The following is a 72,089-nucleotide window of genomic DNA, read 5'->3' as shown; positions in this document are numbered from 1 at the left end:
ATTGAAATTTTAGCTAAAAGTGACCAATCGGACTTGCAAGCCATAATTATTCATAGTGTCCTCGGAACGGTCTGAACGAACAATGATGGATATCACCTAGTTTACCATACTGCAGGTGAACCTATCCCTGGATGAAATGAAAACACAGTTCCGTAATGTAACTTCATCCTTTTAGTTACATGTTGAAGTTAGGGTTAACGTTAACTAGAGCAACATACAGTTGCAACCAATGAAGGAAGGAACATATAGAGTATCCACATCAGTGTCGTAAATGTTTTAAGTAGTCCCCTCCTAAGGGATAACAAGATTCATAGGCTCTCAAAGTATCTTATATTACATTTCCGAAAGATAGCCGCACGAAAGGTGTGGTTTTTGAACGAGAGTGAACTCTTCGAGTGGTTCGTTCTGAATTTATCCGTGTACTTAAGGGGATGTGCGGATGAGAAGGTACGTGAACCCTTGGCCCTAACGAATGGTTTACTCCGAGTGAAAAGAATCTCCAAAAATGATTCTTATGTCTCAATATACTGATTCATAGAGATGAGGTTTACGAGGGTGTTGTGATTTGCCGCGAAGTATTGAGAACAGTAACTCACCTAGTACCTTTCCTACAAAGGGGGTGACCAATGAGTATATCTCAGAAAACTGATTTATCGTCCCACGTTGTTGTCATGTCTAGCTTTAAAAAGAACATTTTAAGGGTGCAAAGATTTTCTAACAAATTTTATAAAACCGCCATCCAAAGTGGCTCAAGAGTTTTTTTTTTTTTTATAACAAAGATCTTAATAGTAAGTTTCATCTCTAACAGAGGGCGAGAAAAAGTGTGATCCATACATGGTATAGTCTAATATGAAAACCTTTAGTAAAATCAACTAAGGGAGTTTTGAAAAACAAAACCTTTAGCTGTTTGTTGTGATAACGTAAACGGAATGAAGTTCCTAGTAAATTTAGAAGTAGGTACAACGTGTACCATTTTCCACAAAACTATTTGACTTAAGTTGAATAACTCGGTAAAGGAGCGATTTTTAAATAATTTGAAGATATAACTTAGTATCAAAATAAGTAAGTATAAATTTATACATATATGATTTTATAAATCGTATAAGTGACAGAAAAGTTTTTAGTACTTTCATTGTCTGTAAACCTTGTGAGGACCGCACAAATAAACAACGTGTAAAATTTTTGATAAACATAGTTTTTTGTATCGCAAAGGTTACGAGTTGGAAAAGATTGAGTGGAAAAGCTTTGAATCATCGGGTGACCAGTTACTAGGTAACGAAAACTAATGACATAAATGTAGTTTTGGTAATTATCAGGACACAAGTCTTTGGGCCGAAAATATTCACGTGCGAAGCCGTTGCTAAAAAGTGAGGTACGTAGGATAGAACACGAGGATGAGAAGTTAATCGCTTCTTGAATTTGCAAAATGCCAAACATGTCATGACTAATAATAATAAAGTCGGAATACTGATGGTGTTAATATCACTAAATGAGAGTTTCTTGGAATGAGTCAGGACTTAGAGCTATGTAAGAAAGAGCATTGTTCCAACGGGTGTGGTGAAATAATTCCATGGGGTAACGCAATAGTTTTGAATGGTTTAAGTGTTAGCGGATGCCCGAAGGCCTTGCATGACGTGGTAGTCAGTGCCTTTATCACATACACATGAATCTCTCGATTTCAACGGTTATAAAGCCTTTACGATGACTTGGATACGAATATCACGAAAAGTTTTATATAATAAGCAACGAAAGTTTTATAGAAATTGTTTATGGTGACAATGTAAGTGAAGAAACGAAGTTCTTAGTAAATTAGGGTTATGTACAACACGTACCGTTCAAAGTATAATATCTTTTGAATGAAAGATTTGATTTGTAAAAGTGAAAGTAAAGTTTCATATGTATTTGTCAAAAGTAATCATCTACTTTCTTTTATATAACGGGTACGATTTCAAAAAAATTTGCATGTATGGCAAATAGAATAAATTTATTTTTATAAAGCTTTGAGAGGATAGCACAGTAACATAATGTGTGTAAAATTTTGGCAAACAAAATTTTCATATTTCGGAGGTTACAAGTTGGAAAAGATAAAAGACTTTTGAAAATTTTGAGTGATATTTGAGGTAATAAAAATCATTGAATTTATATGTGGTTGACGACTATTAGTAGGGCATAGGTCCTTGGACCAAAAATGCTTAAGTGTGAAGTTGTTGCTTATAAGTGAGATACGAATGGGAGAGTATGAGGATGAGAGTTAACCACTCATTGATTTTAGGAAAATTTCGAACTGGTATGACTAACATCGAGGTAAGAAGGATGATGTTGTGGTTATCATCGGATAAAATTCCTCGTAATAAGTTAGGATTTAGAGTTGCATAAGAATGAGTATCAAATAAGATTCTTGGGCAATCTTCAATATAGAATTTGAATTGTTGAAGTGACGGGATACAATTTCCTTTAAGTATCGTTGTGCAAGTTTGTCCATTGTATCGGTTTCTTTCATGGCTAGAAAGTGAGCAGTTTTGGCGAGATGGTCAATAATAACTCAGATGATGTCCTACCCGCCTTACCGTCTTTGGTAGTTTAGTGATGAATTTCTTTCCATTTCCATTGTGGGAATTCGGGTTGTTGTCATGTAACTAATAAGGTTCAGTTTTCGGGCTACATCTCTTCTCATAATAGTTTCATCATTCTTGCGAGGTATACGAATAAATTTTCCTCATTAAAAATAAATTCCGCTTTCATCCTTGAATGTCAGTTCGTTCCAACCAATCTTATTATACTGCAGTGAAAATTTTTATCAATCTTCTCAAATAATGTAGTGACCCGAACTTTTCCATGTTTATATATATATTAAATGAAATTGTTATTTACATGATTAAGTGTTTCCAACATGTTAAGCAATCAAACTTGTTAAGACTTGATTAATTGAAATAGGTTTCATATAGACAATTGACCACCCAAGTTGACCGGTGATTCACGAACGTTAAAACTTGTAAAAACTATACGATGACATATATATGGCTATATATATAGTTAACATGATTTTATTATAAGTATGTATCTCATTAGGTATTTTAACAATGAGTTATATACATAAAAATGTGACTATTAATTTAAGAAACTCGAAAACGATATATATAACGATTATCGTTATAACAACGTCTTACTAGGTACATATGAATCATATTAAGATATTGATACACTTGGTTAATTATGTTAAATGATAAGTAAATATATTATTAAGTGTATTAACAATGAAATACATATGTAAAAATAAGACTACTAACTTAATGATTTCGAAACGAGACATATATGTAACGATTATCGTTGTAACGACATTTAACTGTATATATATCATACTAAGATATATTATATATCATAATATCATGATAATATAACAATTTAACATCTCATTTGTTATAATAAACAATGGGTTAACAACATTCAACAAGATCGTTAACCTAAAGGTTTCAAAACAACATTTACATGTAACGACTAACGATGACTTAACGACTCAGTTAAAATGTATATACATGTAGTGTTTTAATATGTATTCATAAACTTTTGAAAGACTTCAAGACACTTATCAAAATACTTCTACTTAACAAAAATGCTTACAATTACATCCTCGTTCAGTTTCATCAACAATTCTACTCGTATGCACCCGTATTCGTACTCGTAGAATACACAGCTTTTAGATGTATGTACTATTGATATATACACTCCAATGATCAGCTCTTAGCAGCCCATGTGAGTCACCTAATACATGTGGGAACCATCATTTGGCAACTAGCATGAAATATCTCATAAAATTACAAAAATATGAGTAATCATTCATGACTTATTTACATGAAAATAAAATTACATATCCTTTATATCTAATCCATACACCAACGACCAAAAACACCTACAAACACTTTCATTCTTCAATTTTCTTCATCTATTTGATCTCTCTCAAGTTCTATCTTCAAGTTCTAAGTGTTCTTCATAAATTCCAAAAGTTCTAGTTTCATAAAATCAAGAATACTTCCAAGATTGCAAGTTTACTTCCAAGTTTTCTAAATCCATTCCAAGTAATCATCCAAGATCAAGAAACCTTTGTTACTTATAGTAGGTTATCTTTCTAATACAAGGTAATAATCATATTCAAACTTTAATTCAATTTCTATAACTATAACAATCTTATTTCGAGTGGAAATCTTACTTGAAATTGTTTTCGTGTCATGATTCTACTTCAAGAACTTTCAAGCCATCCAAGGATCCTTTGAAGCTAGATCTATTTTTTTCATTTCCAGTAGGTTTATCCAAGGAACTTGAGGTAGTAATGATGTTCATAACATCATTCGATTCATACATATAAAGCTATCTTATTCGAAGGTTTAAACTTGTAATCACTAGAACATGGTTTAGTTAATTCTAAACTTGTTCGCAAATAAAAGTTAATCCTTCTAACTTGACTTTTAAAATCAACTAAACACATGTTCTATATCTATATGATATGCTAACTTAATGATTTAATACCTGGAAACACGAAAAACACCGTAAAATCGGATTTACGCCGTCGTAGTAACACCGAGGGCTGTTTTGGGTTAGTTAATTAAAAACTATGATAAACTTTGATTTAAAAGTTGTTATTCTGGGAAAATGATTTTTATTATGAACATGAAACTATATCCAAAAATTATGGTTAAACTCAAAGTGGAAGTACGTTTTCTAAAATGGTCATCTAGACGTCGTTCTTTCGACTGAAATGACTACCTTTACAAAAACGACTTGTAACTTATTTTTCCGACTATAAACCTATACTTTTTCTATTTATATTCATAAAATAGAGTTCAATATCAAACCATAGCAATTTGATTCACTCAAAACGGATTTAAAATGAAGAAGTTATGGGTAAAACAAGATTGGATAATTTTTCTCATTTTAGCTACGTGAAAATTGGTAACAAATCTATTCCAACCATAACTTAATCAACTTGTATTGTATATTATGTAATCTTGAGATACCATAGACACGTATACAATGTTTCGACCTATCGTGTCGACACATCTATATATATTTTGGAACAACCATAGGCACTCTATATGTGAATGTTGGAGTTAGCTATACAGGGTTGAGGTTGATTCCAAAATATATATAGTTTGAGTTGTGATCAATACTGAGATACGTATACACTGGGTCGTGGATTGATTCAAGATAATATTTATCGATTTATTTCTGTACATCTAACTGTGGACAACTAGTTGTAGGTTACTAACGAGGACAGTTGACTTAATAAACTTAAAACATCAAAATATATTAAAAGTGTTGTAAATATATTTTGAACATACTTTGATATATATGTATATATTGTATAGGTTCGTGAATCCACCAGTGGCCAAGTCTTACTTCCCGACGAAGTAAAAATCTGTGAAAGTGAGTTATAGTCCCACTTTTAAAATCTAATATTTTTGGGATGAGAATACATGCAGGTTTTATAAATGATTTACAAAATAGACTCAAGTACGTGAAACTACATTCTATGATTGAATTATCGAAATCGAATATGCCCCTTTTTATTAAGTCTGGTAATCTAAGAATTAGGGAACAGACACCCTAATTGACGCGAATCCTAAAGATAGATCTATTGGGCCTAACAAACCCCATCCAAAGTACCGGATGCTTTAGTACTTCGAAATTTATATCATATCCGAAGGGTGTCCCGGAATGATGGGGATATTTTTATATATGCATCTTGTTAATGTCGGTTACCAGGTATTCACCATATGAATGATTTTTATCTCTATGTATGGGATGTGTATTGAAATATGAAATCTTGTGGTCTATTGTTACGATTTGATATATATAGGTTAAACCTGTAACTCACCAACATTTTTGTTGACGTTTAAAGCATGTTTATTCTCAGGTGAATACTAAGAGCTTCGGCTGTTGCATACTAAAATAAGGACAAGATTTGGAGTCCATGTTTGTATGATATTGTGTAAAAACTGCATTCAAGAAACTGATTTCGATGTAACATATTTGTATTGTAAACCATTATGTAATGATCGTGTGTAAACAGGATATTTTAGATTATCATTATTTGATAATCTACGTAAAGCTTTTTAAACCTTTATTTATGTAATAAAGGTTATGGTTTGTTTTAAAAATGAATGCAGTCTTTGAAAAACGTCTCATATAGAGGTCAAAACCTCGCAACGAAATCAATTAATATGGAACGTTTTTAATCAATAAGAACGGGACATTTCAGTTGGTATCAGAGCGTTGGTCTTAGAGAACCAGAAATTTGCATTAGTGTGTCTTATCGAGTTTGTTAGGATGCATTAGTGAGTCTGGACTTCGACCGTGTTTTCTTTAAAAATGATTGCTTAACATTTTTGTTGTAAACTATATATTATTAACATGTATATATTATGTGATATATTAATCTCTTAACATGTTTGATATTGTGTGATAATTGTCTACCTCTAGCACAAATCCCATTGACTCACCTAATAATAACGAAGAGTCGAATATATATTGGACTGATTCACAAGTTCCCGAAGAAGAACCGGAAGAAGAATCAGAACCGGAAGAAGAATCAGAACCGGAAGAGGAGGAACCGGAGGAGGAAATAGAACCGGTGGGGGAAATAATAAAACGGTTAAGTAAAAGAAAATCCTCAACTAATCGACCAAGGTTAATTATGGTCAATGGTGTTTCCGCCAAGGAAGCAAAATAGTGGGAGGATTACCAATTCTCCGATGAATCGGATTCTGACGAGAATTTCGATGATGTTATAGAAATTACCCCAACTGAATTTAAAAAGGCAAAAGAAAATAATAAGGGAAAGGGCATAAAAATAGAGAAATCTAATTCCAACCCCGATGAACTTTATATGTATCGTCAACCCCTGAAGCCCTTAAGTTGTAACAATGACCCAGGAACCTCTAAACCACCAGGTTTTTCTAAACCGTTGTGGAAAACGACAGCTCGTATTAGGGGAACATCATATATCCCTAGAAACTTGGCAAAACGAACCAAAACCGAAGAAGAAGAAACGAGCGAGTCGGAATAAGATAGTTGTATTCGTGTGGTGTAATATATGTAATATAGTGTGCTTATGCTTTATAATATATGTAAAAATTGCTTGTATTAATAAGATTATTTTTATGAATCTAACTCTTGTCTATTTTACAGTATAAAAACACAAAATGGATAGACAACCCAATATTTTAAGAGACCTACCCGGAGACATGATTGATGAAATCTTGTCTAGAGTCGGTCAGAATTCTTCGGCACAACTATTTATGGCGAAATCAGTTTGTAAGACATTTGAAGAACGTTCCAAGAATGTCTTGGTTTATAAGAGACTTTCATTTGAAAGATGGGGGATATCACATTGGAAAACCCATAAGTTACGATGTGTTTACTTTGACGCATATATTGCGGGGAACCCAAATGCTATTTTACGCAACGGGTTAAGAAATTATTTTGACTCAATGTATCCGAATATAGGACTTCATGATTTAGAAAAAGCGGCTAACATGCAACATAAAGAAGCATGCTATGCTTACGGGTTAGTAATGTTCGCTTCTCACCAAAGTGAGAAAAAGAACATCGGGCTACAACTATTAAACAAAACGTTCCCACAAGTGACGGAGTCGGTAATTGGGGTAAGAAATGAGGTTTTTAGGTTATTACGAGACTGTTGGTCATTACGTAACCCTCGTCCCTTTGACGACGTTACAACACGCTGTCTTATCAACGGCCATAACGGTTATGTTCCACATGACCAAGGATGGGAAGTAGTCCTAGTAAAACCAGAATGCATGACTTGTTTCTGGACGTATGAATTATGTGTCTTTATTGCCTTTGCTGAACGACTTGTGTACTAGCTAGAATTATCTTCACAACTATCTTGTATCAAAGTTATTGTGTGCTATATTTCATGCTTTATGTAAAATAAGCGGTATTGTAAGTTTGTAAAATATTGTATAAAAGTTTGAACGCGAAATATTATTATAATCAGTTTTTCATATAGAATTGTAGTAGTTGAATTGTATATTAGCTACTAAGTATGAACTTAACGGGTAGGTACTACCCGAATTTAAACTTATAAAACGCTAATATGAAGAAAAAGCTTTTATAAATGAGTTCATATTATGCTACGAAATACTATTAACTACTCTTAATATTCTGTATGATTAACTTGTTCCATTTGACTATTTTGAAGGAAATGGCACCGACTACTCGACACACCGTGAATATGAATGAAGAGGAATTCCGTACTTTTCTAGCTTCAAACATAGCCACAGTACAGGCTGCGCTACATACCAACAATAACCTTGGATCTAGCAGTACAGAAAATCGTGTAGGATGCACCTACAAAGAATTCACTGCCTGTAAACCTTTGGAATTTGATGGAACCGAAGGACCGATTGGATTGAAACGGTGGACCGAGAAGGTCGAATCGGTGTTTGCCATAAGTAAGTGTACTGAAGAGGACAAAGTGAAGTACGCTACGCATACCTTCACAGGTTTTGCGTTAACATGGTGGAATACCTATCTAGAGCAAGTGGGACAAGATGATGCGTACGCACTACCGTGGTCAGCATTCAAGCACTTGATGAACGAGAAGTACCGTCCCAGAACCGAGGTCAATAAGCTCAAGACAGAACTTAGAGGGTTACGAACCCAAGGATTTGATATTACCACGTACGAAAGACGATTCACAGAATTGTGCCTATTGTGTCCGGGAGCGTTCGAAGATGAGGAAGAGAAGATCGACGCGTTTGTGAAAGGATTACCGGAAAGAATCCAAGAAGATATAAGTTCACACGAGCCCGCCTCCATACAACAGGCATGTAGAATGGCTCATAAACTAGTGAACCAGATTGAGGAAAGAATTAAAGAACAGACGGCTGAAGAGGCCAATGTGAAGCAAGTCAAAAGAAAGTGGGAGGAAAACGGTGATAAGAATCACCAATACAACAACAGCAAATACAATAATAATCGCAACAATTATCCCAACAATCGCAACATCAATCGCAACTACAACAAACGGCCCAACAACAACAACAACAACAACAACAACAACAACAACAACAGCAACTACAACAATCATCCCAACAACAATAACAACCGCAACAACAACAACAATCAGAAGCAGCTATGCCAAAGGTGTGAAAAGTATCACTTGGGGTTCTGCACCAAATTTTGCAACAAGTGTAAAAGAAATGGTCATAGCGCGACGAAGTGTGAGGTCTACGGACCAGGGGTTAACAGAACGAAAGGAACAAATGGTGTCGGAACGAGTAATGGCGGAGCAAGTAGTGTCGGAGCAAGTTATGCCAATGTAGTTTGTTATAAATGTGGAAAACCGGGCCACATTATTAGAAATTGCCCGAACCAGGAGAACACGAATGGACAAGGCCGCGGAAGAGTTTTCAATATTAATGCGGCAGAGGCACAGGAAGACCCGGAGCTTGTTACGGGTACGTTTCTTATTGACAATAAATCTGCTTACGTTTTATTTGATTCGGGTGCGGATAGAAGCTATATGAGTAGAGATTTTTGTGCTAAATTAAGTTGTCCATTGATGCCATTGGATAGTAAATTTTTACTCGAATTAGCAAACGGTAAATTAATTTCAGCAGATAATATATGCCAGAATCGAGAAATTAAACTGGGTAGCGAAATATTTAAGATTGATTTGATACCAGTAGAGTTAGGGAGTTTTGATGTAATAGTTGGCATGGACTGGCTGAAGAAAGTGAAAGCAGAGATCGTATGTTATAAAAATGCAATTCGCATTGTACGAGAAGAAGGAGAACCCTTAATGGTGTACGGAGAAAAGGGCAACATGAAACTACATCTTATTAGTAATTTGAAGGCACAAAAACTAATAAGAAAAGGTTGATATGCTGTTCTAGCACACGTCGAGAAAGTACAAACTGAAGAAAAGAGCATCAATGATGTTCCCGTCGCAAAAGAATTTCCCGATGTATTTCCGAAAGAATTACTGGGACTACCTCCACATCGATCCGTTGAATTTCAAATAGATCTTGTACCAGGAGCTGCACCAATAGCTCTTGCTCCTTGTAGACTCGCACCCAGCGAGATGAAAGAACTGCAAAGCCAACTGCAAGAACTATTAGAACGTGGTTTCATTCGACCAAGCACATCACCATGGGGAGCTCCTGTATTGTTTGTCAAGAAGAAGGATGGTACATTTAGGTTGTGTATTGACTACAGAGAGTTGAACAAACTTACCATCAAAAACCGTTATCCACTGCCGAGAATTGACGACTTATTTGATCAACTACAAGGCTCGTCGGTTTATTCGAAGATCGATTTACGTTCTGGATATCATCAAATGCGAGTAAAGGAGGATGATATTCCAAAAACTGCTTTTAGGATGCGTTATGGTCATTACGAGTTTATGGTTATGCGTTTGGATTGACTAACGCACCAGCTGTGTTCATGGACCTTATGAACCGAGTGTGTGGGCCATATCTTGACAAGTTTGTCATTGTTTTCATCGATGACATACTTATTTACTCAAAGAATGATCAAGAGCACGAAGAACATTTGAGAAAAGTGCTAGAAGTATTGAGGAAAGAAAAACTGTACGCTAAGTTTTCAAAGTGTGCATTTTGGTTGGAAGAAGTTCAATTCCTCGGTCACATAGTGAACAAAGAAGGTATCCAGGTGGACCTGGCAAAGATCGAAACCGTTGAAAAGTGGGAAACCCTAAAAACTCCGAAGCGTATACGTCAATTTTTAGGATTGGCTGGTTACTACAGAAGATTCATCCAAGATTTCTCCAAAATAGCAAAACCCTTGACTGCATTAACGCATAAAGGGAAGAATTTTGAATGGAAGGATGAACAAGAGAAGGCGTTTCAATTATTGAAGAAAAAGCTAACTACGGCACCTATATTGTCATTGCCTGAAGGGAATGATGATTTTGTGATTTATTGTGACGCATCAAAGCAAGGTCTCGGTTGTGTATTAATGCAACGGACGAAGGTGATTGCTTATGCGTCTAGACAATTGAAGATTCACGAGCAAAATTATACGACGCTTGATTTGGAATTAGGCGCGGTTGTTTTTGCATTAAAGACTTGGAGGCACTACTTATATGGGGTCAAAAGTATTTTATATACCGACCACAAAAGTCTTCAACACATATTTAATCAGAAACAACTGAATATGAGGCAGCGTAGGTGGATTGAATTGTTGAATGATTACGACTTTGAGATTCGTTACCACCCGGGGAAGGCAAATGTGGTAGCCGACGCCTTGAGCAGAAAGGACAGAGAACCCATTCGAGTAAAATCTATGAATATAATGATTCACACTAACCTTACTACTCTAATAAAGGAGGCGCAACAAGGAGTTTTAAAAGAGGGAAATTTAAAGGATGAAATACCCAAAGGATCGAAGAAGCATCTTAATATTCGGGAAGACGGAACTCGGTATAGGGCTGAAAGAATTTGGGTACCAAAATTTGGAGATATGAGAGAAATGGTACTTAGAGAAGCTCATAAAATCAGATACTCAATACATCCTGGAACGGGGAAGATGTACAAGGATCTTAAGAAACATTTTTGGTGGCCAGGTATGAAAGCCGATATTGCTAAATATGTAGGAGAATGTTTGACGTGTTCTAAGGTCAAAGCTGAACATCAGAAACCATCAAGTCTACTACAACAACCTGAAATCCCGAAATGGAAATGGGAAAACATTACCATGGATTTCATTACTAAATTGCCAAGGACTGCAAGTGGTTATGATACTATTTGGGTAATAGTTGATCGTCTCACCAAGTCAGCACACTTCCTGCCAATAAGAGAAGATGACAAGATGGAGAAGTTAGCACGACTGTATTTAAAGGAAGTCGTCTCCAGACATGGAATACCAATCTCCATTATCTCTGATAGGGATGGCAGATTTATTTCAAGATTCTGGCAGACATTACAGCAAGCATTGGGAACTCGTCTAGACATGAGTACTGCCTATCATCCACAAACTGATGGGCAGATCGAAAGGATGATACAAACACTTGAAGACATGCTACGAGCTTGTGTTATTGATTTCGGAAACAGTTGGGATCGACATCTACCGTTAGCAGAATTTTTCTACAACAACAGCTACCATTCAAGCATTGAGATGGCGCCGTTTGAAGTACTTTATGGTAGAAAGTGCAGGTCTCCGATTTGTTGGAGTGAAGTGGGGGATAGACAGATTACGGGTCCGGAGATAATACAAGAAACTACCGAGAAAATCATCCAAATTTAAAAAAGATTGAAAACCGCCCAGAGTCGACAAAAGAGCTACGCGGACAGTAAAAGAAAAGATATAGAGTTTGAAATTGGAGAAATGGTCATGCTTAAGGTTTCACCTTGGAAAGGCGTTGTTCGATTTGGTAAACGGGGGAAACTAAATCCAAGGTACATTGGACCATTCAACATTAAAGATCGTGTCAGACCAGTAGCTTACCAACTGGAACAACTCGCGGCTGTACATAACACTTTCCACGTCTCAAATTTAAAGAAATGTTTTGCTAAAGAAGATCTCACTATTCCGTTGGACGAAATCCAAATCAATGAAAAACTTCAATTCATTGAAGAACCCGTCGAAATAATGGATCGTGAGGTTAAGAGACTTAAACAAAACAAGATACCGATGGTTAAGGTTCGATGGAATGCTCGTAGAGGACCCGAGTTCACCAGGGAGTGTGAAGATCAGATGAAGAAGAAATACGCGCATTTATTTCCAGAAGATACGTCAACACCTCCAACTGCTTAAAATTTCGGGACGAAATTTATTTAACGGGTAGGTACTGTAGTGACCCGAACTTTTCCATATTTATATATATATATTAAATGAAATTGTTATTTACATGATTAAGTGTTTCCAACATGTTAAGCAATCAAACTTGTTAAGACTTGATTAATTGAAATAGGTTTCATATAGACAATTGACCACCCAAGTTGACCGGTGATTCACGAACGTTAAAACTTGTAAAAACTATAAGATGACATATATATGGTTATATATATAGTTAACATGATTTTATTATAAGTATGTATCTCATTAGGTATTTTAACAATGAGTTATATACATAAAAATGAGACTATTAATTTAAGAAACTCGAAAACGATATATATAACGATTATCGTTATAACAACGTCTTACTAGGTACATATGAATCATATTAAGATATTGATACACTTGGTTAATTATGTTAAATTATAAGTAAATATATTATTAAGTGTATTAACAATGAAATACATATGTAAAAATAAGACTACTAACTTAATGATTTCGAAACGAGACATATATGTAACGATTATCGTTGTAACGACATTTAACTGTATATATATCATACTAAGATATATTATATATCATAATATCATGATAATATAACAATTTAACATCTCATTTGTTATAATAAACAATGGGTTAACAACATTCAACAAGATCGTTAACCTAAAGGTTTCAAAACAACATTTACATGTAACGACTAACGATGACTTAACGACTCAGTTAAAATGTATATACATGTAGTGTTTTAATATGTATTCATACACTTTTGAATGACTTCAAGACACTTATCAAAATACTTCTACTTAACAAAAATGCTTACAATTACATCCTCGTTCAGTTTCATCAATAATTCTACCCGTATGCACCCGTATTCGTACTAGTAGAATACACAGCTTTTAGATGTATGTACTATTGGTATATACACTCCAATGATCAGCTATTAGTAGCCCATGTGAGTCACCTAATACATGTGGGAACCATCATTTGGCAACTAGCATGAAATATCTCATAAAATTACAAAAATATGAGTAATCATTCATGACTTATTTACATAAAAACAAAATTACATATCCTTTATATCTAATCCATACACCAACGACCAAAAACACCTACAAACACTTTCATTCTTCAATTTTCTTCATCTAATTGATCTCTCTCAAGTTCTATCTTCAAGTTCTAAGTGTTCTTCATAAATTCCAAAAGTTCTAGTTTCATAAAATCAAGAATACTTCTAAGATTGCAAGTTTACTTCCAAGTTTTCTAAATCCATTCCAAGTAATCATCCAAGATCAAGAAACCTTTGTTACTTGCAGTAGGTTATCTTTCTAATACAAGGTAATAATCATATTCAAACTTTAATTCAATTTCTATAACTATAACAATCTTATTTCGAGTGGAAATCTTACTTGAAATTGTTTTCGTGTCATGATTCTGCTTCAAGAACTTTCAAGCCATCCAAGGATCCTTTGAAGCTAGATCTATTTTTCTCATTTCCAGTAGGTTTATCCAAGGAACTTGAGGTAGTAATGATGTTCATAACATCATTCGATTCATACATATAAAGCTATCTTATTCGAAGGTTTAAACTTGTAATCACTAGAACATAGTTTAGTTAATTCTAAACTTGTTCGCAAATAAAAGTTAATCCTTCTAACTTGACTTTTAAAATCAACTAAACACATGTTCTATATCTATATGATATGCTAACTTAATGATTTAAAACCTGGAAACACGAAAAACACCGTAAAACCGGATTTACGCCGTCGCAGTAACACCGCGGGCTGTTTTGGGTTAGTTAATTAAAAACTATGATAAACTTTGATTTAAAAGTTATTATTCTGGGAAAATGATTTTTATTATGAACATGAAACTATATCCAAAAATTATGGTTAAACTCAAAGTGGAAGTATGTTTTCTAAAATGGTCATCTAGACGTCGTTCTTTCGACTGAAATGACTACCTTTACAAAAATGACTTGTAACTTATTTTTCCGACTATAAACCTATACTTTTTATGTTTATATTCATAAAATAGAGTTCAATATGAAACCATAGCAATTTGATTCACTCAAAACGGATTTAAAATGAAGAAGTTATGAGTAAAACAAGATTGGATAATTTTTCTCATTTTAGCTACGTGAAAATTGGTAACAAATCTATTCCAACCATAACTTAATCAACTTGTATTGTATATTATGTAATCTTGAGATACCATAGACACGTATACAATATTTCGACCTATCATGTCGACACATCTATATATATTTCGGAACAACCATAGACACTCTATATGTGAATGTTGGAGTTAGCTATACAGGGTTGAGGTTGATTCCAAAATATATATAGTTTGAGTTGTGATCAATACTGAGATACGTATACACTGGGTCGTGGATTGATTCAAGATAATATTTATCGATTTATTTCTGTACATCTAACTATGGACAACTAGTTGTAGGTTACTAACGAGGACAGCTGACTTAATAAACTTAAAACATTAAAATATATTAAAAGTGTTGTAAATATATTTTGAACATACTTTGATATATATGTATATATTGTTATAGGTTCGTGAATCAACCAGTGGTCAAGTCTTACTTCCCGACGAAGTAAAAATCTGTGAAAGTGAGTTATAGTCCCACTTTTAAAATCTAATATTTTTGGGATGAGAATACATGCAAGTTTTATAAATGATTTACAAAATAGACACAAGTACGTGAAACTACATTCTATGGTTGAATTATCGAAATCGAATATGCCCCTTTTTATTAAGTCTGGTAATCTAAGAATTAGAGAACAGACACCCTAATTGACGCGAATCCTAAAGATAGATCTATTGGGCCTAACAAACCCCATCCAAAGTACCGGATGCTTTAGTACTTCGAAATTTATATCATATCCGAAGGGTGTCCCGGAATGATGGGGATATTTTTATATATGCATCTTGTTAATGTCGGTTACCAGGTGTTCACCATATGAATGATTTTTATCTCTATGTATGGGATGTGTATTGAAATATGAAATCTTGTGGTCTATTGTTACGATTTGATATATATAGGTTAAACCTATAACTCACCAACATTTTTGTTGACGTTTAAAGCATGTTTATTCTCAGGTGAATACTAAGACCTTCCGCTGTTGCATACTAAAATAAGGACAAGATTTGGAGTCCATGTTTGTATGATATTGTGTAAAAACTGCATTCAAGAAACTGATTTCGATGTAACATATTTGTATTGTAAACCATTATGTAATGGTCGTGTGTAAACAGGATATTTTAGATTATCATTATTTGATAATCTACGTAAAGCTTTTTAAACCTTTATTTATGAAATAAAGGTTATGGTTTGTTTTAAAAATGAATGCAGTCTTTGAAAAACGTCTCATATAGAGGTCAAAACTTCGCAACGAAATCAATTAATATGGAACGTTTTTAATCAATAAGAACGGGACATTTCAAATAACATATGCCTGTGCGTAGGTAACTAATCCTTTTCAACTACTACATTAAAACTTCCAAGTTTGGTTAATATGAGGTCATCTCCAAATGACCCACCTGTTAATCTTAAAGTACTACCTTAAATTATTCCTCTATCTTTCTCAACTTACCATTTGCTTGTCCTATAGAATACTTAACCCTCATGATTGTTAATGGCTTATTAGTCATAACACTAAGTGCTTAAATAAAAGGTTTCTATCGCTCCAGTATTAAACAACCTTGAGATAATAAAACGTTGTGATGAAACGTACCCTAACTAAAATTAGGATCCATGTGAGTTTCCATAACTAAGATAACGATTGCTTTACCGCAGGTAAGTTTAAAGTTTTTCCTATATGGGAACTTTTTCCTTAAATGTCCAGGGTGTCGATATCTATAACAAATTTTCGGGTTATCAGTTCTGCAATCAAAGCCCTTCTTGTACAGTATCTGGGCTACGTGGTTATTCCTTCCCTACCTTTAACAGACTATAATGCGTATGCTCAAGTGATCCCTGCCAAAGTTTCCCTGGATCACCTCATATTCCTCATGTAGTGACATTGGAACTTCTGCATGATTTACTTCAATATAATCACGCTGGCCTGGCGTCAATCTATTATACTAAATCGTACGTTCATTCCAATATCACTTCATATGGTCAATGTAACGTGATCACTTCAAGTTCTACTCAATTTCATCTAATGGTGCTTTACCTGTGTTGTCTTAAAATAAAATCTACATAATTAATCTCACGATTTCTCGGTGTAGATGCGTAAGTTCCATAGGTCATGCATCAATGCCTAAGTGCTCCGAAATTTCTTCAAAATATTCGGGTTCAAGTAACATCGTTAGATTCCTTTCTAGAAATTCAATCTGGGTCTCGTGTCGAGTTGTACGTGTAGCAAGTAGTGATACTATATGTCTCGAGGCGACTCCCAAGTCTTTGGGTATGGCTGAGCATCAGTAGAAGACACTATGACCTTGTTAAAGGGAATGCCTTCCCGACTTCTCCAATGTCTAGGAGTGTTAGGGACCTAAGTCCAGAAGTGTCGTTAGATCGCCGAGCAGTGGTAAAGAATGAAAGAGTTATGTGACAGGCATGAAAGCGTACAGGATATGTGTCAACTGAACAATCTTCTAGATCGCGTGAAGTAATGTTTCGATCTCTGGAACGGTGGAGCAGTAGTAACAGGTGGATTACACTACTAGTTCTTAGGTTTAGACGAGATGGAAAGTAGTTCAGGAAAACATCTGAACTGGGAAGGACATGTTCTCCATGTCGGTACAACGAATAATAGACATGTAGCAAGCGCGTAATTAGGCATAGCAACTACAGCAGCCTAGATTGTTTACAGCAGCACGTAGCATGGCAATAGTAACAGTATCATACCGAAGTAACATGTTAAAAAAAAGAGATAGTAGCATGCAGTAGCGAGAGTAAGCAAAAGCATACAGCGAGTTTACATAGCAGTAAAAGGTAACAGTAGCATGCAACAAGTTCATACAGAAGTAGAAGTAGGTAGTGGTATGCAGTAGTACTAAGCAGTAACATGCAGTAACATAACACCGTAGCATGCAATCGAAAGCAGATAACATTATGCAGTAGTGTATACAAGTAGCAGTATGCAGTAAGTTGTGCAGAAACAAGTAAACTAGTAAGTTGTAGATTAGTCCTATTAGTGAATCCTACTCCGGTCGGTCCAGACTCACTAATACATCCTAATTCCCTACAACCAATGCTCTGATACCAAATGTGACACCCCGTACTAAATCAACATGTACGGACCATCAACAACAGGATCATTACAAGGTCAAACACTATATGCGTTTTCAAAACAAGTTTGCATTCATGATAAAAGGTGACGTCATAACCAACGTCAAATGTTTTACATCAAAAGTATGCCTCAATGAACAGAAGCAATTAGAAATAGTACGTGACCCTCAGGTCGTTACAAATCATAGTTCAAAAGTATTAAAGTTATGAATGCAAGATAAACAGTTCATGCGGTGATGACTCTAGAGCAGCGGGTGTCTACAGCAAGACTAGTATACAACGGAAGCGGCTAACCTTAAGCACCTAAGAAAAAACATGCTTAAAAATGTCAACACAAAGGTTGGTGAGCTATAGTTTAAGTATAACAGTAATGTAAGGTAGGCCACGAGATTTCAGTGCTTCAACAAGCGTTTAAATCAGTAATCCAAATCAGTACGATAAAGTATATGTTCATCCGTGGGCACTCGGTAACTAACTTAACGTTTAATAATATATCACCCCCTGAAAGTACACTTGGCAAGTGCGTATGTTTACAAAGTATTAAACACTCGTTAAATGCTAGCGCGACTAGCCCGAGTGGGGATGTCAAACCCTATGGATCCATATCTAAGATTCGCGTTCACCGGTTCAAAAACCAATGACTAAACGTTACCGAGCTAAAGGGAATGTTTATGCCGTTGTATAACCCACACATATATAAAGTTTAAGTACTCGTGCCTAGTATGTAAAACATAAAATGCGCATGTATTCTCAGTTCCCAAAATAGTTAAAGTAAAAAGGGATGCTATAACTCACAGTGGTAAAGTAGTGGTAAAGTCGAGTCGGGAAATAAGCAAGTACGTAGGTCCGGAAAGTCCTCAACCTAAGTCAAATAGTACTAAGTCAGTAAATCTTCCTAATAGGTTTAAATGTATGTAAATTAGGTCTTAAGGGTCATCATCATTCATCATCAAACAAAAGGTGTAAAGTAAGTTTCGTTCATGAAAGGAGTTTAAAACAAAGGCTGAGTTCGATCAGTCACCACGGCCTCTATACCTACTGAAATAAGGTGAGACCAGTGGCCATGGCTCCGTATATGAGTCCTTTAGTTGTGGTAAAAATTCCAGAAGCAAACTCGTCTTCATTTGACCGTGGCGACAGTCTAAGTGCGAGTAGGTCAGAGTTTTCAGCACAACGTTAAAAGGACATAGTGACGATCGGAGGGCCATAAATCCTAAACCGTAATTCGGATTAAGACGAGTCCTAATAGAAAAGTTATCTAATCGAACAGAGATAACTGAAAATCATCTTTACAGTAGCCCAGGTCATACTGATCAGACCCAGAAACAGTAAACAGTAGGTTCCGGTGGGTTTCTTGGTACTCGATGCTTATCACGGTTCTCATCCTTGATGCATATAGCTTCAAGTGTACAACTCGTTGATGTGTTTGCATTATCTTGACCAAGTTTTCACCATCATAACACTTGTGTAAGTCTAAGACATGTAGCACAACTCAATTAAGTGTTGTATGTAGTTTGATGAACCAAAGTTACATCAAAGTCTTAGATTTAACACATACATGAACTATAAAAGTAATATTGAACTACAAACTTGAAAGTAAACTAACTAATCAAGATCTTAAGTTGTAGAACATAGTTCTTAGTTAGATCTTGAAGATCCAAGACCCAAAGGCCTAGATCTAAAGTTATTAAGTTAAATCCTAAGTAATAATACTTGAATCTTTACTTTAATGAAACCATAAGTTACAAAACTTAGATTTTCATCTTGTAAAGTGTATGTAAGCTTACAAGCTTTTGTTAATGACAAAATAAGTAGATCATAAGCTATAGAACTTAGATCCATCACAAGTATATGAAGTTATAACTAAAGAGTTACACTTCCATGTTCTTGAACTTTCAAGTTAACTTTTGTTCAAGAAAAATGAGATCAAGATTAGCTAGTAATACTTGACCAAATCATAACTTTAAAGTACATAAAATGAAGAAATAATACATAAAATGAAGAAATAATCTAAATAAACAAGTAACTAGTTCATTATTGTTCATACTTTAAAGATTCAAGCCAAAGTCTTGATCTTTAAGAATGTAAAATTTTAAGTTTACAACATGAATTACAAGTATGACTTACAACACATGAACTTACAATCTTTTAAAATATTAGATGTAGAACATAAACTAGAGAGTTTAGCCCTTGTGTGTTCTTGTAAATACAAGATAATATGAAGAACAAACTAAAGAGTTTGGTTCTTAGTAACAAGTAAGTAATCAACAACAATAACAAGTAAGTAATCATTAATCAAGAACAAGTGATAAAAGCAAACAAATGATGATGATATGAGATGCAAGGTCTCGGTTTTTAGGGAGAAAAAGAAGAGAAAAAGAAGCCTTGTTCTTACAATATTTGAGAGAGAATGAGAGGAAGAAATGAGATGCAAGTTAGTGTGTGTAAAAGTGAGGAAGTGAATGAGAGAATACAAGTAAGTAAGTAGTGTAAAAAAAAAAAATTTGAATCCCCTTTGGCACAATGTTGGCCGACGGTTGCATCAAAAAAAAGGGGAGGGAAGTGTCCACTAGATCCTTGCATGTAAGGGCTTTAAAAGATGGTTATTTGAGGTGTTTTTATGGGAACTAGATGTAATTGTGTAGTAACAAGATTCCATAAGCATTAAGCAAGCTAGTTAAGTTTGAAAGTAATACTAGCATAAATAAATGGGTTAACTAGTCCATTAAAGAAGTAGGGTGAGCTCTTAAGTCCACTAACATTAGCAAAAGCCCAAGTTCAAGTAGTTAGCAAATAAATCCAACAAAGCCCAAGTAATTAACTAGTAACCATAGTTAATTACAAATGATTAATAAAACTTAATCATGAATGTAAATAATACTCGAAAATATTATTCGTATAATGTACGTGTGTCACAAAGACGTTTCGGGAATTCACAAGTCAATCGCGGTAACAAGTAAATGTATATAAACAATACATTCAATAAATCACAAGTTTTAATAATAATTATTAATAAATAAACGTTGGAAAATCCAGGGTCGTTACATAATGTGCATAGTAATCGTAATATATTTGGTTCTTTTAACTATAACTTTCAAAATCTAAGAAGATCAAATTAAAATGTTTTTAGAAGTAATATTGAAAATGATATTGCTAACAAATTTAATCCTTGTTTAATCTACTTTTCTTTAAGTAAATTAAAACATTTTAGGGATGTGCCGGTAATGGGGGCTAAAAAAGATTGTGTTTTTAGGGATAAGTTGAAAAATGTTAAATCCGCTTTGAAGTCTTGGAGCAAATGTTCTTTTGGCATGCTTGATAGTGATATAAATGAATTAAAAAACGAAGCTACTGCTTGGGAGATAAAGGCAGAGTCAAATAATCTAAGCGATAGTGAACGGGTTGAATGGCTTGATTGTAGACGTCGTTGGCTTGAGAAGGAAAGTACGAAAGCTAACATGCTCAAAAAAAAAGCTCGTATTCGTTGGACGTTAAAAGGCGATGAAAATTCCAAATATTTCCACGCTTCTATTCGACGAAGGTATAATAAATGCAACATCCGGGGTTTGAATATTAATGGAGTTTGGAACAAAAATCCGGATGATGTCAAAAACGCGGTGTTTGAGCATTTCACAAATTTCTTTAAAAAACCTGTAAGCATCGGACCCGAATTTTTTTCTTGGTCCGAGTCTGACTTGAGATGTGGAAAACTACACAGAGTGAAGTAGAGCACCTTAAGGCAGAATTCAGTGAGCATGAGATTTGGTTAGCGGTTACCGAGTGTGGAAGCACAAAAGCCCCCGGCCCGAATGGTTTTAACCTTATATTTTTTAAGAAATATTGGGATACGATCAAGGGTGAATTAATTGAAGTAGTTTGTGAATTCAGGAGAACCGAGAAAATTTCGGATGGTTACAATGCTTCGTTCATTACTTTGGTACCTAAAAAACTGGAGCCACAACATCTTAATGATTACCGTCCTATTAGTCTCATCGGGAGCTTTTATAAAATAGTCTCGAAACTTTTATCGAATCGTCTCAGGAAAGTTGCCTCGAAACTTGTGGGTTAGGAACAGAGTACGTTCATCAAAGGTAGAAATATCATTGATGGAGCATTAATTGCAAATGAGTCGGTGGATTTTCTTTAAGAAAAAGAAGGTGAGAAGTTTCGTTTTTAAAGTAGATTTTGAAAAGGCTTTCGATAGCCTAAGTTGGGATTTTCTTATGGAAATAATGAGTATCATGGGATTTGGTTCAAAATGGAAAAATTAGATTCTCGAGTGTCTTAGATCGGTAAGTATTTCGGTTCTCGTTAACGGTTCGCCTACTAAGGAATTTAAGCTTGGTAGGGGTGTTCGTCAAGGGGATCCGCTCTCTACTTTTTTGTTCATTCTTGCGGCGGAAGGGTTGAATCTACTTGTAAAGGCTGCTGTGAGGAGTAATCTACTTGAGGGTGTATTGATTGGTAAGGATAAAATTCATATCTCGCACCTTCAATACGCCGACGATGAAATGACCCGTCCTAATCCATCTGGACGTATACATTACAATTGGTTACATCGCGAGGTACTTGACCTCTATATGATACATTTTACAAACATTGCATTCATTTTTAAAAGACAAACTTTCATTACATCGAAAGTTGACGGCGTGCATACCATTTTATAATATATCTAACTATAATTGACTTAGTAATAATCCTGATGAACTCGATGACTCGAATGCAACGTCTTTTGAAATATGTCATGAATGACTCCAAGTAATATCTCTAATATGAGCAAATGCATAGCGGAAGATTTCTTTCATACCTGAGAATAAACATGCTTTCAAGTGTCAACCAAAAGGTTAGTGAGTTCATTAGTTTATCATAATCAATCATTTCCATCATTTTAATAGACCACAAGATTTTCATTTTCAGTTCTCATAAATATACGTCCCATGCATAGAGACAAAAATATCATTCATATGGATTGAACACCTGGTAACCGACATTAACAAGATGCATATATAATATCCCCATCATTCTGGGACACCCATCGGACATGATAAAATCAAAGTACTAAAGCATTCCAAATTCCAGAATGGGGCTTGTTGGGCCCGATAGATCTATCTTTAGGATTCGCGTCAATTAGAGGGTCTGTTCCCTAATTCTTAGGCTACCAAGCTAAAAGGGGCATATTCGGCTTCGATCCATTTAACCATATAATGTAGTTTCAATTACTTGTGTCTATTTCGTAAAACAGTTATAAAAATAGCGCATGTATTCTCTGTCCCAAAAATATATATTGCAAAAGCATTTAAAAAGGGAGCAAATGAAACTCACCATAGTGTATTTTGTTGTAAAAATACATATGACGATATTGAACAATGCAGGGTTTGACCTCGGATTCACGAACCTATATCAATTATATATATTAATATATAATATTAATCAACTAAGTTTATAAATTTTATAATGTATTATGATTAATATCTTTATATATAATTATATTAACACTTATAATAGGTTATTTTATAGATACATAATATATAATTTAATTAATGATATATTAGTTAATATATTAAAATATGATAGTTTGTAGTATTAGTTATATTTATGTTACATGTAATAATTATCTTTTATATATATAAAAAAAATATTTTGTTGTAATAATAATAATAATAATACTAATAATAATAATAATAATAATAATAATAATAATAATAATAATAATAATAATAATAATAATAATAATAATAATAATAATAATAATAAATATATTACTACCTTAAAGTAGAAATCTTCAACAAAATGTTGTTGCCCGGACTCGAACCCGAGACCTCCCGTTTAATGCAAACACTCCCAACCACCGCCCTAGTACTAGTTTTCTGTTTTAATTCATAAACTAAATCCTTTTAACTCGAATGTGCCTATTTCCTTTTTCTTAAAACAAACCCATTTAACTTTGGCAATTTATCATTATCATCTAAGTATGCTCGATCATAAACGCCTTCATCATTATCATCTTTATCCATCTGCTATCCCGACTTATAATCCCCATGGTCATGCATAAACTTACATGAATCACCATGATCATCGTATGATCATCATCATCATGAGTATCATTTTATTATCATCTTAAAACATCTTAACATCATCATGATTAATTCCACCATCAATATTATTATTATTTATGTCTTCACCATCATACATGTATCTCCCATTCGCTAATCTTCATTATAATATTAACCATCATGATCATCATCATCATAACTTAATCATATCATGATCACAGCTTCACAATCATCATTATCATTATGCTTCTCATCATTCGTTGCCTTGTCAACGTAATCATCATCACCAACTTTGAAGTTTTTCCATCATCTTCTTTCATTATTTCCGTCGCCATGATCATGTATCATATGATTTATAACATCCTTTTACTTGATAGAATTTGCTGTAGGGTCTAGATGGCAACAACAAAAATAATAGCCCAAATCCAAAAGCCCAAATATATTTTGCAGTCCACATCTAATTAGTCCATGTATTCTAATTGTTTTCGGTTTATCACTGTAACAATAATTTCGCTGTTAACCTTAATAATAATTACCTTTACGTCTTTCAATCCTAAATAGGAATCGATATTAAGAGGTAGGAACAGAAAGTCATCAACTAATCCACATCACTAACAATCATCATCATCTAATCTATTTAATAAGCATTATATTCGTAAGTGCAAGTGGGGACTGATTTTTATGTCCTACTCGACAGCCACAATGATATTGATAATAGTTTTATACCTTTAAAACTAATTAGTGGTTGTGGTAGGGTTATTGGTTTAGTACATGTCGGCCAAAAAAGAAAAACACGCCAAAGAGATTCAACTCATCATCTTCATCGTGTATCCTCATTATCAAAACAGAAAATGAGTGCAGCTGTGGTGGGTTGTTCGATAGCACAAGAAGTTGGAATATCGTATTAATTCGCAGTAGCAGGAAAAATAATAATAATAATAATAATAATAATAATAATAATAATAATAATAATAATAATAATAATAATAATAATAATAATAATAATATGAAGATGGTGTTTGGGTTGATTTGATGTTGTTTGAAGGCTGCAAAAACAGAAAAACCTGATAGCGTAACAGTAGTAGCAGTTAACAATTGTTGTAGCAGCGAATTGCAGAGAAATTGAAACAGTTACTATAGTAGTTGCAGGTGTGTCATAACTAAAGCTAGCAGGTGATGGTGGTGTGGTTGTAGGGTGATTTCAACGATACAACAGGTCAGTGTGGGTGGTTCTTGGCATTCGTCGACAACAGAAACAGTAGGATAGCAGCTGAATTAATATGTAAATGGTGGTGATGGTTGTTAATGATTGATACAAAGCAAGGTGATAGATGGTTGTTAATACGGGTTGTGGGTTCGCGATGAAAGGTAGTGATCACGATGGGTAGTGGTTTACGGTGTTCTAACAAGAAAGTGATGCATAAACAATCGGTTAATAGCAGTGGTTATATCAAGGGTTAGGGTTGGTGAAGTAGAAGAAGATAAATGGGTTTTATGATCATGGTTCACATTGATCTATTTCATATAGTAAATATTTGACAGCTAACAACCTAGAATATTATATTATATTTTATTAATAATTCATATGCTTTTTCATGAGGACAAAAAGAGAGAAACAAAATAAATAAATAGTATAGATAGTGATTGGAAACAACTTTCGTACGATTGATGATCCTGATATCTGATAATTTTCGTTTCCATCTGATTATCACTGATTTAGAAGTATATTTGTATTAATAATTTAATACAGATAATTATTTATTAAAAATACTAATAATAATATTTATATAAATAATAATAATATTAATAACAATAATACTACTACTAATATTTAAGAATAGTGATATTAATAATATTAAATAAAATTGATTATGAAACATATAACTATGATAATAACAATAATACTAGTAATAATAATAATATTACTAATAATCAATATATGATACATGTATTAGTCATATTAGCTAATAATATCTAAATTACAACTAAATAATACTTTTAATCATTCTTATAGTAATATTTATATTTTAAGTATTTATTTTGATAATCATTACATTAAATTTATTAAAATTCTAATATCTAGTATTTATTAATATTATTATTATTGATATTAATGAAATTAGTAATAATAATATTTGTCATAACAATTATATTTTTAACCCACAGTTACTTTTAATATAGTTATATTATAATTCACTACTTATGTAATGTCTACTAATTATATACATATATTTAATATTTATATGTTTTAATACATTACAATATATATACAATCATCAATTATATAGAAATCATATTCATATATATATATTCATTTTAACAAACTTATTGTCTTGCTTATTATTTTACTTATTTGTTATTATTTCAAATTATTATATATACTTTTGTTTATATTTAATTATATACATATATATATGTGTATATATTTGTTTTTACTTACACACAATTGTTCGTGAATTGTTGGAAATAGTCACAGGATATATGATATCGGTTCAGACTTTCTAAGACTCAATATTACAGATTTGCTTATCGTGTCAGAATTTTATAAAGATTAAGTTTAAATTTGGTCGGAAATTTCTGGGTCGTCACAGACGACACTATCTTTTTCGGGTCTTGGAGTGAGGGCAATATTGATAACCTCATGTCGCTTCTCAAGTGCTTTGAACTCACTTCGGGGCTAAAGGTTAACTACAACAAAAGTAATATGTTTGGGAATGGTGTAGAGGGTAATATTGTCGAAAGCATGGCTTCACTTTTCGGGTGCAAGGTCGGGTGCTTCCCTTTTAAATATCTTGGGCTTCCGATTAGTGCTAACATGAGCAAGTATGATAGTTGGAAACCGGTCATTGAGAAATTCGAGAAACGGTTGTCAGATTGGAAAGCGTGTTCGGTGTCGTTTGGTGGTCGTTTGACTCTCATTAATTCGGTTCTTAATAGCTTACCGTTGTACTACTTCTCACTCTTCCGTGCTCCGCCATGTGTGCTTAAAAAACTTGAGAGTGTAAGAAGGTCATTTTTTTAGGCAGGACGGGAATTGAGTCAAAAATTGCGTGGGTCAAATAGGATGAGGTTATCCGTCCTTTCGAGGAAGGAGGCCTAAATTTGGGGTCTTTAAAAAATAAAAACCTAGCTTTGATCGGCAAGTGGTGGTGGAGGGACATGTCCGAAACCAACTCCTTGTGGGTCAAAGTTATTTCGAGTATATATGGGTCATCGGGTCATTTGGGTGCGGGTGGGTATTTTTATATTCATTCTTCTCGTAATACTACTTGGCTAAACATTGTGAAGGTCTGAGAATACATCGATTCTCTTGACATTAATTTCAGGAACTCCTTTATCAAGAAGATTGCCGACAGGCGTTCCACCTCATTTTGGAACGATCCGTGGCTTATCAGTGAGCCGTTAAAAGATAAATTCCCAAGATTTGCAAGATTGGATTCATGCTCAAATGCTAAAGTCAGCGATAGAGTGATTCAGGATGGTGAAAATATCTGCTTTTGTGGATCCTGGGTTTGTGAGCCGAGAGGCAGAAACATCAGCGATTTGGACCATTTAAAAAGGTTACTGGATCAGTTTCAGGGGTACGGGAGTAATGAAGATTCATGGGTTTGGAAATTGTCTTCAAAAGGAACCTTCTCAACAAAAGAACTTACAGGTATTATTAATTCTATAACTATTAGCGTTAATAATATTTGTATCGAAACCTTGCGGAATAATTTTGTTCCAAAAAAAGTGGAAGTTTTCGTTTAGAGAGCGAGTATGATGACCCGGAAAATTCCGCAATTATTAAATTAATTACACGGTAAAATGTTTCCGACACAATAAGCGAACCTATTATGCTGAATCTTAAAACCTTTTGAACTAGTTTACACGTTCAAGTAACCTTTGAACATTCTCGATGATTCACGAACAACAATTTATAAATGGATTTATAAATGGATATATAAATATATATATATATATATATATATATATATATATATATATATATATATATATATATCACTTCCCAAATTTAATTTTTATTTTTATATAAATATTAATATGAAACATGATACGTTAATGGAAATCTACATCAATTACACCCTTTAAACTATAGCATTTAAATATCATATACCAATTAATTGGAGTAGATATTATAATATCATTAAAGTTATGTCGACAACTTGACAAATAACAACTCACGGACTAATGAACTTGTGATTTTAACTTGGACTAAAATGAGATTTTTATTTCACACGTGTAAAAGAGATAGGCATATATAAGCATATACCTATTACATCGGCACATATGACCAAAGTATGGTGGCCAACTTGTCTTTTATATTTACACATTTATTATTATTATTATTATCTAATAGATTATTAATATTTATTATTTGTATAGAGCATACATAAGCTCTACCCATGAAACCTGTGAACAAAAATTATTGTCAAGAAAAAAAAAGAAAAAAATAATAATAAAAATTATTTTGGGATGTGAGCTAGATAGTGACTACATTGTCACGATTATTTTTTTATTTATTATTTACTATATTTAAATTATTTTTATTATTATTATTATTATTATTATTATTATTATTATTATTATTATTATTATTATTATTATTATTATTATTATTATTATTATTATTATTATTATTATTATTATTATTATTATTATTATTATTATTATTATTAATTTTGGTTTGAAAACAAGTTCATATTTTTGTCAAGACTCAACAAGCTAGATCCCATTATGATGAGTCTCGCTAGATATTTTAACAAGTGGAAAATTTTTTTTTCTCTTTTCTTCCATGTTATAACACCACTACACACACGTAAAAGCAAAATATACTTCATATCATATTTTTCCTTCTCTCATACACACGTTCATACTCCGCATCATGTTATATTTTTTTTACATTTCAAAGTATTGATTATAATATACTACAATACTACGACGGGGATATACTCGGGTGATTTCAAAACGAATTTTCAAACCAGTTTAAAACTAAGGAAACAAGGGTATCGTTCGTGAATCCAAGACCAACCATACAATCATCTACTATCATTACGTCTACGCAATTTACCTACAATATTGAATCTCAATATTGAACAAGTGAGTTTATAGATCCATTTTTAAATGCTTTAAATATTTTTGGGCTGAGAATACATGCACTTTATTTTATACGCAATGGGCACAAGTACATACTTAATTCTACACTGAGTTTAAACCAAAAATCCCTTAGCTTTGGTAACTAGTAACTGCCAGTACATATGATATGGACTGGTGGGCGCAAGTAATTGTATACGGATCCATAGGGCTTGGCATCCCCGTTCGAGCTAGAGCGCTAGCCTTTTAATGGACGTATGTTACTTGAGATTACGATACGTTGGTTTGCGTGTATTAAAACAACAAGGGTAATTATTATTATAGCGTTAAGTTTAGTTACCAGGGTGCTCTGTTACGTAGAATCTATTGATAAACTTTTGATGAAATCTTGTGGCCATCTTATTATACTTACTCGAGTAGTAAAATCTATAACTCACCAACATTCGTGTTGACCTTTTTAGAATGTTTTATTCTCAGGTCCTTAGACTGCTTCCGATGTGATGTGCTTGTTGCCTGCATGGAGTCTCTCATGCTTTGTATAAAATTTATTGCATTCAAAACAAAACTACGTTGTGTAATAAATAATTTGACTGTGATGTCAACCTGTAAAATAAAGACTTATGTATTTTGGGGATTTTCTTATATTTAAACACTCGCCCACATGTTTATAACTTTCTATGTTTAGAAAGTCACTTATTTTAATGAATGTAATATTTTATCAAACGTATCATATAGAGGTCAAAACCTCACCGTGGAATCAATGATTAACGTACAGCGTCAATAGCGATTTGACGGGTCGTTACAGTTGGTATCAGAGCTTGAGGTCATAGGGAACCAGAATTTGCATTAATGTGTTTAACTGATAATTGTTAGGATGCATTAGTGAGTCTGGACTATGACCATATCCGTTTTTATCGATTTTTGTTTATCATTTTGTCAAAAACATTATGTGTGATATATTTATATGCTAACGTAATTGTTGTTTCAATTATGTGATAGATGACTTCTTCTAATCCTATCATTTTGTATAACTCAGAATTGGACACTGAATCTATTCTCTCCACAACTAAAAAGGGTGTTCCAATATCTATTAAAGAAGAAATTGTGTTAGCCGGGGAATCTCAACTCCCGGTAAACCCAGAGGAGGTCCCAGCTCCACCCAGCCCTAGTTTCCTGGAGCCACAGTATCATTTCGATGGTACCGTGATCCCTAGAATAAACGAGGGCTGTCCATTTCTTAACGAACATGGACACTGGGCCAGATACACCGCCGACGGGCGGGTTGTGCCGATTACGCCTGGTAGATATCGGATCATGACCACCGACCGAACATATTCTCTTACACATGACTCAGACAGTTCATTAGAGGAGATCAGTGAGGAGGAGGAGGAAGTAGAGGAGATTACTGAAAAAGAAGTTAACAAAGGAAAGGAAACTGTAGTCACCAACCCAGAATTGCCGAATCCGAAAATTAATAAAGTAATTGTTGCTCCTGACATTGCTACCCCTAGTCACCCTTGTCTTACCAACACTATTGAGGTATCAAGTACCTCAGAACCCCGACAAAAATATAAAAGTACTGCTCGAATAAGCGTTATTCCAGTACCTGATAACATGAAGCCTCGCCGCTTTTAAAAACCATTTCCGCTACGACATCATTTCACGCATCGTATAATATTAATTAGTGTGCTTTACTCTACATATGTTTTATATAAAATAAACTTATGTGAATAAATGGTATTGTATCATTGTACCATAATGCATTAAAGAATAAAGCGTGAAATGATAATGCATTCGTTTTTCATAATAGAATATTATTTGAACGGTAGTAGTTAATTGTTGTACTAAGCTATTAAGTATGAACTTTAACGGGTAGGTAATACCCTAGAGATAATTATAAAACGTTAATAAGAAGAAAAGGCTTTTATAATAATTGGTTCATACCTATAATATGCTACAATTAACTATTGACTACTTATTATACCTATAATATTCTATATGATTAAATTATCTCTATTGTGTTTATTGAAGAAACATGTCTCAAATGTAGGATGCTGAGTTTGAGGAACTAGTCGAGAAACGTGTGAATGAAAGAATTGCAGCAGCCGAAGCAGTAGCCAAAGCAGCAGCCATAAATACAAACTCACGAAATGAATGCTCATACAAAACTTTTCAAGCATGCAAACCACAGATGTTTAGTGGAACTGAGGGACCAGTCGGTCTAACCTGATGGTTCGAAAAGATGGAGTCCGTTTTCAAAATCAGTAATTGTGCGGATGGAGACAAGTCAAAGTATGCTTCGTGCACGTTGCAAGACGGTGCACTTACTTGGTGGAACAATTATGCTAAAGCAGAAGGAGTAGATACGGCATACGATATCTCTTGGGAAGAATTGAAAAAGATGTTAATCGAGGAATATTGTCCTCGAAACGAGATCAGAAAAATGGAATCTGAGTTATGTAATCTGAAGGTTGTCGGTGCGAAACTCAATAACTATGAAAAGTGTTTCATGGAACTAGCCTTGTTGTGTCCCGAATTAGTGCCAAACGAGAAACGAAAGATAGAGATGTATATTGACGGTTTGTCGATCAATATCAAAGGAAATGTTACATCATCCAAACTGAATACAATGCAGGAAGCCATGAGAATGGCACACCAACTTATGGACCAGATCACGGAGAGTTCGATTAAGGCACCAATTACCGAAGTCAAGATAACTGAAGGAAAGAGGAAATGGGAAGACTATAAGGGCAAAAGTACTCACCTGAAGAGGCGAGAGACTTTTAAAGGTAAACAAGATGGGGCAACTGCTAGTCCAAACTATAAGGGACCCCATCCGTTTTGCAAAAGATGTTACACCCATCATTCAGGTTATTGCCAGGTGGTCTGTGATAAGTGCAACAAGAAAGGACATGTGGCGAAATATTATTATACCACCGTTTATGTAGTAAAGACAAAACCGACCGATGTCAAGAAATGTTTTGGATGCGGGAAGTCTGGTCACTTTATAAATCAATGCCCTGATAAGGAGAAGAATAAAGAACCCGCACGTGGGAGTTTATTTAACATTAATGTCAGCGAAGCACGTGAGGACCCTGATCTTGTTACGGGTACGTTTACCGTTAATAATCAACTAGCTTCTATTATGTTTGATACGGGTACTGATAGAAGTTATATGTGTAAAGACTTTAGCTCTAAACTGAAATGTGCATCATTGCCTCTAGACGATAAATATACTATTGAATTAGCTAATGGTAAAATGATAAAAGCCGATAAAATTTGCCATGGTTGCGAAATAAATCTCGGTGGTGAAACCTTCAAAATCGATTTGATACCCGTAGAATTAGGAAGTTTTGACGTAATCGTTGGCATGGACTGGATGTCCAAAATAGGAGCAGAAGTTGTTTGCGCTGAGAAAGCGATCCGCATCCCTCGAAAGGATGAAACGTCATTAATGATTTATGGGGTGAAGAGCAACTCGAAGCTAAACCTTATCAGCTGTATGAAGGCCCATAAACTTATAAGAAAAAGTTGTTATGCTATTCTGGCACACGTGAAGAAGATCAATACCAAAGAAAGAAGCATTGATGACGTGCCGGTTGTAAGAGAATATCTCGAAGTATTTCCAAAGAATTACCAGGGCAACCTCCACACAGATGTGTAGAATTCCAGATTGATCTCGTACCAGGAGTTGCACCTGTAGCCCGATCCCCATATAGACTTGCACCTTCCGAAATGCAAGAATTGCAAAGCCAATTACAAGAATTATCGGACCGTGGATTTATTCGCCCCAGTTTTTCACCTTGGGGTGCTCCTATACTGTTCGTCAAGAAGAAGGATGGATCTATGAGGATGTGCATAGATTATCGGGAATTAAACAAATTAACGATCAAGAATCGCTACCCATTACTGAGGATTGATGATGTGATGACCCTGAACTTTCTGACCAAATTTAAACTTAATCTTTAACGTTTCCGACACGATATGCAAAGTCTGTAAAGTTGAATCTCAAAATTCTTGAACTATTCAATTACCCTTCGATTGTTCTCAACGATTCGCGAACAATTATATGTAAATAGATACCTAATATAATTTGAAAACGTAACAAAGTGTGGAGTATATGATACTGTGCATTAAACTTATTGGTTTGATTATCTGATTTATATATTTAACTACGAAGTTAAAAGATTATGCCAAATGATTGAATGAAAAGATATTTATTGAGTCCCTTAAGGATTATGATATTATTAAGGGTCTCTGTTGTGAGGTCCACGTTGATTTGGGAAATCATTCATGTTTAACGGTATTCGAAATTAATGGTAAAGTGTTTGTTTAAATTACGTAATTTGGACACATACAATATTAAGGAATATTAACTGTTAGAATTAGATATATGAATAACTTGCAAAATGTATTTTAAAACGTGTTTATATATATTAGATATATTTGATTTCAAATTAATTAAGGAAACGATTGTTACGCTCTCTTATGGATTCGATTGAAATTTAGATATGTCATATAGTACATAAAGAAGTAATAAACGCTAGTACATAAATGAACTACTTAGTTAAGTTTTAAAATAAAAACGTGATATGATATAATAAATTTGAGATTAATTTAATTATAAAACGTTTTGAGTAAAAAGGATACTATTATATATATATATATATATATATATATATATATATATATATATATATATATATATATATATATATATATATATATATATATATATATATATATATATATATATATATATGTAACGAGGCGATAATTTATAGAAGTAAATGACCAAAACACTCGAAAGTTTAAGATACACTTTGAGCGATATAGTTTATGGATAATTTAAGGCTTTATTTTGACAAATGTACGTGACACGAAACGTAAAATGCAAGTTTTCTAAATGTACGAAAGGACATTCGAAAAACCAGAACCGGGACATAAGTCGAGTGACGACGTACGACTTATCGGAGCAAAAGTTACAAGTCCACTACGCACGGGAATAAAATATAATATATAATTAATTAATTTAAATTATATATATTATATATATTATTATTAAATTATGTCGACAAACAAAAAGTTAAAACAATGTGAGCTGGATGAGAGGGCCATGCGATCGCATGGCCTTGATGCCCAAAAACCATGCGATCGCATGGTGGGCTGGGACAAGTCAGATAGTATAAAACGCGAAGCCAGTGATCAAATTCAATTCATATCTATCTCTCTGCTTTCCATATTTATATTTAAATTTATATTATTATTATTATTATTATTATTATTATTATTATTATTATTATTATTATTATTATTATTATTATTATTATTATTATTATTATTAAGATTAATATTGTTATTAATCTTATTATTATTATTAATATTAATTAGTATTAAACATAAAATACTACGACGAGGTTATAAGCGTGTCACTTTCAAAATGATTTTCAAGCGGGATAGAGCTAAGGAAATTATGGGTTATTGCCAAGGAGGTTATGGGTAATGTTCAGGGGTATCTTTATGAATCAAACCTAGTGTTTATTATCTCCGTTACATCTACGTACTTTCCTACAATATTGAATCTCAACTGAATTATGATATGATCAACTGAATTAAAAGATATGATCAACTGAATTATGATTGACGTTAATTGAAATTGCTTTTAAATCTGCAATTAAGATTTAAACAACTTGTTTACGAGATTGATAAAGTGGATTTTTAAATATTAACAACCGAGTAAATGAATCCTTATATAAGGTACGTCTCGTTTTGTTGAACTATTGTCAAAATTGACTTTTTGAAACGACTACGGATAACTTTTGTATGTCGGTCTCGAGCAATAGGATTGTGATACACTATGACTTGACCTAGCTTGATAGACATTTTTTGACCAACATATGTTCTCTAGGTTGAGATCTACGATTATTTGATATTCCGAGTTTCGGTCACATTACGATGAACAACTTTATGTGCTGCTAATATGAGTTTCATTTGCTCCCTTTTTAATTGCTTTCGCAATATATATTTTTGGGCTGAGAATACATGCACTTTACTTTAAACGCAATGGATACATGTATATACTAAATTCTACACTGAGTTTGAACCGAAAATCCCTTAGCTTTGGTAACTAGTAACTGCCAGTTATAAGAACTGGTGGGCGCGAGTAGTTGTATATGGATCCATAGGGCTTGACATCCCTGTCTGTTCCAGATATAGAAACCCTAGCCTGAACTATAAAACAGACGTATGCTATTTGAGTTTAGTACACGTTGGTTTGCGTGTATTGTACATGTTGGTTGCATGTATGTTAAAACAGGGGTACTTATTATATATACGTTAAGTTTAGTTACCAGGGTGCTCTGTTACGTAGAATCTATTGACAAACTTTTGATAAACGTTTCTGGATGAAATAACTGAAATCTTGTGATCCACTTTTATATACAGATTATGCGAAACACTAAAACTATGAACTCACCAACATTTGTGTTGACACTTGTTAGCATGTTTATTCTCAGGTTCCTAGAAGTCTTCCGCTGTTTGCTTATATGTTAGACAAGCTATGTGCATGGTGTAGTGACCCGAACTTTTCCATGTTTATATATATATTAAATGAAATTTTTATTTACATGATTAAGTGTTTCCAACATGTTAAGCAATCAAACTTGTTAAGACTTGATTAATTGAAATAGGTTTCATATAGACAATTGACCACCCAAGTTGACCGGTGATTCACGAACGTTAAAACTTGTAAAAACTATACGATGACATATATATGGTTATATATATAGTTAACATGATTTTATTATAAGTATGTATCTCATTAGGTATTTTAACAATGAGTTATATACATAAAAATGTGACTATTAATTTAAGAAACTCGAAAACGATATATATAACGATTATCGTTATAACAACGTCTTACTAGGTACATATGAATCATATTAAGATATTGATACACTTGGTTAATTATGTTAAATGATAAGTAAATATATTATTAAGTGTATTAACAATGAAATACATATGTAAAAATAAGACTACTAACTTAATGATTTCGAAACGAGACATATATGTAACGATTATCGTTGTAACGACATTTAACTGTATATATATCATACTAAGATATATTATATATCATAATATCATGATAATATAACAATTTAACATCTCATTTGTTATAATAAATAATGGGTTAACAACATTCAACAAGATCGTTAACCTAAAGGTTTCAAAACAACATTTACATGTAACGACTAACGATGACTTAACGACTCAGTTAAAATGTATATACATGTAGTGTTTTAATATGTATTCATACACTTTTGAAAGACTTCAAGACACTTATCAAAATACTTCTACTTAATAAAAATGCTTACAATTACATCCTCGTTCAGTTTCATCAACAATTCTACTCGTATGCACCCGTATTCGTACTCATACAATACACAGCGTTTAGATGTATGTACTATTGGTATATACACTCCAATGATCAGCTCTTAGCAGCCCATGTGAGTCACCTAACACATGTGGGAACCAGCATAAAATATCTCATAAAATTACAAAAATATGAGTAATCATTCATGACTTATTTACATGAAAACAAAATTACATATCCTTTATATCTAATCCATACACCAACGACCAAAAACACCTACAAACACTTTCATTCTTCAATTTTCTTTATCTAATTAATCTCTCTCAAGTTCTATCTTCAAGTTCTAAGTGTTCTTCATAAATTCCATAAGTTCTAGTTTCATAAAATCAAGAATACTTCCAAGATTGCAAGTTTACTTCCAAGTTTTCTAAATCCCTTCCAAGTAATCATCCAAGATCAAGAAACCTTTGTTAATTACAGTAGGTTATCTTTCTAATACAAGGTAATAATCATATTCAAACTTTAATTCAATTTCTATAACTATAACAATCTTATTTCGAGTGGAAATCTTACTTGAAATTGTTTTCGTGTCATGATTCTGCTTCAAGAACTTTCAAGCCATCCAAGGATCCTTTGAAGCTAGATCTATTTTTCTCATTTCCAGTAAGTTTATCCAAGGAACTTGAGGTAGTAATGATTTTCATAACATCATTCTATTAATACATATAAAGCTATCTTATTCGAAGGTTTAAACTTGTAATTACTAGAACATGGTTTAGTTAATTCTAAACTTGTTCGCAAATAAAAGTTAATCCTTCTAACTTGACTTTTAAAATCAACTAAACACATGTTCTATATCTATATGATATGCTAACTTAATGATTTAATACCTGGAAACACGAAAAACACCGTAAAACCGGATTTACGCCGTCGTAGTAACACCGAGGGCTGTTTTGGGTTAGTTAATTAAAAACTATGATAAACTTTGATTTAAAAGTTGTTATTCTGGGAAAATGATTTTTATTATGAACATGAAACTATATCCAAAAATTATGGTTAAACTCAAAGTGGAAGTACGTTTTCTAAAATGGTCATCTAGACGTCGTTCTTTCGACTGAAATGACTACCTTTACAAAAATGACTTGTAACTTATTTTTCCGACTATAAACCTATACTTTTTCTATTTATATTCATAAAATAGAGTTCAATATCAAACCATAGCAATTTGATTCACTCAAAACGGATTTAAAATGAAGAAGTTATGGGTAAAACAAGATTGGATAATTTTTCTCATTTTAGCTACGTGAAAATTGGTAACAAATCTATTCCAACCATAACTTAATCAACTTGTATTGTATATTATGTAATCTTGAGATACCATAGACACGTATACAATGTTTCGACCTATCATGTCGACACATCTATATATATTTTGGAACAACCATAGACACTCTATATGTGAATGTTGGAGTTAGCTATACAGGGTTGAGGTTGATTCCAAAATATATATAGTTTGAGTTGTGATCAATACTGAGATACGTATACACTGGGTCGTGGATTGATTCAAGATAATATTTATCGATTTATTTCTGTACATCTAACTGTGGACAACTAGTTGTAGGTTACTAACGAGGACAGTTGACTTAATAAACTTAAAACATCAAAATATATTAAAAGTGTTGTAAATATATTTTGAACATACTTTGATATATATGTATATATTGTATAGGTTCATGAATCCACCAGAGCGTTGGTCTTAGAGAACCAGAAATTTGCATTAGTGTGTCTTATCGAGTTTGTTAGGATGCATTAGTGAGTCTGAACTTCGACCGTGTTTTCTTTAAAAATGATTGCTTAACATTTTTGTTGGAAACTATATATTATTAACCTGTATATATTATGTGATATATTAATCTCTTAACATGTTTGATATTGTGTGATAATTGTCTACCTCTAGCACAAATCCCATTGACTCACCTAATAATAACGAAGAGTCGAATATATATTGGACTGATTCACAAGTTCCCGAAGAAGAACCGGAAGAAGAATCAGAACCGGAAGAAGAATCAGAACCGGAAGAGGAGGAACCGGAGGAGGAAATAGAACCGGTGGGGGAAATAATAAAACGGTTAAGTAAAAGAAAATCCTCAACCAACCGACCAAGGTTAATTATGGTTAATGGTGTTTCCGCCAAGGAAGCAAAATATTGGGAGGATTACCAATTCTCCGATGAATCGGATTCCGACGAGAATTCCGATGATGTTATAGAAATTACCCCAACTGAATTTAAAAAGGCAAAAGAAAATAATAAGGGAAAGGGCATAAAAATAGAGAAATCTAATTCCAACCCCGATGAACTTTATATGTATCGTCAACCCCCGAAGCCCTTAAGTTGTAACAATGACCCGGGAACCTCTAAACCACCAGGTTTTTCTAAACCGTTGTGGAAAACGACAGCTCGTATTAGGGGAACATCATATATCCCTAGAAACTTGGCAAAACGAACCAAAACTGAAGAAGAAGAAACGAGCGAGTCGGAATAAGATAGTTGTATTCGTGTGGTGTAATATATGTAATATAGTGTGCTTATGCTTTATGATATATGTAAAAATTGCTTGTATTAATAAGTATTTTTTTTATGAATCTAACTCTTGTCTATTTTACAGTATAAAAACACAAAATGGATAGACAACCCAATATTTTAAGAGACCTACCCGGAGACATGATTGATGAAATCTTGTCTAGAGTCGATCAGAATTCTTCGGCACAACTATTTACGGCGAAATCAGTTTGTAAGACATTCGAAGAACGTTCCAAGAATGTCTTGGTTTATAAGAGACTTTCGTTTGAAAGATGGGGGATATCACATTGGGAAACCTATAAGTTACGATGTGTTTACTTTGACGCATATATTGTGGGGAACCCAAATGCTATTTTACGCAACGGGTTAAGAAATTATTTTGACTCAATGTATCCGAATATAGGACTTCATGATTTAGAAAAAGCGGCTAACATGCAACATAAAGAAGCATGCTATGCTTACGGGTTAGTAATGTTCGAATCTCACCAAAGTGAGAAAAAGAACATCGGGCTACAACTATTAAAAAAAACGTTCCCACAAGTGACGGAGTCGGTAATTGGGGTAAGAAATGAGGTTTTTAGGTTATTACGAGACTGTTGGTCATTACGTAACCCTCGTCCCTTTGACGACGTTACAACACGCTGTCTTATCAACGGCCATAACGGTTATGTTCCACAAGACCAAGGATGGGAAGTAGTCCTAGTAAAACCAGAATGCATGACTTGTTTCTGGACGTATGAATTACGTGTCTTTATTGCCTTTGCTGAACGACTTGTGTACTAGCTAGAATTATCTTCACAAATATCTTGTATCAAAGTTATTGTGTGCTATATTTCATGCTTTATGTAAAATAAGCGGTATTGTAAGTTTGTAAAATATTGTATAAAAGTTTGAACGCGAAATATTATTATAATCAGTTTTTCATATAGTATTGTAGTAGTTGAATTGTATATTAGCTACTAAGTATGAACTTAACGGGTAGGTACTACCCGAATTTAAACTTATAAAACGCTAATATGAAGAAAAAGCTTTTATAAATGAGTTCATATTATGCTACGAAATACTATTAACTACTCTTAATATTCTGTATGATTAACTTGTTCCATTTGACTATTTTGAAGGAAATGGCACCGACTACTCGACACACCGTGAATATGAATGAAGAGGAATTCCGTACTTTTCTAGCTTCAAACATAGCCGCAGTACAGGCTGCGCTACATACCAACAATAACCTTGGATCTAGCAGTACAGGAAATCGTGTAGGATGCACCTACAAAGAATTCACTGCCTGCAAACCTTTGGAATTTGATGGAACCGAAGGACCTATCGGATTGAAACGGTGGACCGAGAAGGTCGAATCGGTGTTTGCCATAAGTAAGTGTACTGAAGAGGACAAAGTGAAGTACGCTTCGCATACCTTCACAGGTTCTGCGTTAACATGGTAGAATACCTTTCTAGAGCAAGTGGGACAAGATGATGCGTACGCACTACCGTGGTCAGCATTCAAGCACTTGATGAACGAGAAGTACCGTCCCAGAACCGAGGTCAATAAGCTCAAGACAGAACTTAGAGGGTTACGAACCCAAGGATTTGATATTACCACGTACGAAAGACGATTCACAGAATTGTGCCTATTATGTCCGGGAGCGTTCGAAGATGAGGTAGAGAAGATCGACGCGTTTGTGAAAGGATTACCGAAAATAATCCAAGAAGATATAAGTTCACACGAGCCCGCCTCCATACAACAGGCATGTAGAATGGCTCACAAACTAGTGAACCAGATTGAGGAAAGAATTAAAGAATAGGCGGCTGAAGAGGCCAATGTGAAGCAAGTCAAAAGAAAGTGGGAGGAAAACGGTGATAAGAATCAGCAATACAACAACAACAGCAATTACAATGATAATCGCAACAATTATCCCAACAATCGCAATATCAATCGCAACTACAACAAACGGCCAAATAACAACAACAACAACAACAACAACAACAACAACAACAACAACAACAACAACAACAACAACAACAACAACAACAACAACAACAACAGCAACTACAACAATCATCCCAACAACAATAACAACCGCAACAACAACAACAATCAAAAGCAGCTATGCCAAAGGTGTGAAAAGTATCACTCGGGGTTCTACACCAAATTTTGCAACAAGTGTAAAAGAAATGGTCATAGCACGGCGAAGTGTGAGGTCTACGGACCAGGGGTTAACAGAACGAAAGGAACAAATGGTGTCGGAATGAGTAATGGCAGAGCAAGTAGTGTCAGAGCAAGTTATGCCAATGTAGTTTGTTATAAATGTGGAAAACCGGGCCACATTATTAGAAATTGCCCAAACCAGGAGAACACGAATGGACAAGGCCACGGAAGAGTTTTCAATATTAATGCGGCAGAGGTACAGGAAGACCCGGAGCTTGTTACGGGTACGTTTCTTATTGACAATAAATCTGCTTACGTTTTATTTGATTCGGGTGCGGATAGAAGCTATATGAGTAGAGATTTTTGTGCTAAATTAAGTTGTCCATTGACGCCTTTGGATAGTAAATTTTTACTCGAATTAGCAAATGGTAAATTAATTTCAGCAGATAATATATGTCGGAATCGAGAAATTAAACTGGTTAGCGAAACATTTAAGATTGACTTGATACCAGTAGAGTTAGGGAGTTTTGATGTTATAATCGGTATGGACTGGTTGAAAGAAGTGAAAGCAGAGATCGTTTGTTACAAAAATGCAATTCGCATTATACGAGAAAAAGGAAAACCCTTAATGGTGTACGGAGAAAAGGGCAACATGAAGCTACATCTTATTAGTAATTTGAAGGCACAAAAACTAATAAGAAAAGGTTGCTATGCTGTTCTAGCACACGTCGAGAAAGTACAAACTGAAGAAAAGAGCATCAATGATGTTCCCGTCGCAAAAGAATTTCCCGATGTATTTCCGAAAGAATTACCGGGACTACCTCCACATCGATCTGTCGAATTTCAAATAGATCTTGTACCAGGAGCTGCACCAATAGCTCGTGCTCCTTATCGACTCGCACCCAGCGAGATGAAAGAACTGCAAAGCCAACTGCAAGAACTATTAGAACGTGGTTTCATTCGACCAAGCACATCACCATGGGGAGCTCCTGTTTTGTTTGTCAAGAAGAAGGATGGTACATTTAGGTTGTGTATTGACTACAGAGAGTTGAACAAACTTACCATCAAAAACCGTTATCCACTGCCGAGAATTGACGACTTATTTGATCAACTACAAGGCTCGTCGGTTTATTCGAATATCGATTTACGTTCTGGATATCATCAAATGCGAGTAAAGGAGGATGATATTCCAAAAACTGCTTTTAGGACGCGTTATGGTCATTACGAGTTTATGGTTATGCCGTTTGGATTGACTAACGCACCAGCTGTGTTCATGGACCTTATGAACCGAGTGTGTGGGCCATATCTTGACAAGTTTGTCATTATTTTCATCGATGACATACTTATTTACTCAAAGAATGATCAAGAGCACGAAGAACATTTGAGAAAAGTGCTAGAAGTATTGAGGAAAGAAAAACTGTACGCTAAGTTTTCAAAGTGTGCATTTTGGTTGGAAGAAGTTCAATTCCTCGGTCACATAGTGAACAAAGAAGGTATCCAGGTGGACCCGGCAAAGATCGAAACCGTTGAAAAGTGGGAAACCCCAAAAACTCCGAAGCATATACGTCAATTTTTAGGATTGGCTGGTTACTACAGAAGATTCATCCAAGATTTCTCCAAAATAGCAAAACCCTTGACTGCATTAACGCATAAAGGGAAGAAATTTGAATGGAAGGATGAACAAGAGAAGGCGTTTCAAATATTGAAGAAAAAGCTAACTACGGCACCTATATTGTCATTGCCTGAAGGGAATGATGATTTTGTGATTTATTGTGACGCATCAAAGTAAGGTCTCGGTTGTGTATTAATGCAACGGACGAAGGTGATTGCTTATGCGTCTAGACAATTGAAGATTCACGAGCAAAATTATACGACGCATGATTTGGAATTAGGCGCAGTTGTTTTTGCATTAAAGACTTGGAGGCACTACTTATATGGGGTCAAAAGTATTATATATACCGACCACAAAAGTCTTCAACACATATTTAATCAGAAACAACTAATATGAGGCAGCGTAGGTGGATTGAATTGTTGAATGATTACAACTTTGAGATTTGTTACCACCTGGGGAAGGCAAATGTGGTAGCCGACGCCTTGAACAGAAAGGACAGAGAACCCATTCGAGTAAAATCTATGAATATAATGATTCACACTAACCTTACTACTCAAATAAAGGAGGCGTAACAAGGAGTTTTAAAAGAGGGAAATTTAAAGGATGAAATACCCAAAGGATCAGAGAAGCATCTTAATATTCGGAAAGACGGAACCCGATATAGGGCAGAAAGAATTTGGGTACCAAAATTTGGAGATATGAGAGAAATGGTACTTAGAGAAGCTCATAAAACCAGATACTCAATACATCCTGGAACGGGGAAGATGTACAAGGATCTTAAGAAACATTTTTGGTGGCCAGGTATGAAAGCTGATATTGCTAAATATGTAGGAGAATGTTTGACGTGTTCTAAGGTCAAAGCTGAACATCAGAAACCATCAGGTCTGCTACAACAACCTGAAATCCCAGAATGGAAATGGGAAAACATTACCATGGATTTCATTACTAAATTGCCAAGGACTGCAAGTGGTTATGATACTATTTGGGTAATAGTTGATCGTCTCACCAAGTCAGCACACTTCCTGCCAATAAGAGAAGATGACAAGATGGAGAAGTTAGCACGACTGTATTTGAAGGAAGTCGTCTCCAGACATGGAATACCAATCTCTATTATCTCTGATAGGGATGGCAGATTTATTTCAAGAGTCTGGCAGACATTACAGCAAGCATTGGGAACTCATCTAGACATGAGTACTGCCTATCATCCACAAACTGATGGGTAGAGCAAAAGGACGATACAAATGCTTGAAGACATGCTACGAGCTTGTGTTATTGATTTCGGAAACAGTTGGGATCGACATCTACCGTTAGCAGAATTTTCCTACAACAACAGCTACCATTCAAGCATTGAGATGGCGCGGTTTGAAGCACTTTATGGTAGAAAGTGCAGGTCTCCGATTTGTTGGAGTGAAGTGGGGGATAGATAGATTACGGGTCCGGAGATAATACAAGAAACTACCGAGAAAATCATCCAAATTCAACAAAGATTGAAAACCGCCCAGAGTCAACAAAAGAGCTACGCGGACATTAAAAGAAAAGATATAGAGTTTGAAATTGGAGAAATGGTCATGCTTAAGGTTTCACCTTGGAAAGGCGTTGTTCGATTTGGTAAACGGGGGAAACTAAATCCAAGGTACATTGGACCATTCAAGATTATAGATCGTGTCGGACCAGTAGCTTACCAACTAGAGCTACCTCAACAACTCGCGGCTGTACATAACACTTTCCACGTCTCAAATTTGAAGAAATGTTTTGCTAAAGAAGATCTCACTATTCCGTTGGACGAAATCCAAATCAATGAAAAACTTCAATTCATTGAAGAACCCGTCGAAATAATGGATCGTGAGGTTAAGAGACTTAAACAAAACAAGATACCGATTGTTAAGGTTCGATGGAATGCTCGTAGAGGACCCGAGTTCACCTGGGAACGTGAAGATCAGATGAAGAAGAAATACCCGTATTTATTTCCAGAAGATACGTCAACACCTCCAACTGCTTAAAATTTCGGGACGAAATTTATTTAACGGGTAGGTACTGTAGTGACCCGAACTTTTCCATGTTTATATATATATTAAATGAAATTGTTATTTACATGATTAAGTGTTTCCAACATGTTAAGCAATCAAACTTGTTAAGACTTGATTAATTGAAATAGGTTTCATATAGACAATTGACCACCCAAGTTGACCGGTGATTCACGAACGTTAAAACTTGTAAAAACTATACGATGACATATATATGGTTATATATAGTTAACATGATTTTATTATAAGTATGTATCTCATTAGGTATTTTAACAATGAGTTATATACATAAAAATGAGACTATTAATTTAAGAAACTCGAAAACGATATATATAACGATTATCGCTATAACAACGTCTTACTAGGTACATATGAATCATATTAAGATATTGATACACTTGGTTAATTATGTTAAATGATAAGTAAATATATTATTAAGTGTATTAACAATGAAATACATATGTAAAAATAAGACTACTAACTTAATGATTTCGAAACGAGACATATATGTAACGATTATCGTTGTAACGACATTTAACTTTATATATATCATACTAAGATATATTATATATCATAATATCATGATAATATAACAATTAAACATCTCATTTGTTATAATAAATAATGGGTTAACAATATTCAACAAGATCGTTAACCTAAAGGTTTCAAAACAACATTTACATGTAACGACTAACGATGACTTAACGACTCAGTTAAAATGTATATACATGTAGTGTTTTAATATGTATTCATACACTTTTGAAAGACTTCAAGACACTTATCAAAATACTTCTACTTAACAAAAATGCTTACAATTACATCCTCGTTCAGTTTCATCAACAATTCTACTCGTATGCACCCGTATTCGTACTTATACAATACACAGCTTTTAGATGTATGTACTATTGGTATATACACTCCAATGATCAGCTCTTAGCAGCCCATGTGAGTCACCTAACACATGTGGGAACCATCATTTGGCAACTAGCATAAAATATCTCATAAAATTACAAAAATATGAGTAATCATTCATGACTTATTTACATGAAAACAAAATTACATATCCTTTATATCTAATCCATACACCAATGACCAAAAACACCTACAAACACTTTCATTCTTCAATTTTCTTCATCTAATTAATCTCTCTCAAGTTCTATCTTCAAGTTCTAAGTGTTCTTCATAAATTCCATAAGTTCTAGTTTCATAAAATCAAGAATACTTCCAAGATTGCAAGTTTACTTCCAAGTTTTCTAAATCCATTCCAAGTAATCATCCAAGATCAAGAAACCTTTGTTAATTACAGTAGGTTATCTTTCTAATACAAGGTAATAATCATATTCAAACTTTAATTCAATTTCTATAACTATAACAATCTTATTTCGAGTGGAAATCTTACTTGAAATTGTTTTCGTGTCATGATTCTGCTTCAAGAACTTTCAAGCCATCCAAGGATCCTTTGAAGCTAGATCTATTTTTCTCATTTCCAGTAGGTTTATCCAAGGAACTTGAGGTAGTAATGATGTTCATAACATCATTCTATTCATACATATAAAGCTATCTCATTCGAAGGTTTAAACTTGTAATCACTAGAACATAGTTTAGTTAATTCTAAACTTGTTCGCTAATAAAAGTTAATCCTTCTAACTTGACTTTTAAAATCAACTAAACACATGTTATATATCTATATGATATGCTAACTTAATGATTTAAAACCTGGAAACACGAAAAACACCGTAAAACCGGATTTACGCCGTCGTAGTAACACCGAGGGCTGTTTTGGGTTAGTTAATTAAAAACTATGATAAAATTTGATTTAAAAGTTGTTATTCTGGGAAAATGATTTTTATTATGAACATGAAACTATATCCAAAAATTATGGTTAAACTCAAAGTGGAAGTACGTTTTCTAAAATGGTCATCTAGACGTCGTTCTTTCGACTGAAATGACTACCTTTACAAAAATGACTTGTAACTTATTTTTCCGACTATAAACCTATACTTTTTATGTTTATATTCATAAAATAGAGTTCAATATGAAACCATAGCAATTTGATTCACTCAAAACGGATTTAAAATGAAGAAGTTATGGGTAAAACAAGATTGGATAATTTTTCTCATTTTAGCTACGTGAAAATTGGTAACAAATCTATTCCAACCATAACTTAATCAACTTGTATTGTATATTATGTAATCTTGAGATACCATAGACACGTATACAATGTTTCGACCTATCATGTCGACACATCTATATATATTTCGGAACAACCATAGACACTTTATATGTGAATGTTGGAGTTAGCTATACAGAGTTGAGGTTGATTCCAAAATATATATAGTTTGAGTTGTGATTAATACTGAGATACGTATACACTGGGTCGTGGATTGATTCAAGATAATATTTATCGATTTATTTCTGTACATCTAACTGTGGACAACTAGTTGTAGGTTACTAACGAGGACAGCTGACTTAATAAACTTAAAACATCAAAATATATTAAAAGTGTTGTAAATATATTTTGAACATACTTTGATATATATGTATATATTGTATAGGTTCGTGAATCCACCAGTGGCCAAGTCTTACTTCCCGACGAAGTAAAAATCTGTGAAAGTGAGTTATAGTCCCACTTTTAAAATCTAATATTTTTGGGATGAGAATACATGCAGGTTTTATAAATGATTTACAAAATAGACACAAGTACGTGAAACTACATTCTATGGTTGAATTATCGAAATCGAATATGCCCCTTTTTATTAAGTCTGGTAATCTAAGAATTAGGGAACAGACACTCTAATTGACGCGAATCCTAAAGATAGATTTATTGGGCCTAACAAACCCCATCCAAAGTACCGGATGCTTTAGTACTTCGAAATTTATATCATATCCGAAGGGTGTCCCGGAATGATGGGGATATTCTTATATATGCATCTTGTTAATGTCGGTTACCAGGTGTTCACCATATGAATGATTTTTATCTCTATGTATGGGATGTGTATTGAAATATGAAATCTTGTGGTCTATTGTTACGATTTGATATATATAGGTTAAACCTATAACTCACCAACATTTTTGTTGACGTTTAAAGCATGTTTATTCTCAGGTGAATACTAAGAGCTTCCGCTGTTGCATACTAAAATAAGGACAAGATTTGGAGTCCATGTTTGTATGATATTGTGTAAAAACTGCATTCAAGAAACTGATTTCGATGTAACATATTTGTATTGTAAACCATTATGTAATGGTCGTGTGTAAACAGGATATTTTAGATTATCATTATTTGATAATCTACGTAAAACTTTTTAAACCTTTATTTATGAAATAAAGGTTATGGTTTGTTTTAAAAATGAATGCAGTCTTTGAAAAACGTCTCATATAGAGGTCAAAACCTCGCAACGAAATCAATTAATATGGAACGTTTTTAATCAATAAGAACGGGACATTTCACATGGAGTCTTACATGACATATTTTTCAAGGAAACGTTGTATTCACCAAATCATCACCATGTATCTTATTTTGACTGCATTGTCAATGGAAGTATCATTGTAAACTATTATATTACGGTGATTGTCTATATGTAGAAATCATCAGATGATGAAAACCTTTGATTTAAATATTCATTTATGGTGTGCCTTTTTAAAAGAATGCAATGTTTACAAAACGTATCATATAGAGGTCAAATACCTCGCAATGAAATTGATAAATGACGTGTTCGTCCATATGGATTTGGAGCGATCGTCACAGTTGGTATCAGAGCGTTGGTCCTAGTGAACCAGGTCTTGCATTAGTGTGTCTAACTGATAGTTGTTAGGATACATTCGTAAGTCTGGACTTCGACTGTGTCTGCATGTCAAAAGTTTTGCTTATCATTTCTTGTCGAAAATTACCTGCTTATCATTCCTAGTCTAGACACGTCTTACTGCATTGATTGCATGAATAGTGTATAGACAAAATTCGTATCATAGCATATCTGCTAATTCATATCTTAGCGTATATGTTACTATAAACTTTATCTGACAGCTTTTGAAAGTTCCTCCGTAATTTACGGATCCCTTGTATTATATATAGGTATTCTATGTAATTAGAATATCATCCGATTTCCAAAAATCATTTCATATCAAAAATCCTTTATACAAACCGTGTAAGATGAATTCCGCATCTAGTTTGAATTCCTCAGATTCCGATAGCTATTCCGATATGGATTTCCACTCGAGCTCCGAAAGCAGCGTAACCGGAATGAATCAACCAATTAGCCATCATCTATTCTGGATGAATTGGGGATGGGTTCGTAATCTACTTAATCAGTGGAGGAAGGAAGAAGGCGATCCCTTCCATCTACTACATTCACCTCTTGGCGAAGAACCTGAAGCCCTTACCGACGAACCCATTCGTAACACCATTTTCACCCTCATTTCCAGAACAGCTCGCAACGACTACGTAATATCCAATATTGTAAATCTTATTCATCCGCTTGTCCGAACCGCCAATCATCCGGGGGTAGTAGAAGAAGTCAACAAGCTTTGTGCTCGGGTAGTGGCTTTGGAGAATATGGTGCAAGGGTTACGAACACCAGCAGCAGCACCAGTAGCATAACTGGTACCACCATCATTAACACCAACAGTATCATTACCATCACCAACAATAACATCCCCATTACACGCCTCAACATCACAATCTGTACCTCGGATATCAACATCATACGCACCATAGGTACCAAGAAGTACCAGCAACGACAAACAATGAAGTATGGATTCATAACTTCATCGGAGAAACATTCTACGGTGATTATGTATTTTCTAAAGTTTAGAGATTATCTATTCTAGCCTTAACCCTAAATCAGATAGAGTAGAAACCCTTATCCGAATGGTGTAAGATACAAGCTAGACTTGTTTTACCAACAACATCAACAGTACCCTTAGCCTCACCAGCACAGTCAGTGCTGTCAACATCGTCAGAATCAGCAGCACCTCTAACATCACAAGCTCCGTCAGTTCAAGAAAGCACTGTGGACATCATTACGAATCAATAACGCGTATATTGTATCAACGAGTTATGAAATATTAACTCATTCCCTCTGAAGAGTTTATATGTATATCTTATATATATAAATTTTGAAACCATCATAAATCTTTTCGTACTAAGCTATTATGTATGAATTGAAAAAGGGTAAATATTACTCGGTTAAATTCATATTATTAATATGCTATGATGTACATCCTTCGTTAACAACTTAACCATCGGTAACTACAATCTCTATTTCAACTCAATGAATTCCATTTCATAATAAACCAAGTGTATTATTCAATTACATAATTGATTTTACATTTTCATTTTCGATGTACTCGAAACTTTCCAGAAAACATCATCTGTGCCTTGTAAGGTTCACAAGAATTCCACAAGCATCAACATCCTTCACCGAGAAATATCAATAAGAATAAATAATGAAGTATTGATTTCATTAGTGAAATACCCCGCGAAGATTATGTAATCTCTAATGTTTTAGAGATTATTCATTTCTAATTCAAGCCGAAAATCAAATGAGTTTAATATGATATTATCTCATTAAATCTGTATTACATATGAAGAAAATATACATACATATATTTTCATAAAGACAGTAATAAAAATTCTTTTATACAAAATATTACTTGTGAAATCTTTAACGGGTAGGTAATACCCGGGGAAATATATAAGTTCACAATTAATATGTTAAACTGTACATTCTTCAACTTTGATTCAAAAATTATTAACAATGCTCACAACAATATACAATCGTTTTCATACAAATTCAATTACATATTCTGATACTGACGGATCAGAATCCAAGTCATAACTCTGAACCGGTGAAATCATTCTTAGATCTCTACATCTCTCAAAGCTATACTTTGACTTTAAAACTGTGCAAGATCCTTTAGCATTATTATTACCGAAAATAATCTTGCAATCCTTTTCAAAGTATCCAGTTTTACCACACTTCCAACAAGTCAACTTCGACTTTTCAGATTAGCCTTATTATAACCTTGACATATACGTTTTTGTCACTGGGGAACCTTTTATGTTCCACCACATTAGCAGTAAATTTACCAACAACTTCATTTATCCTTGACCTTCCGAAAAATCCTTATACTCATTGAAACCCTATCATGTACTCCTTCACATCTTGTAACAATAATTGCCATACCAACTACCGAGAATTAGCAATTAGTATTTTGAATCTCGCAGCATTTTCTACGACAACAGTTATATATAGATAACATCTATCTTCTAGACTTACATACTTCGAATGTGAAGTTTATGAAAAACACCCCAAACTGTGAAACTAGTCCTCCGAATTTTGGAAAAATGCTGATGAAGCAAAAAAAGCTGTAAACGACGTTAACAGTTAAAAGTTTGATGATAAAGAATGGTATGGTAGTAAAGCTGAGAAAAAAGAGAAGGTTTGGAACTGGAAAACGGATTTAACAGACCATGAAGGAGACAAAGGACAAATACAAGGACCAAACTCTATATTCAAAGAATCCAAATGATTCAATGTCTGCTGAAGTCATTAACGAATACCTTGCTCCTGACTCTAAACCTTCACAGACAAATCTTTTTCATCATCCTTCGATATTAGAAATTCTAAGATATCATCGTATCTTTCATTATAAATATCGTCGATATTTCTGAAGATATTTCATAACTATTATTATCTGAAATCATTTATCTCTTAGCAATATCTGTATTACATCATAAAAGAAACTATTTTAGTTTTTAAATTCTGAAATCTTCAAGTTTAAAATATGAATGTTTTGAAGTAGTGTTGGGAACTGAAGCATGAATTAGTATAATATAATGACACTTGATCAACGTGATTATATTACAGTAAGTCATGCTGAGTTTCTAATGGAACGTGATAAAGGTTCACAGATCCCACCCTCATCATGAACCACGTTACATAACTCTTTCATTCTATTTAATTTCTAAGCATATTAAGAAAATATTTTTTCTTGATGATTCGGTTTTTTCCAGATATTCTGGTAATTTGACAAATCTGTCAAACCCCGTCCAAATCCATCTGGATGAAGTCACCAACATTTGGTCTCAATGCGATGATCGACTCTAAATAATGTATTTAAAATGAGCAAATGCACAGCGGAAGGTTTTCTTTCATACCTGAGAATAAACATGCTTTCAAGTGTCAACCAAAAGGTTGGTGAGTTCATAAGTTTATCATAAAACAATAAAATTCATCATTTTGATAGACCACAAGATTTAAATACTGCATGGTACATATGGGCCCGAATCCTATACCCACCTGTAATGTACATGCGATATCTTTTAAATACATTACACATTTCTCGTGTACGAAATCCTTTTTCACAAATCTTAGTAACCGTACACATATCTCGTGCACAAAAATAACATACACATAACCTGTGTATAAAATCATTCTCTCGATACATAACATTCACTTTTCATTGCTTTCATAACTTAGCTTGGTAACCGACCTTAACATATAATGCGCATAATAATATCCCCAAAACAGAACATCTCGTCTGTATAATAATCTTATAAACTTCGAAGTACTAAACACCACGCCCACTAGCCCTTCCGTCTAGTGAACATTCTGGGTGGGGGTGTTAAACCCGGTAGCTACCTTTAGGATTCGCGTCAATTAGGCGTGCACTAATTCCCAAAATTAGTGATGTTCCCAAATTCTTAGGTTACCAAGCAATAATAATCAGGGGAAAAATATTCATATCAATTGTGGCAACTATCACGTCCACATAATTCAATGGTGGCAATTATCACGTCCACATAATTCATTCGAGGAATGTTTTGCTTGTGTCTATCTCGTCAAACATTTATAAAATCATTTCATATATTCGCAGTTCAAAATGTATTTCAAAAGTATTTAATAAAGCAGTTGTAAAAGTAGCGCATGTATTCTCAGTCCCAAAAATATAAAGAGTAAAATGTAGCAAATGAACTCACCATACTGTATTTTGTAGTAAAAATACATAGGACGACATTGAACAAGTATAGGGTTGGCCTCAGATTCACGAACCTATATCATGTATATATATTAACACATTATAATATAAATCAACTAAGTTTATATATATTCTGTTATGTATTAAGATTAATATTCTTATATATAATTTCATTAATACTTATAATACGTTATGATACTTGTTTGATATTTAATTAATGTTACATTAATAATATTAGTTAAAACAAAATTTTATGTAATATTAGTATACTTTATATGTATAAATATCTTTCGTTTGCAAAATTAATAATTTGTAGTAATACTAGCTTAAGGATAATGATAATAGTGATAGTAATAATAGTAATAATAAAAATGTAAATTTTAAAAATGATAATTTTAATAAGGATAATAACTTTAATAATAATGTTATATGATAGTTTTAATAATAAAAATGATATAATAATAATACTAATATAAATGATAATAATGTAAACTATATTAATAATAATAATAAAAATCATGATACTAATAATAATAATAATAATAATAATAATAATAATAATAATAATAATAATAATAATAATAATAATAATAATAACTACCTCTCGAAAAAGTTCCAAAATAAATGCCTAAGCCCGGGCATGAACCCAAGACCTCTTGCTAACCAACACCCCTTCTAACCGTTGAACTACGACTGCATTTCTGAATTAAACCACACTTTCTCTTTATTTACCTCGTATTTGTTTTTTTTTCAAGCCCAATATATATCATCGGCCCAATCAGAATTACTAAACCCATATTTTATTAAATCCAACAAATGGTAGCCTATTATAACTAACGGATCATAAAGCCTAATATAAAAAAAATACAGTTTCTGTTTCCTGCCTTTGTTAAATTGGCATAGCAGCCATCACTCTTTCATCATTAATCACTAACTTCATACCCAACCTCCATCACAGAAACATCATTATCATCGTCATCATCAATTCACTATATCATAATCACGACACCATCTTATTACCTATTATCATCATCGTTAATCATAATAAGATCATCATTATTATCTCTTGATTACAATCGCCCCATCATCATAATTATTATTGTGTTTATCCTAATTATTATTATATTTTCTTTAAAAAAATAAAACATCATTTTTGTGACCCATTTAAATATTCCATATAATTGATTTCTTGGATCCACTAGTCCACTAAAACAAGACTTTTAGGTTCCTTCATCCACTAAAATGAGACTTTCGGTTCCTTCATCCCTTTTAACCGAATAGAATAATAAAAAGGTAGGTAATATCGAATACTAGTGGTTTTATGGGGTTAGTGTTTTGGTTCATTAAACTGAAACAGGAAATGGAATTAGAAGTAAGCAGCAAGAGTTCACAACAACAAAAATAGCTGCAAGTGGCTTTTTATTTAATCGAAAGAACAAAACTGCAGCAGTAGTTTTGGGTGGGTTGTGATTTACAGAAACATTTGAGGTAAAAAAAAAGAATCGATGAACCGAAGGCGTGTTTGTGAAAAAATAAAAAAAACGGAAATATTTAATGCAACAACAATTCGTATGTGTGTATGTATGGTTATTTATGTAGGGTTTGATGGTGATCATTTGAGATTGAATAAACAGAAGGATAGGTAACAGTCCAATAGCAGCTGCAATTCATGTTCTTTAAACAAAAATGGAAACGAAAAAAATCCACCCAAAAGGAGCTGTACAGCAGTAGTGACAAATTACTTTTTAAAAGTAATAAGCATGTGACATTTAAAGCTATTTATTTGATAAATAAAATTGTAATCCCTTCACTAAAAGATGTCGGTTCTAATCAATTTTTAATACCTCAAGTTGTTTGGTTTGGATGGCAATTATAGCCGCGAGAAGTATGAACAATTTCATCGTCTTTATCAATGATGGTGATGGTTTCAGGAGGTAAAGAGATGATGTATGGTGGTTGTGTGGTAGTATCTAGTTAAGGTCGTGATGGGTGATGATGAAAAGGAGAGGGAGATAGATGTGGTTATATACGGTGAAGGGTTATTTTGGTAATGTAATTTGGTGATGGTGGCTAACCGAAGGATGGTGTTGAGATGGTGGGGGATGGTGGCCGTGGAAGGTGACCAAGTTTTGATGGTAGGGATGGCTTCTTGATAATCCAGAAATGTGATGAGGTTTCAAGGTATTATAGTAGATGTGGAGTTGACGAATGAGAACTACAATAGCAGTAGCAATTATATACTCAAGGTGTTTGAATCCAGTAAATATAAGCATGTATATCTACTCTATATATGTAATGTACCTTAATAATTAATAAATATAATAATTAATAATATAATGGACTTTAAATTCAAAGATCATACAGTAATTACAATTGTAAGCCGCCACCTTCATGTCATTTAGTACCGATAGTTTTGGCGGATAGTGTATCGTGCTCCGTTGTTTACACAGTGACGAATAAAATTCATCAGAAAAATCCCATATTTTAAAATTTACTATATTTATTTATTTTGGTCATTATGGTATAGAATTTAGTCAGTAACTATTAAATAAAATTACATTAATTATTCACTCCTAACCCCAAGTAAAATATAAAAAGTTTTAAAATTTGACAAACAACTTCTAAATATATTATTAATAAGCCTAAAATTTATAAAACTCGTTTTTGGATCACCGTTTATTTTAAAATCATATAAGTTTGAATTAAACTTCTATAATATCAATCGGAACATCAAACTAGTATTACAATCATTTAATATTTATTTTAAATATATACTTTTATTTATATATGGAGATATATTTTAAATAATAATTATTATGATATCCTATTTATATTTTATTAATTTTTTATAACAACATCATATAATACTTCAAATTATATTTTAAATTATTATTTATATATACATACACATATATCTATTTACAATTAATTGTTCGTGAATCGTCGAGAGTAGTCGAAGGTCAATATATGAAACAGTTCAAAAATTTTTGAGACTCAATACTACAGACTTTGCTTATCGTGTCGAAATCATACAAAGATTCAGTTTAAATTTGGTCGGAAATTTCCGGGTCATCACAGTACCTACCCGTTAAAGAAATTTCGTCCCGAAATTTGATCGAGATCGTCATGGCTAAAGGTAATAATGTTTTCCTGACGAATATGAGCTGATAAATAGAGTTTCATTACTATAAAATAATTTAATTACTCGAAGCGTATGAGTGAAGCTATCACAAAAGAATGAATTGAATAAATGCAGGTTCGTCTTAACCGGTGACGTAGTCACGGTTGATTTTCAGAATTTAAGGGATTTAGAGGAAATCTTCGTATTAAGATTTGGTTCTCCGGTAATTAAGGAAATTAGAATCTTCTTTGATTAAATGTTATAATCTGTTTCGATTGCCCTGTCGGATATTTCACTATAAATGAACTTCTTCCGTCCCATTATTTTCACAATTCTCATCTTTTATACTTCAATTCATATTTCCAAAATATTTGCCAAATTATCAGAAGTCACTGGAAAAGATAGAATTATCAAGAAAATATATTCTTGATTTGTTTGAAGATTAGGTAGAATGTAAGAGTCGTGTATATGGCACATGATGACGGTAGGGTCTGTGAATCATCATTTTCCATTAGAAACTCAGCATGACTTACTGTAATATAATCACGTTGATCAAGTGTCATTATATTATACTAACTCATGCATCAGTTCCCAACATTACTTCAATAACATTCATATTTTAAGCTCGAAAGTTTACAGAATATAGAAACTAACAGTTTCTATATGATATAACACTGATAGCACGAAGAGATTAATGATTTTCAGATAAGAATAGTTATGAAAATATCTTCAGAAATATGGAAGATATTTATAATGAAAGATACGATGATATCTTGGAATTTCTAATATCGAAGGATGGTGAAGAAAATTTGTCCGCAAGAGTTTGGAGTCAGAAACAAGGTATTCGCTAAAGATTTCATCAGAAACAGAATCATCAGGATTCTTAATATACAAGTTTAGTCCTTGTGATTTGTTCAGAGACTCCTTCGTAGTTTGCTCAATCAGTTTTTTTTTTTTTTTTCAGTTTCTAACTTTTTCTGAGCTTTGCCAACATACAATTCTTTATCATCAACTTTTGGCTGTTGAGATCGTTTACAGTTTTTGTTCCTTCATTCAACTTTTCAAAATTCAGAGCATTAATTCGCAGACTGGGTGCTTTTCATAATTTTAGAATGGAAGATCATAGTTCTAAGAGATAAATGTTATATGGATACATATAACTGTTGTTGTGGAAACGTTGCGAGACTCACAATACAGATTTGCTGATTCCCGGTAATTGGTATGACAATTCTTGTTGCAAGATGCGGATGAGTACATGATGAGACTTCAATAGATAAATATAGTGATTTATCGGAGAGATTTAAGCCAAGGAGCAACGAGGTTGCTGGTACGTCTGCTGGTAATATGGTAGAATATAAAAAGGTTCCCCGGTAACAATAAAAGAGCACACATATATATCAAGGTTATAATAAGGTTGTTTCGAACGAAAAGTCGAAGTTGACTTGCTGAAGCTGTGACAAAATTTACTACTTTGAAAGGGATTACCAAGTTATTTTGGGTAATAATAACACTAAGGAATTAGCACAGCTACGTGTTAAACGTTTACTCAGTTGCCGAGAGTTTCTCAGGTGCATAACTATATGCATAAATCTTTCCTTCCGTGGATGAAGTGCGGTTGATTCATCCTATCGTTTGAGGTGTTTTCAAGAATCATGAAAGGTTTGAACGCAGAGTGTAATTGTTAAGATACAAATGAAATCAAGATGAAATCAAGTGGCAAACTTGAAGAATTGTTTAGTTTCATATGTTATAATCAATATTTTAATTCATTTTAATTGTCCAATGTTGGTAGTCCACGGTCGATAGTCCACAGTTAACAGTCCAATAATTCATATATAGTTTAATATATAATATTCGAATTGATTAATACGTATCGTGACCCGTGTACATGTCTCAGACTCGATCACAACTCAAAGTATATATATTATTTGAGAATCAACCTCAACCCTGTATAGCTAACTCTATCATTACTGCATATAGAGTGTCTATGGTTATTCCAAATAATATATATAGATGCGTCGATATGATATGTCAAAACCTTGTATACTTGTCCCGATATTTAAAGTGCGTAAAATAAATAACAAAAATTAAATGACGATAAATAAAATTGCGAGAATTAAAATTGCGATAAATAAAATGCGATAAATAAATTGTGATAAATAAATTGTGATAAATAAAATGTAATCAGTTAGCTAGGAACAGTTAGCGTGGATTCTTAACAAATTTCTCATAGTTAATTTGTTTGTTTCTAACAAATTTTATTTTATCCAATGTTTTCTTCATTGTGCCACTTGTTGGATTCTGATAGGTCAAAATCCAAATATGAAATTGAATGAAAATGGTTATTCTGCGGTGAACGGATACGTATATCTGTGGTTGTAAATAGGATAGTAAATGACTGTTGAATTAGATTTGAAAGAATGTACAGTGTACTTATTAATGTGAAATTTAAATATTCCTCGGGTATTACCTACCCGTTAAAATATTTTCACCATTAACAGTTTGTACGAAAGAATTTTTAATTACAGTCTTTATGAAAAAATATATATACATATATATTTTCTTCAGATGTAATTATGGATTTAATGAGTAAATATGATATTAAACTCATTTAATTTACCGTTAGAACAAGAATATAGAATCTCTAAAACATTAGAGATTACATAATCGTTATGTCGAACGAAGATAAATGATGTAGAACGATACGTAGAACGATGATTATACTCCAGATACAGAATGAGATGTTGAGGCATGGATTGTTGATGGTACTGGTGCTGTTATTGATGGTACTGTTGGTGCCGGTGATGTTGCTGAAGCTGGTAAATTTTGCACCATATTCTCCAAATTTATTACTCGAGCGCGAAGTTCATTGACTTCTTCTATTATTCCGGGATGATTGTCGGTCGGAACAAGTGGATGAATAAGGTTTAGAATTGTGGATAGAATATAATCGTGTCAAGATACCCTAGAAATGAGGCTGAAAATGGTGTTTCAAATAGGTTCGCCGGTAATTGCTTCAGGTTCATCGTTGAGAGGGCAATAAGGTGGGTGGAAAGGATCGCCTTCTTCTTATCTCCAATGATTAAGTAGGCTACTAACCCATCAGATAAATTAGGGGTGGATGATTGGTTGATTCATTCTGGTGACGCTACTTTCAGAGATTAGGTGAACATCCATGTCGGAATAGCTGTCGGGTTCCGAAGAACTTGAACTAGTGACAAGTTCCAATTCGTACGAATGAGTAAAGGATTTTTCGATATAAAATGATTTTCGGATACCAGATGATATTCTAATTACATAGAATATCTATATATATGGTACTAAAGATTTCGTAGACTACAGAGGAATTTACGGCATATACTAGGCAAAGTTTACAGTAACAGATACGCTAAGATATGAATTTTGTCTATACACTATTTATGCAGTCAATGCAGTAAAATGTGTCTAGACTAAGAATGATAAGCAGGTAATTTCCTAAGGATGATAAGCAGGTAATATTCGACACGAAATGATAAGCAAAACTTTTTGACATGCAGACACGGTCGAAGTCCAGACCCACTAATGCATCTAAACAACTATCAGTTAGACACACTAATGCAAGACCTGGTTCGCTAAGACCACCGCTCTGATACCACATGTCATACCCCGTCCAAATCCATCTGGATGAAGTCACCAACATTTGGTCTCATTGCGATGATCGACTCCAAATAATGTCTTTAAAATGAGCAAATGCACAGCGGAAGGTTTTCTTTCATATCTGAGAATAAACATGCTTTCAAGTATCAACCAAAAGGTTGGTGAGTTCATAAGTTTATCATAAAACAATAAAATTCATCATTTTAATAGACCACAAGATTTAAATGCTGCATGGTACATATCGGCCCGAATCCTATACCTACCTGTAATGTACATGCGATATCTTTTAAATACAGTACACATTTCTCGTCTACGAAATCCTTTTTCATAAATTTTAGTAACCGTACACATATCTCGTGCACAAAAATAACATACACATAACCTGTGTATAAAATCATTCTCTCGATGCATAACATTCACTTTTCATTGCTTTCATAACTTGGCTTGGTAACCGACCTTAACATATAATGCGCATAATAATATCCCCAAAACAGAACATCTCGTCTGTATAATAATCTTATAAACTTCGAAGTACTAAACACCACGCCGACTAGCCCTTCCGTCTAGTGAACATTCTGGGTGAGGGTGTTAAACCCGGTAGCTACCTTTAGGATTCGCATCAATTAGGCGTGCACTAATTCTCAAAATTAGTGATGTTCCCAAATTCTTAGGTTACCAAGCAATAATAATCAGGGGGAAAATATTCATATCAATTGTGGCAACTATCACGTCCACATAATTCAATGGTGGCAATTATCACGTCCACATAATTCATTCGAGGAATGTTTTGCTTGTGTCTATCTCGTCAAACATTTATAAAAGCATTTCATGTATTCGCAGTTCAAAATTTATTTCAAAAGCATTTAATAAAGTAGTTGTAAAAGTAGCGCATGTATTCTCAGTCCCAAAAATATAAAGAGTAAAAGGGAGCAAATGAACTCACCATACTGTATTTTGTAGTAAAAATACATAGGACGACATTGAACAAGTATAGGGTTTGCCTCAGATTCACGAACCTATATCATGTATATATATTAACACATTATAATATAAATCAACTAAGTTTATATATATTCTGTTATGTATTAAGATTAATATTCTTATATATAATTTCATTAATACTTATAATACGTTATGATACTTGTTTGATATTTAATTAATGTTACATTAATAATATTAGTTAAAACAAAATTTTATGTAATATTAGTATACTTTATATATATAAATATCTTTCATTTGCAAAATTAATAATTTGTAGTAATACTAGCTTAAGGATAATGATAATAGTGATAGTAATAATAGTAATAATAAAAATGTAAATTTTAAAAATGATAATTTTAATAAGGATAATAACTTTAATAATAATGTTATATGATAGTTTTAATAATAAAAATGATATAATAATAATAATACTAATATAAATGATAATAATGTAAACTATATTAATAATAATAATAAAAATCATGATACTAATAATAATAACAATAATAATAATAATAATAATAATAATAATAATAATAATAATAATAATAATAATAATAATAATAATAATAATAATAATAATAATAATAACTACCTCTCAAAAAAGTTCTAAAATAAATGCCTAAGCCCGGGCTTGAACCCAAGACCTCTCGCTAACCAACACCCCTTCTAACCGTTGCACTACGACTGCATTTCTGAATTAAACCACACTTTCTCTTTATTTACCCCGTATTTGTTTTTTTTTTCAAGCGCAATATATATCATCGGCCCAATCAGAATTACTAAACCCATATTTTATTAAATCCAACAAATGGTAGCCTGTTATAACTAACGGATCATAAAGCCCAATATAAAAAAAATACAGTTTCTGTTTCCTGCCTTAGTTAAATCGTCATAGCAGCCATCACTCTTTCATCATTAATCGCTAACTTCATACCCAACCTCCATCACAGAAACATCATTATCATCGTCATCATCAATTCACTATCTCATAATCACGACACCATCTTATTACCTATTATCATCATCGTTAATCATAATAAGATCATCATTATTATCTCTTGATTACAATCGCCCCATCATCATAATTATTATTGTGTTTATCCTAATTATTATTATATTTTCTTTAAAAAAATAAAACATCATTTTTGTGACCCATTTAAATAATCCATATAATTGATTTCTTGGATCCACTAGTCCACTAAAACAAGACTTTTCGGTTCCTTCATCCACTAAAACGAGACTTTCGGTTCCTTCATCCCTTTTAACCGAATAGAATAATAAAAAGGTGCAGCAAGAGTTGTTTGGTTCGTTAAACTGAAACAGGAAATGGAATTAGAAGTAAGCAGCAAGAGTTCACAACAACAAAAATAGCTGCACGTGGCTTTTTATTTAATCGAAAGAACAAAACTGCAGCAGTAGTTTTGGGTGGGTTGTGATTTACAGAAACATTTGAGGTAAAAAAAAAAGAATCGGTGAACCGAAGGCGTGTTTGTGAAAAAATAAAAAAAAATGGAAATATTTAATGCAGCAACAATTCGTATGTGTGTGTGTATGGTTATTTATGTAGGGTTTGATGGTGATCATTTGAGATTGAATAAACAGAAGGATAGGTAACAGTCCAATAGTAGCTACAATTCATGTTCTTTAAACAAAAATGGAAACGAAAAAAATCCACCCAAAAGGAGCTATACAGTAGTAGTGACAAATTACTTTTAAAAAGTAATAAGCATGTGACATTTAAAGCTATTTATTTGATAAATAAAATTGTAATTCCTCCACTAAAAGATGTCGGTTCTAATCACTTTTTAATACCTCAAGTTGTTTGGTTTGGATGGCAATTATAGCAGCGAGAAGTATGAACAATTTCATTGTCTTTATCAATGATGGTGATGGTTTCAGGAGGTAAAGAGATGATGTATGGTGGTTGTGTGGTAGTATCCGGTTAAGGTCGTGATGGGTGATGATGAAGAGGAGAGGGAGATAGATGTGGTTATAGACGGTGAAGGGTTATTTTGGTCCTGTAATTTGGTGATGGTGGCTAACCGAAGGATGGTGTTGAGATGGTGGGGGATGGTGGCTGTGGAAGGTGACCAAGTTTTGATGGTAGGGATGGCTTCTTGATAATCCAGAAATGTGATGAGGTTTCAAGGTATTATAGTGGATGTGGAGTTGACGAATGAGAACTACAATAACAGTAGCAATTATATACTCAAGGTGTTTGAATCCAGTAAATATAAGCATGTATATCTACTCTATATATGTAATGTACCTTAATAATTAATAAATATAATAATTAATAATATAATGGACTTGAAATTCAAAGATCATACAGTAATTACAATTATAAGCCGCCACCTTCATGTCATTTAGTACCGACAGTTTTGGCAGATAGTGTATCGTGCTCCGTTGTTTACACAGTGACGAATAAAAGTCATCAGAAAAATTCCATATTTTAAAATTTACTATATTTATTTATTTTGGTCATTATGGTATAGAATTCAGTCAGTAACTATTAAATAAAATTACATTAATTATTCACTCCTAACCCCAAGTAAAATATAAAAAGTTTTAAAATTTGACAAACAACTTCTAAATATATTATTAATAAGCCTAAAATTTATAATACTCGTCTTTGGATCACCGTTTATTTTAAAATCATATAAGTTCGAATTAAACTTCTCTAATATCAATCTGAACATCAAACTAGTATTACAATCATTTAATATTTATTTTAAATATATACTTTTATTTATATATGGAGATATATTTAAATAATAATTATTATGATATCCTATTTTTATTTTATTAATTTTTTATAACAACATCATATAATACTTCAAATTATATTTTAAAATATTATTTATATATACATACACATATATCTATTTACAATTAATTGTTCGTGAATCGTCGAGAGTAGTCGAAGGTCAATATATGAAATAGTTCAAAAAATTTTGAGACTCAATACTACAGACTTTGCTTATCGTGTCGAAATCATACAAAGATTAAGTTTAAATTTGGTCGGAAATTTCCGGGTCGTCACAAAATCAAGATCGTGCCATTACAATTTCCTTCTTAGAATATTAACTATTTTCATTTCAAAATCCATACCTACGAATTCTGGACCATTATTCGCTTGACTTGAAGGCGGGAAGAAAGAACGAAAGCATGAAGCTCCGAAATATAACGAAGAATATAAAGCCCGATAAACACACATAAATTACAAACCATGTATATCAATAAGTATTGCAACGTAAAGATACGGGAGAACTAAAAACACTATAAAGCCAAGAGTATAGTAAAAGTGAATAGATTCCTCCGGCGGCAGATGAAAAAGAAGAATGATAGATATGAAAGTTAGGAGTATATCAAGAATCAGAACTGGATGAAGCATTTTCACAATCTATTAAGAAGTATTAAATAATGAAGAAGATTATAGGAGTGGTGAAAATAAATGAAACGAAAGAGGTCAATTTATAGCGAAATATCAGACATAGCAATCGAGGCAGATTACGCATTTAATCAAAGAAAATACTAATTTCCGCAAATTCTGAAGAATCAAATCTTATTTAGATAATGAAGATTTTCTATTCCTTAAATTCCGGAAATCAGTCGTTACTACGTCAAGAGTTAAAACGAATCTCTATTTCCTCATTTCACTCTTTTACGATAACTTCTTTCATACGCTTCGAGTAATCAAATTATTTTATCCATATTATTGAATGGTGATAAAATTCTATTTACCAACTCATATTCGTCATGAAAACATTTTTATTGTTAGCCATGACGACCTCACTCAAATTTCGGGACGAAATTTCTTTAACGGGGAGGTACTGTGATGACCCGGAAATTTCTGACCAAATTTAAACTTAATCTTTAACGTTTCTGACATGATATGCAAAGTCTGTAAAGTTGAATCTCAAAATTCTTGAACTATTCAATTACCCTTCGATTGTTCTCAACGATTCGCGAATAATTATATGTAAATAGATACCTACTATAATTTGAAAATGTAACAAAGGGTGGAGTATATGATGCTGTGCATTAAACTTATTGGTTTGATTATCTGATTTATATATTTAACTAAAAAGTTAAAAGATTATGCCAAACGATTGAATGAAAAGATATTTATTGAGTCCCTTAAGGATTATGATATTATTAAGGGTCTCTGTTGTGAGGTCCACGTTGATTTGGGAAATCATTCATGTTTAACGGTATTCGAAATTAATGGTAAAGTGTTTGTTTAAATAACGTAATTTGGACACATACAATAATAAGGAATATTAACTGTTAGAATTAGATATATGAATAACTTGCAAAATGTATTTTAAAACGTGTTTATATATATATTAGATATATTTGATTTCAAATTAATTAAGGAAACGATTGTTACGATCTCTTATGGATTCTATTGAAATTTAGATATGTCATATAGTACATAAAGAAGTAATAAACGCTAGTACATAAATGAACTACTTAGTTAAGTTTTAAAATAAAAATGTGATATGATATAATAAATTTGAGATTAATTTAATTATAAAATGTTTTGAGTAAAAAGGATACTATTATATATATATATATGTATATGTATATATAACGAGGCGATAATTTATAGAAGTAAATGACCAAAACACTCGAAAGTTTAAGATACACTTTGAGCGATATAGTTTATGGATAATTTAAGGCTATATTTTGACAAATGTAAGTGACACGAAACGTAAAATGCAAGTTTTCTAAATGTACGAAAGGACATTCGAAAAACCGAACCAGGACATAAGTCGAGTGACGATGTATGACTTATCGGAGCAAAAGTTACAAGTCCACTACGCACGGGAATAAAATATAATATATAATTAATTAATTTAAATTATATATATTATATATATTATTATTAAATTATGTCGACAAACAAAAAGTTAAAACAATGTGAGCTGGATCAGAGGGCCATGTGATCGCATAGCCTTTATGCCCAAAAACCATGCGATCGCATGGTGGGCTGGGACAAGTCAGATAGTATAAAACGCGAAGCCAGCGATCGAATTCAATTCATATCTATCTTTCTGCTTTCCATATTTATATTTAAATTTATATTATTATTATTATTATTATTATTATTATTATTAAGATTAATATTATTATTAATCTTATTATTATTAATATTATTAATTAGTATTAAACATAAAATACTACGACGAGGTTATAAGCGTGTCACTTTCAAAATAGTTTTCAAGCGGGATAGAGCTAAGGAAATTATGGGTTATTGCTAAGGAGGTTATGGGTAATGTTCAGGGGCATATTTGTGAATCAAACCTAGTGTTTATCATCTCCGTTACGTCTACATACTTTCCTATAATATTAAATCTCAATACTGATACGTAAGCACTCATATTTTATCTTTTATATATTAATTGTGTATCCATGTCTAGTGCTCGAGTATATATATTTATACATGCTTGTATGCTAAAATTCATCGCTAAACAGTTTATAATGAATCACGAATTAAATACATATATTACTGGTAAAAGGTATATGATATACATGTTTTTGGAAAGCTGACGAAAAATCAATGACTTTTCATTTAGATATCGAATAGTTTCGATGAACGGATTAAAAGATACGATCAACTGAATTATGATTGAAGTTAATTAAAATTGCTTTTAAATCTGCAATTAAGATTTAAACAACTTGTTTACGAGATTGATAAAGTGGATTTTTAAATATTAACAAAATAGTAAATGAATCCTTATAAAAGGTACGTCTCGTTTTGTTGAACTATTGTCAAAATTGACTTTTTGAAATGACTACGGATAACTTTTGTATGTCGGTCTCGAGCATTAGGATTGTGATACACTATGACTTGACCTAGCTTGATAGACATTTATTGACCAACATATGTTCTCTAGGTTGAGATCTACGATTATTTGATATTCCGAGTTTCGGTCACATTACGATGAACAACTTTATGTGCAGCTAAGGTGAGTTTCATTTGCTCCCTTTTTAATTGCTTTCGCAATCTATATTTTTGGGCTGAGAATACATGCACTTTACTTTAAACGCAATGGATATAAGTACATACTAAATTCTACACTGAGTTTGAACCGAAAATCCCTTAGCTTTGGTAACTAGTAACTGCCAGTTATAAGAACTGGTGGGCGCGAGTAGTTGTATATGGATCCATAGGGCTTGACATCCCCGTCTGTTCCAGGTATAGAAACCCTAGCCTGAACTATAAAATAGACGTATGCTATTTAAGTTTAGTACACGTTGGTTTGCGTGTATTGTACATGTTAGTTGCATGTATGTTAAAACAGGAGTACTTATTATATATACGTTAAGTTTAGTTACCAGGGTGCTCTGTTACGTAGAATCTATTGACAAACTTTTGATAACTGTTTCTAGATGAAACAACTGAAATTTTGTGATCCACTTTTATATACAGATTATACGAAACACTAAAACTATGAACTCACCAACCTTTGTGTTGACACTTGTTAGCATGTTTATTCTCAGGTTCCTAGAAGTCTTCCGCTGTTTGCTTATATGTTAGACAAGCTATGTGCATGGAGTCTTACATGACATATTTTTCAAGGAAACGTTGCATTCACCAAATCATCACCATGTATCTTATTTTGACTGCATTGTCAACGAAAGTATCATTGTGAACTATTATATTACGGTGATTGTCTATATGTAGAAATCATCAGATGATGAAAACCTTTGATTTAAATATTCATTTATGGTGTGCCTTTTCAAAAGAATGCAATGTTTAACAAACGTATCATATAGAGGTCAAATACCTCGCAATGAAATCGATGAATGACGTGTTTATCCATATGGATTTGGAGCGATCGTCACAGATGATTTGTTTGATCAATTGCAAGGATCAAGTGTTTATTCTAAGATTGATCTACGCTCCGGATATCATCAGCTGAGAGTGAAGGAAGAAGATGTTCCTAAAATCACGTTCAGAACCCGCTATGGTCACTATGAGTTTTTAGTCATGCCTTTTGGATTGACTAATGCTCCAGCAGTATTCATGGATCTAATGAATCGCATCTGCAGACCGTATTTAGACAAATTTGTCATTGTTTTTATCGACGACGTATTGATTTACTCGAAGAACAAGGAAGAACATGAGCAACACTTAAGACTGGTACTAGAAATCCTCAAGAAAGAAGAACTGTACGCAAAATTTTCAAAGTGTGATTTCTGGTTACAAGAAGTACAGTTTTTGGGTCATGTTGTCAGTAAACATGGAATTAAAGTTAACCCTGCCAAGATTGAAGCCATTAGTAAATGGAAAACACCGAAGACTCCAACACAAATCCGCCAATTCTTAGGTCTTGCTGGTTACTACCTAAGATTCATTCAAGATTTCTCTTAAATCGCCAAACCCTTAACTGCGTTGACTCAAAAGGGAAAGAAGTATGATTGGTCCACGGAACGGGAATCCGTATTTCAACTGTTAAAGAAGAAGTTAACATCTGCACCCATTTTGTCATTACCAGAAGGAAATGATGATTTCGTGATCTATTGTGATGCTTCGCGCCAAGGTTTAGGATGTGTATTAATGCAACGAACAAAAGTTATCGTATACACCTCGCGACAACTAAAATTTCACTAAAGGAACTATACGACGCACGATTTGGAACTTGGAGCAGTAGTTTTTGCACTCAAATTATGGAGACACTGTCAATATGGAACCAAGTGTACAGTATACACCGACCATAAGAGTCTTCAGCATATTTTTGATCAAAAACAACTCAATATGAGGCAACGTCGCTGGGTAGAGTTATTGAACGATTACGATTGTGAAATCCGTTACCACCCCGGAAAGGCTAATGTGGTAGCTGATGCCCTAAGTCGGAAAGAAAGAGTAAAACCTCTTAGGGTCCGAGCTTTGAACATTACAATTCGTACTGATCTCACAAAGCAAATTTAAGAAGCACAGTTAGAAGTTTAAAAGAAGAAAACGAACAAGGCGAAATGAGCAAGGGGTTAGAAAAAATAGCTTGAAGTAAAAGCCGATGGAACCCTGTATTTTGCTGGTAGGATATGGGTACCAAAACATGGTAACCTAAGGCAACTAGTACTGAATGAAGCACACAAAACGAGGTACTCAATTAACCCAGAAAACGGGAAAATGTACCACGATCTTAAGAAGTTCTATTGGTGGCCTAATATGAAGACAGAAATTGCTACTTATGTAAGCAAATGTTTGACATGTGCGAAGGTCAAAGCTGAGCACCAAAAGCCGTCAGGGTTACTGCAACAACTGGAAATTTCTCAGTGGAAATGAGAAAGAATAACCATGGATTTCATTACAAAATTGCCAAGGACTGCAAGTAGTTACGATACTATTTGGGTGTTAGTTGATCACCTCACTAAATCAGCTCACTTTCTACTAATAAAGGAGACAGACAGTATGGAGAGATTAGCACGCCTATATTTAAAGGAAGTAGTTTCCAGGCATGGTGTACCTATCTCCATCATATCTGATCGCGACACCAGATTCACGTCATGTTTTTGGCAGCCATTACAAAAAGCATTGAGAACTCGATTAGATATGAGCACCGATTATCACCCATAGATAGATGGTCAAAGTGAAAGAACTATACAAACATTAGAAGACATGTTATGGGCATGTGTGATTGACTTTGGAACTGGTTGGGACCGACACTTACCTTTGGCAGAATTTTTATACAATAACAGCTATCATACGAGCATCAACACAGCGCCATTTGAAGCACTTTACGGTAGAAATTGCAGATCTCCTATCTGTTGGAGTGAAGTAGGAGAAAGACAAATTCCTGGACCAGAAATTATTCATGAAATCACCGAAAAGTTCATTCAAATACAACAGCAATTGAAAACGGTCATGAGTCGCCAAAAGAGTTATGCTGATGTAAGAAGAAAACCGCTAGAATTTCAAGTGGGTGACAAAGTCATGTTGAAAGTGTCACCCTAGAAAGGCGTTGTACGATTCGGTAAACAAGGAAAGCTAAGTCCTAGGTATGTAGGACGCTTTGAAATCACCGAAAGAATTGGAGCAGTTGCTTATCGATTAAAGCTACTGCAAGAACTTAGTAGTGTTCACGACACATTTCACGTGTCAAATCTGAAGAAATGTTTAGCGGAAGAGGATGTCGTAATTCCTCTTGACGAAATACGAATCAATGATAAACTCCATTTTATCGAAGAACCTGTTGAAATTATGGACCGTGAGGTCAAACAATTAAAACAAAGCAAAATACCGATAGTTAGAGTTCGTTGGAATGCAAGACGAGGACTCGAGTTTACTTGGAAACGTGAAGATCAAATGAAGCAAAAGTATCCACATTTGTTCATTGATATCGCTCATAAAACAGGTACTACTCAAAATTTCGGGACGAAATTTTCTTTAACGGGGAGGTACTATGATGACCCGGAAAATTCCGCAATTAATAAATTAATTACACGGTAAAATGTTTCCGACACGATAAGCGAACCTATTATGCTGAATATTAAAACTTTTTGAACTGGTTTACATGTTCAAGTAACCTTTGAACATTCTCGATGATTCACGAACAACAATTTATAAATGGATATATATATATATATATATATATATATATATATATATATATATATATATATATATATATATATATATATCACTTCCCAAATTTAATTTTTATTTTTATATAAATATTAATATGAAACATGATACGTTAATGGAAATCTACATCAATTACACCCTTTAAACTATAGCATTTAAATATCATATCATATACCAATTAATTGGAGTAGATATTATAATATCGTTAAAGTTATGTCGACAACTTGACAAACAACAACTCATGGACTAATGAACTTGTGATTTTAACTTGGACTAAAATGAGATTTTTATTTCACACATGTAAAAGAGATAGGCATATATAAGCATATACCTATTACATCGGCACATATGACCAAAGTATGGTTGCCAACTTGTCTTTTATATTTACACGTTTTATTATTATTATTATTATTATTATTAATAATATTATTATTATTATTATTATTATTATTATTATTATTATTATTATTATTATTATTATTATTATTATCTAATAGATTATTAATATTTATTATTTGTATAGAGCATAAAATCTTCCCATGAAACATGTGAACAAAAATTATTGTCAAGACAAAAAATAAAGAAAAAAATAATAATAAAAATTATTTTGGGATGTGAGCTAGATAGTGACTACATTGTCACGATTATTTTTTTTATTTATTATTTAATATATTTAAATTATTATTATTATTATTATTATTATTATTATTATTATTATTATTATTATTATTATTATTATTATTATTATTATTATTATTATTATTATTATTATTATTATTAATAAATTTGGTTTGAAAACAAGTTCATATTTTTGTCAAGACTCAACAAGCTGGATCCCATTATGATTAGTCTAGCTAGATATTTTAACAAGTGGAGAATTGTTTTTTTTCTCTTTTCTTCCATGTTATAACACCACACACACACACACGTAAAAGCAAAATATACTTCATATCATATTTTTCCTTCTCTCATACACACGTTCATACTCCGCATCATGTTATATATTTTTTACATTTCCAAGTCTTGATTATAATATACTACAATACTACGACGGGGATATGCTCGAGTGATTTCAAAACGAATTTTCAAACCAGTTAAAAACTAAGGAAACAAGGGTATCGTTCGTGAATCCAAGACCAACCATACAATCATCTATTATCATTACGTCTACGCAATTTACCTACAATATTGAATCTCAATATTGAACAAGTGAGTTTATAGATCCCTTTTTAAATGCTTTAAATATTTTTGGGCTGAGAATACATGCACTTTATTTTATACGCAATGGGCACAAGTACATACTTAATTCTACACTGAGTTTAAACCGAAAATCCCTTAGCTTTGGTAACTAATAACTGCCAGTACATATGATGTGGACTGGTGGGCGCGAGTAATTGTATATGGATCCATAGGGCTTGACATCCCCGTCCGAGCTAGAGCGCTAGCCTTTTAACAGGCGTATGTTACTTGAGATTACGACATGTTGGTTTGCGTGTATTAAAACAACAGGGTAATTATTATTATAGCGTTAAGTTTAGTTACCAGGGTGCTCTGTTACGTAGAATCTATTGATAAACTTTTGATGAAATCTTGTGGTCCATCTTATTATACTTACTCGAGCAGTAAAGCCTATAACTCACCAACATTTGTGTTGACCTTTTTAGCATGTTTTATTCTCTGGTCCTTAGGCTACTTTCGATGTGATGTGCTTATTGCCTGCATGGAGTCTCTCATGCTTTGTATAAAGTTTATTGCATTCGAAATAAAACTACGTTGTGTAATAAATAATTTGACTGTGATGTCAACCTGTAAAATAAAGAC

The 72,089-nt window shown here is 33.2% G+C and overlaps 1 protein-coding gene across 1 annotated transcript; it reads left to right on the top strand.

Moving 5' to 3' along the window:
* Nucleotides 1-21,291: 21,291 nt before the first annotated feature.
* LOC139843132 (uncharacterized) lies at nt 21,292-62,616 on the top strand. The gene is made up of 6 exons (XM_071833205.1): nt 21,292-21,720; nt 21,786-22,004; nt 22,339-22,531; nt 26,712-27,129; nt 27,447-27,775; nt 62,570-62,616. Exons 1-6 carry the CDS (start codon nt 21,292-21,294, stop codon nt 62,614-62,616), a joined length of 1,635 nt encoding a protein of 544 aa, XP_071689306.1.
* Nucleotides 62,617-72,089: the final 9,473 nt, after the last annotated feature.

This window comes from Rutidosis leptorrhynchoides, chromosome 4 (genome assembly GCF_046630445.1).
Source record: "Rutidosis leptorrhynchoides isolate AG116_Rl617_1_P2 chromosome 4, CSIRO_AGI_Rlap_v1, whole genome shotgun sequence".
NCBI lineage: Eukaryota > Viridiplantae > Streptophyta > Magnoliopsida > Asterales > Asteraceae > Rutidosis > Rutidosis leptorrhynchoides.
The sequence above is the reverse complement of the archived record's forward strand: the minus strand, read 5'-3'. Positions and strand labels throughout refer to the sequence as shown.

Excerpts from the sequence above, each read along its gene's own strand:
- LOC139843132 (XM_071833205.1), top strand. The coding sequence starts at position 21,292 with ATGGGGGCTAAAAAAGATTGTGTTTTTAGGGATAAGTTGAAAAATGTT. Across the intron at positions 21,721-21,785 it reads CAAATTTCTTTAAAAAACCT|AGTGAAGTAGAGCACCTTAA; the intron begins GTAAGCATCGGA and ends AAAACTACACAG. Across the intron at positions 27,130-27,446 it reads AAACTTGAGAGTGTAAGAAG|GAACTCCTTTATCAAGAAGA; the intron begins GTCATTTTTTTA and ends CATTAATTTCAG.